We start from the raw sequence: 72,089 nt of genomic DNA, 5'->3' as shown, positions 1-72,089 counted from the left end.
GTTTTGCAATGAACTAGTATAAAGTTACATTTTTTTTGCACTTCCCTCACAAAGAAAAGCTTAATATTGAAATGCTTAGTCTTCCCATGAAATACTGGATTATGAGAAATTGCAAGGGCAACTTGATTATCAACGAAAATTTTTGTGTTTTCCTTCTATTTAAGGTTAAGATCACTTAATAATTTTCTTAACCACAAAGTTTGATTAACAGCAGCTACTGCAACAACAAATTTTGCTTCAGCGGTGGATTGTGCTACAGTTTCTTGCTTTTTCAAGCTCCATAAGAAGACACCAGATCCAAAAGTAAATCAATAGCCTGATGTACTCATGTCATCAATGGAACTCGCTAATCACTATTAGAGAAGCCAACAAGCTTGAACTCCTTGCTTCTTGTGAATTTAACACCAAAATTACTTGTGCCTTTGATATAACGAACTACTCTCTTAGCAGTTCTGAGATGCAATTCACTGGCACAATGTATAAATCGTGACAAATACTTACAGCATTTAAAATATCAGGACGTGTTGCTATAAGATACATTAAGCAACCAATCAAACTTCTAAAATATCCTTCATCAACTTTATCAGCTCCATCTTCTTTACACAACTTCTCCTTTTGATTCATAGGAGTACTTACTTCCTTCCATGCTTCAAGTTTAAATTTCTTCAAGATTTCCTTGGCATACTTCTTCTGGCAGATGAATACTTCATGCTCAGCATGTTTAATTTCCATTCCAAGAAAAAAAGACATCAATCCGAGATCTATCATCTCAAAAACCTTCATCATCTCCTGCTTGAATTCATTAAGTAACCGTGCATCATTTCCCATTAGCAAGAGATCATCTTTAACACCCTTATCCCGTATCCGTCCCGGACTAGAGTTAAAGGTGTTACCGGATAAAACAGAACATTTAACATTCAATTCATAAACCTCATAGCATCATAAATCAAACATCCATATTAAGTCCCTTACATAGGTCATCGAGACCTTAAACATGCATTAAAAAGGGGTCGGAACTAAACCGATCACATACAAAATTTTTCAAAACTTAAATATTTTTCAAAATAGCACTGGCCACACGCCCATGTGAACAGACCGTGTGCCTCACACGGTTTTAGACACACCCGTGTGTCTAGGCCGTGTCGAAACAAGGCATACATATTGACTTGCCCACACGGCCACAAGACACGCCCGTGTGTCTTGGCCGTGGTCGAAACTGACTTGAGTCACACGGCTATACAGCCCGATTTAGACCTTAGTCGGAATGGTGGTTTCGGGACCACGAATTCGAGTCAGAAAAATATTTAAAAATTAGTTTCTATGTTTATTATGTGTGAATTTGTGTGTATGAAATTTTTGTAATTTAATTTTATCGTTTGGATGCTCGATTAAATAAAAGGACTTAATCGCGTAAAATGAAAATTTGGTGATTAATTATAAAAGGGCCAAAATGAATGTGTCTTTATAAAAGGAAGTGTTTATTATGGAATTATGCCATTGGTTTTATATTTGGACGGCAATGGACATAATATAAGTAATAATCTAATGTTTTAATTTAGGTTATATATATAAATTAAATAATATGTTATTATATATTATATTATAACATAACTTAAAAGCCATGTCATAACTTAAAAGCCATGTTTATTATTTTTTCTTATGACCGAATATGAAAACATAAAGAAAAGACAAAGAAGTTTAGGTTTTGGCCATGGTTGATCTTGATTAAGGTATGTAACTAGTCCAGTTTTTGATAATTTTTACATTTTTGAGATCGTTGTTGAGCTATCTACAAGACCCATGTTTAAATTTCTGATTTTGGTGAATATTTTAAGTTATGTCATTGTTGAAAGCTTGTGATTTTTTTTGTTTGATGATGAAATATGAAAGATATGTTTTAGATTAACATGTTTTGTATTGGAGTTTTTGATGATTTTGAGTAATTAGGACTAAATTGAAAAAAATAATAATTTGAGGGACTAAGATGTGAAATAAATGAAATATATTGAATTGTATGGATATGGGTAAAATTTGGCCTAACATGGGTATAGTGAAATTTTTTATATTTTGTGTTTTGTGCAATAGGGACTAAATTGTAAAAAAAGTGTAAATGTCAAGGGTAAAATGGTAATTTATCCATTTATGTGTTTTTGACTAAATTTAATGAAAGTATGTTTGAATGAGCTTAATTTGAATATGTTTAGATCAAGAACCAAAGAAATCGGATTAGGATCGGGAGAAAACGAAAGTTGTCGACTAGTCGTCCCGTTTCGTTTTACATCGTCCGAGGTAAGTTCCGTTTTACATCGTTCGAGGTAAGTTTATAAGCAAACACATGTGGTTAAATTTTTAATATATACGTGATCAATAAATAGTTGTAATAATATGAAGTAATTTATGAATTGACATTGAGTAATGAAAGTAATTTACGTTTGATCATAAAGTAATGAATGAATTTTAGTATTGAAAGTGGTGACATGAGCTACATACGTTAAAATGTTGATTTTTTGTATATAAGTTGCAAGTTTATATTTGGATATATAATATATGTTTGTGTATATGATGTTAAAATGTGAATCATAGATATATATATATATATATATATATATTCGATTATATAATGTTATTGTGGCCTTGGTAGTGCATGATAATTTTGTTAATGAATACATGTGATTCTGATATAGGTGTGCAAGTAAGACCACGTTTTATATGTTGACATCGATATGTGACTCCGATATATGTGTGCGAGTAAGACCCTATCTGGGACAGTGGCATCGATATGTGATTACATGTAAGACCACGACTAGGACTTTGGCATTGTACGATATATGTGATTATCCGAGTGTCCTATCTAATTCTGAATGATTCAACGACAAATGATAACTATGATTGAATGGATAAAACGAGCTAAACTAATCAAGTATGTGATAGCTTAATACTTATTTGAAATAAGGTAAGTAAGTTACTCGATATGTGTTATAAATCATGTATAATGTAAATGGAAATTTTGTATATGCATATTGAAAATGTATTTGGCCTTTTTGATTATATTATGTGGATATTTATGAAATGGTTCATGGATATATATGTATGGGGGTTATGTATATTCGGCTATCTAATGGTACTAAGGTTTTGAAATTTAATATTACCTTGATAATAGATATATGTATATGTTCGGCTAAGGTAAAATTGTATATGGAAATATATGATACATATGAAATTGTGATCTTGAAATAAATGTGATTATTTTAGCATAATTTATTTTGGTTAAGTCAAGTTGTTATAAATTTAAGTTATTATTTGCTTATGACTTACTAAGTTATGACAGTTTATTGTGTGTGTTTGTTTTCTATTTATAGATTTTAGAAGTTGGTTACGAGCTCGGGGATCATCAGCAAGGTCTATCACACTTTCGACCATTTTCGGTATTTTTTTTAAGCTAAATTTCGGATCTATGGCATGTATAGGCTAGATAATATTTGGAAGCATTGGATTTTGGTTTGTATATATAAAAGCCATGCGAAAATGGCTTGTTTATTCATGTTAAGTTTGGTTTAAATTTGATTAAGCTATGGATACGTCTGGTTAGTAATTTTTGAATGTGTAGTAATTGGTAATATGGTTCGGCTTGGTTGTTAGATTAGTTGTTGATTTATTATTTTGACAAGAAATAAATATATTATGGTAAGTATAATCTATGACGTGTTTGAATGGTGTTTTGGTTATATGATTTGGTTGAGTATTGATATGTATAATATATAAATTAGGATGAATTGAATTAATTTCATAATTATATTATAAACATGTTGTAATGGTTATGTGATTATTCGTTAAGTGGACTAAATGCATGATTATATTCAGGAAATAATAAGTTTAGTGGATGAATAGAATATGTGATATGTGTTTTGTACATTGAGGTTAATTGATGATTTTGGACGTGGTATGAGTGATTCGGCTATGATATGCATATAATAGTATGAGTTATGTTTGTTATACTACCTCTAATTAAAGTGATTCGATTATGTTTCTTATGTGTTAGTAAAGGTTTAAAATTTTAGTTAAAAGTATATTTGAATAAATGTTGAAATGAGTTAAGGAATATTTTTTATTAGTAGTCCGGCATTTGTATATATATATAGATGATTGGTCACGTGTTTTGGAAGTGAGTTGAACGATGATTGTTTAGAGACATAAATATTTTTGTTGTGATTTTATTTTGATATATTGGGAAGATATGACTTGCATTACAACAATTTAAATACATGAGCTCAAGATATAGAGTATATGAATTTAATATGGTTGTTCATAAGTTGGCAAAGTATTAATGTTACTTATAATGTAAATTTGGTTATGTCATTCAATAATTTGATGTGTTGTGAATTATTTATTGAGATAGGTTGATATGAAATATGCATATATGTAAATGAACGTATGTTTATAATGATTTAAATTTGAGGGTAAATTATGGTTAATTTATATGTTAATTAATTTCATTTTCGTGATAGGATATATATATGAAATGATAGGGTTAAATGAAGTAGATGTAATCTTGAATAGAGTATGATTACTAGGTAAGTTTATAATCGAGTAATACATTGAAATAAATGAACAAATGAATAGTGAATTTTATATTGACAAAAAAAGTAAAATGAACTATATATGTATGATGCATATATGTTCGGTTGGGTCAAAATAATATGATCATGTTTAATTGGTTCGTGAGTAATTTATTGGTTTGGTTATTTTGATATGTATATATGAATATACCTAGACATATATATGTGTGAAATGTTTGATAATGTACTTATGAAATGAAGCATAGTGGGTTATAATTTAAGCATTTGATTTTTTTGATGGTTATATGTGTATATTGAGTTAACAAGATATATGGAATAACGAAACGTGTTAGTTTGGTTGTTTTAAAAAAAATAAAAAATATTATATGACTAACTTGTAATGAAAGTTTGTTCTTAATTTTTTATGATCGGTAATGCCTCGTAACCCCATTCCGGCAACGGATACGGGTTAGGGGTGTTACAACACGCTCGTGTGTCTAGCCTGTGTACCCTTCGAAATGGCCACACACGCCCATGTACTAAGGTTGTGTATCTCGCACGGCCACCAAACACTCCTGTGTGTCTAGGCCGTGCTCGAGATTGACTTGAATAGCTAACTTATAACAGACACACGGTCAAGGCACACGCCCGTGTGTTCAACCGTGTGGGGTGAAATTTAGGCTTGGTCTAAGCCACATTTCCCATCTATCTCAAGCACTTAGAACCAAAACATTTGAACATCATTTGTATACATTTATAAGTAACCAATTCAACCAATTCAATCATATTGCAAATCATTTAAATACTATCCAATTCATCACTCAATTTCACAACTAAAACATACCAAAATTGATGTACTAAATCATCATAACTTATCAAATTTTCCAATACATAAACTCATCATCTTAACACTTATTCCATACCACAAACTTACCAATTCAACTTCCTATATTTAAACCATCACTTGAACAATATAAACATCCCAATTCTTACTTATCAAACATACCAATATTTACAAGCCAAATCTCATGGCTATATTCCTATCACAAAACATACCGAAATAATACTAGCCTATACATGCCATATACCATATATTCAAAACTCCAAAAAGTACCAAAAAGACGTTCAATAGTGTGATGACATTCCTCGATGATCCCTGAGTCCAAGCTAGCTTTAAATATCTATCAAACACAGAGGGAGCACACAAGGTAAGCTTTTAAAGCTTAGTAAGTTAGTATAATAGAAAACTCATCTATATACATATACATTAACAGTTTAAATTATATACACATCATCCGGGATTTCTAACAAACCTTTCACCAGCTTATTCTTAAACTTGTACATACCCAAAGGTGTCGTTGCATAATCAATGACTTACAACCAAATGTTGTTCTCGAAGTTTCGCACACTCAGTGCCTTCACGGATGTATCGCATACTAAGTGCCATCCTAGATGTCTCAAACACTAAGTGTTCATTTCTGGATGTTTCGCACACTAAGTGCCATCCTCAATAATTCACACACTAAGTGTCATTTCTGGATGTTTCGCACACTAAGTGCCATTTTCACAATCGATATACCATCCATCAATATAGTAACCACAAATGTACAATTTAACCATTCTCAAAACATTAATTATATAAAGAAATAATGCTCTTATAGCATACTAACTTACCTCGGGTTTGAAAGTGGCGAGACAAGTCAATTACTCGATAACTTTGTCCTTCCCCTAATCTAGTTCCAAATTCCTCTTTCTTGATCTAAACGTATTCAAAATTAACTCATTTATTCATCGAATCATTCAATTCAATCCATATACACATGTTTAGGGATCTTACAATTTAGCCCTCACATTTTCACATTTTAGCATTTTCACAAAATCATAAAATACATATAATTTGCATATACTCATGCTTGGCCGAATTCTCCTATTACTCATGCAATTTCACACATTTCATTTATTTCACATTTTAGTCCCTCAAAATATCATTTTCACAATTTAGCCCAATTTACTCAATTTCATCAAAAATTCAAAGACAAAACATATTAACCCAAATCATGTCTTCCATTTATCAACAACTAACTTCACAAAACTCATAGTTTCATCAATGGCATAACTTAAAATCATAATCAAATTCAGAAATTGAGGCATGGGCTTAGTGCAACACAAAGCAACGATCACAAAAACGTAGAAATTATCGAAAACGAATCAAAACACATACTTTAATTCTCAAATTTCCTAGCCAAACCCTAAATCAATCTTTTTCTTTCTTATTTATTTGATTTTCGGCAAGCATGGTTGAATATAATAGCTAATTTTAACATTTCTTTTATTTACACATAATAATACACCATTTACCATTATACCCTTGAAATAAAACATTAATATTCCACCAACTAATGTCCACTAATGTCATTTAATCATAACCATGGTCAAATAACCACATAAGGACCTCAAAAATATAAAGCCAAATCAAATAGGCACTTTAACAATTAGAAGGTCACTTTTATATTTTATGCGATTAGATCCTTTTATCTAATTAAGCACACAAATGATCAAATTTTTGTACAAAACTTTCACACATGTCAATTCACATATAATAAGCATGGAAAATAATATTAAAATATTTTTCAGACTTGGATTTGTGGTCCCAAAATCACTATTCCAACTAGGGTCTAAACCGGGCTGTTACATCATCAACATAAAGAGAGGTTATCAAAATATCATTATTCTGACGTTTGACATAAAGAGTGGTCTTAGATAGATTTTTTTCAAAACCCAAGCTCAGCAAATGATCATATTACTATACCAAGCTATTGGAGCTTGTTTCAGCCCATAAAAAGCCTTCTTGAGAAGAAACACCTTATCTTCCTCTCCTTTTTTCACAAAACCTTTAAGCTGCTCAACATAAATTTCTTCCTCCAAATGCCACATAAAAAAGATGATTTTATAGCAAGCTGATACACTCTCCAATTTATTTGAACAGCTACATCAAGTAAAAGTCTTATAGTGTCCAAACGAGCAACTGGTGCAAAGGTGTCTGAATAGTCCACACCAAAAACTTGTCCATAGCCTTTGACCACAAGTCGTGCTTTGTGCTTGTTGATTGAGCCATTGGAAACACAAAAATTCATATACTTTTTCATACCCATTTTTACTTAAATTCATGCAAATCCGGTTAAATTCTTATCGAAAAATAATTAAATATTATAAAATTATTAAATTGTGTTAAAAAATATGAACATAGTGAATTTAGTTAATTTTATACTTAATTGTGCTTAATTTTGACTATTTTCGACAGATTAGCGCAAAGGGCGAAAATTGGCTCGACTGACACTGCTTAAAATACAAAACCGAAAAGCAATTTGAAGCATCGAGGCACATTAATTTCCAGCCTAAGACGGTCTAGAAATGTGTTTTAATTCATAACTTAATTAATTTTAATTTATTCCCCATTTAATTTGGGTTAAATAAATTATTTTAATTAATTATAGAGAAAGGGTCCAGTTGAACCACACTAGTCGAACCATATTGAGTGAACCGAACCAGCCACTAATTGGGCATGTAACGGCCCAAAATTTCAGTGATATCGGAATAGTGATTTGAGATCACTAAATCCGACATGTGAGTTTAGATATTAGTAAGTAAAAGTTAAGTTTGGTTTTAGAAATAATTTTGAATTAGTGAATTTATGAAATTAAAAGAAATTTGTAGATTAAAAGAGATAAAAACGAGGTATCGAGACCTCAAATTCATGAACTGAGCCATAAATATTTTTAGAAATATTTATGGAGTGTTAGTAAGTTAGTATTAAAGTTTCGTCAAGAAATTTTAAGGTTTTGGTAGTCGATTGGGTAAAAAGGACTAAATTGAATTAAGTGCAAAATTGTGAAATGTGATTAAATAGCTCTAGTAATAATTAAAGGAGGACTAATAGGAAATTAAACAGCTATTGTTGGGTTGGACCTATGAGTGTGCAGGAAAAATAACAATCAGGTGTGAACAAGGGGTAAAATTGGAAATAGGGTAAAAATTAAATTGTAAAATATGATATATTAGGTAAAATCTAGAGTTTTCTTCATTTTTCTTCATCCTCTCCAGCAAAAACACCATTGAAGGGTTCTTTTAAGATGGTCTCTCATATTTTTACTACATGTAAGCTCAATTCTTGATTATTTCTTGTAAATTTTGTGTTTTCGAGACTTTTACAACTAGGTCCACTTGTTTAATTCATTAGTTTTTGAATTCATTGGTAATTTTGAAAGTTTCCATGAATAAGTGCTGGAATTTTATGATGATTTATCATGAAATTAAGGTTTTAATTTCATTATATGATGATTTTATGAAGAGATTTGCATAGAAATTTATTTTAGGACCTAATTGTGAAACTTGTTGGAATTAGGGTTTTGTGTTGAAGCTTGGAATGTCAAAGACTGTGAAGTATTTTGTAGAGTTTATATAAAATGATATTTGAAAGGAATTAGTTTAATTTATGAATGAATTGAGCAGGGACCAAATTGTAAAAATTGAAAAGTTTGGGGTAATTGTGTAATTTTGAAAATTAAGGGCATAAATTGTGAAATAGAATGGAATTGAAATAGATGCTAATGAAGTAATGATTTTATAATTATAGATCAAGAAAACGAAGTGAATCGTGGAAAGGAGAAAATTCAAGAATAGTCCCTGAATTTATAGGACTTTTGCAAATTAGACCAGGTAAGTTCATATGACAAAAATTTCAATGTTTGATATGAAAATATTATGATTGTTAAAGTATTTTATTGTAGATGTAAACTATCAAATTGTATTAACTAATAAATCATGTGTGACTAAAAGAACAAATTAGTTGGAACAATGGTTTTGAGTGCTTCATTTTATAACCATAATGAATTGATGGAAAAGATGTGATATGTACTTTCGTATAAGACCATAGCTGGGCTATGGCATCAGTACAATGTGATAATGTGATTCCGTATAAGACCATATCTAGGATATGGCATCGGTATGAAATGTGATCTGTATAAGACCATGGCAGGGCTATGGCTTCAATGTGTGATGTGTGACAATGAGGAAGTCCATAGTTTACTATGGCAATGTGATAATGAAGCACTCAATTCCATTATTGTTCCCTAATTTGACAATGGAAATAAATAAGAAATGGGCCCAAAAGAATTAAGTTTGTGAATTGCATCATGAAAATTATTCAAATGAGTTTATTAATGAAGTTATGATTTGCAGGATGAAATAGTTTAACTAATACATATATACTTGTGTACAGTGTTCGGTAAGATTTGTGTTTTTATGCCTATGAGCTTACTAAGCCTCTATAAGCTTACTTGCGTATGTGATTTGTTTTGTAGATTGACTTATATACATACGGAGGATCAGATCTACATCAAGGGTCACACTATCCAGATTTACTCCGGTAGATTTTGTTAAACAATTTTTTGGTTTATATGGCATGTATAGGAGTTGATTTGATAATGTAATTGTGTGAATGATTAAGTATACAAATCATGTTGAATGTGATGTTTTATGTTTGAAAATGAAATATACATGTTTTGGTTTGAAATAAATGATTGGATGGATTCTATTAGTGTATAGTTCTGTTTAAGTACAGGAAATGGATAAATGAATGTTATTTGATCAACATTTTATAAGTCAATGTTTTGGGCATGATCTAGGTGTGTTTGATATGTGAAAACAGCTTAAAAATGGTGAAAAATGAAGTTTTCACACGGCTAAGTCACATGGGCGTGTGCCCAGGCCGTGTGGAAAAGTCAGAATCACCCATGGGCAGGCCACACGGGCGTGTGCCCTATTTTCAAGGACAATTTTCCAAAGTTCTCGGTTTAGTCTCAAATCATTTCCTAAGCATATTTTGGGCCTCGTAGGTCCATATTAAGGACTTAAAGATGAAATTTGAGAAATTTTTAAATTGATTTACAGATTTATGACTTGGTTTTATACGTTTATTATTGTTTAATTCAGGTAGCACCTTGAACCCTGTTCCGACGTCGGATATAGGCGAGGGGTGTTACAGGGCATCCCAGAACAGTCCATATACTGACCCAAATCAGCATTTTAGCTGATTAAATATGCTTGCAAAAAGGCCCTTGAAGAACTTTCAAAATGCATTCAAACCCCTCCTCTAATTGTGGCTTTATGAAATTGCCCCAAGCTTAAAATAGCAAAGTTGAAACTCAACTTTGCCATGTGTGTGGCCGGCCAAGGGAGGTCTCTTAGGCTGATTCTTTTTGCTATTTTTAGCAACCACAATCAGCTATAAAAGCCACCCCTTACTGATCATTCAAACCATCCCTCATTCCATAACATTCTTTCATTCTCTCTTCTTCTCTCTCACTTTTCTCTCATTTTTTTCCATTCCATTTCCCTTACTGTTCAAGTGTCGATTTCTTCTCTTGGGAAAGAGGCTCTCATCAGCCATTTTGGAGCAGTAATTAGGTGTTCATAAGCCACCTTGATAGCCAAGGGCAACGAAGAACGAAGAACGGAGTAGCTAGTCAAGCCACGGAGAAACACCGGATTTGCTTCTTGTTCCCTATCTCTTTAATTTTTGTTGTTGTTTTTACAAACATGTTTATGAATATTTATGCTATTGAAATGGTTATTTTAATCAATTCAGCTTAAATTAAGTTTGTGTTGGGTTGATTAGATCCTGTCTGCTTGAATTGTTAAAAAGATGTTTATGTTGTTATAGGCCTCGGTAAAATGCTTGATTAAGTAAAATCATGCCTAAGTTATTCTTGCATTACTATCGTGAGGTAACTAATGAATTAATTATTTAAACGGATTGAAATTATAATTAATTGATGCAATACTTAATCATTGCATGTTTATTCTTCTAAGGTAGCTGAAGGTTAAATTAGCAATATATCTGGCGATATTATTGCCTTGCATAACTTGCAAGATTATTGTGATTAAATTGTTTCAAGGTAGGGATGCCTTGTTACCTCACATAGTCTTTTATATGCTTATTAGATTTAATTAATCGTTTGAATTGACATAGGGATATGCAAGAGATTAGTTCAATTTAATGAGTATGTATATGCAACAACATGTTTGTTTATTAGAATTTGTTTAATCGGTTGAATTGACATAGGGATATGTCAAGAGATGAATGGATTTTTGTATGTGAATATGTTCAGAAGTTAGCCAATTACCGAGTTGCCGTGAATTTATTCGTAGCAATATAAATATCATTTTAATAATTCTAAGTTAAAGAAATGTAATTAATCCAACACAAGTAACTTAGTTTTTAAATCTTATTTGAAATCGAGTATTAAAACTCCTTTGTTTTATTTTAAGTTATTTACTTAGTTTTTAAATAGTTTTTGACCATTTTTTAAAACCAAATTATTTTTACCTCACCAAAGTGTTTTACAATTTATTTCATAAATAATTCTTTTTACAGTCCCTGTGAGTACGATAACTCGACATTACTTGTCACTTTATTACTTGTTGCGATTGTGTACACTTGCACATTTTTCCGTCGTTCCAACCATCAACATTAAGCTTGGTTTTGTACACCCATTTGATTCCAATCACCTTCCTATCATGGGTCGATTAACCAACTCCCATGTTTTGTTTTTCTCAATCATGGACAACTTCTCCTTCATTGCAACCACCCATTTTATGTCCTTTATTAATGTGGAAAAATCTGCATGTTCACATATAGCTACATTACATCTTGCATAAATGTTAGTTAGCAATCTAGTACCCCTTGTTGGAGCATCATCCACCAACTCATTCAGCCAATTTTTATTTTTATCTGTGGTTGAAACAGGAAAATTAAGCTTCAGATCTGTTTTGCTTTGGCCACTTTTCTCATCCTAGTTCCACTCTTCATTTCTACAAAAAAACATCTCTGCTTATAACAATTTTCCCAGACTACGGTTGGAAAATTTTATAATCTTTTGCAATAGTGCTATAGCCAATAAAGACTCCTAGAAGTGCCTTTTTGTCTAGCTTGTCTCTTTTGATCTGTGGAATGTGAGTGAAGCACAAACAACCAAATATTTTGAGAAAATTTAAAGATGGTTTATGACCATACCAAGCCTCATAGGGTGTTTGATCCTTGATCGCTTTTGTGGCAGTCTATTCTATAGGAAAACTGCGGTATGGGCTGCTTCTGCCCAGAACTTTTTAGGTAAGTTTTTCTCATGCAACATACATCTAGTGATGTCAAAGATGTATTTATTTCATCTCTCACTATCTCCATTCTATTGTGGAGTATATGAAGTTGTTAACTGATGCACAATGTTAACTTCTTCACAAAGTGCATTGAATTTTTTTGATGTATACTCCTTGCCATTATCGGATTTTAATATTTGGATATGGTTGCCACTTTGATTTTCCACAGTCTTCTTGAATTTCCAGAATACTCCAACCACTTCAAACTTGAATTTTAAGAAAAAAATCCAACACATTCTGGTAAAATCATCAATAAAAGCAGCATTACTAACTACCTGCTAATGAAGGAGTTTTTTGAGGTCCAGAAATGTCTGTGTGAATCAACTATATCTTACAAGTGGCTTTCCATGCTATCTTCGGAAATGGCTTTCTATTTTGCTTTCCAAATTGACAAGCCTTACATTTCATTATGTGATCATCAAGTTCTGGAAAATCAATTACCATTTTTTTGGAGTTCATTTGCAGTATCCCCTAATGGTGATAGTGTCCAAGCCTTTTATGCCATAGCATTGTGAAGCTTTCTTTGATTAGAAAAGCTGATTACTCCTCCTGCATTGGATTGAGGGAAAAACTTCTTCTTGCTATCTTAACTTCGAACATCTTCCTCTATCACACATACCTTTTCCATGAACTTCACTTTGAATCCTTTCTCTACTAATTGACCAACACTAAACAGGTTTTGATCAGTATCAGGTACTCATAAAACATCAGTAATAAACTTGGTACCTGAACAACTTGTAATGGCTATAGTGCCCTTTTCTTTGACTGCAATGTAGTCAATGTTCCTAATTCTGACCTTCTTGGACTCGGTACTCTTCAATTCTTTAAACAACTCTTTATCATGTGTCATATGATTAGTGCAACCACTATTAATGAACCAACTTTCGCTTGTTTCGTGACTAGTAAAATAAGTTGCAACAAAAAGCTGATCTTCTTCTTCTTGATTTGCCACTTGCAGTAACGCCCCCTTACCCGAGACTGTCGCCGGAGTCGAGCATGAGACATTACTAAACTTATTTTAGCATTTAAACAAGTTCAAACAATTCTTGTAGTAAACTATCCATCTACATCATAGTCGCTAAAAAAATCATATCTCGAGTTACAAAACTCAAAATCCAATTCTGTAAATTTTTCATGAAACTATACTCATATATCTACTTACTAATTTTTTTCTAGAATTTTTGGTTAGGCCAATTAGTACAGTTTATTAGTAAAAGTCTCCCCTGTTTCAGGGTTCGGCTACTCTGACCCCTGTACACTACGAATCAAATTTCTTCCTATACAGAAATTCAATGACTATTCTGTTTATTTCAATTAAAAATAGACTCAATAATAAATCCATACATATAAAGTGTGAGTCCTAATTATTTATACATAATTTATGGTGAATTTCTAAAGTCAAAATAGGGAATCCAAAAATTACTCTAACCCTGTTTCACCAAAACGTAAATATCTCATAAAATACAACTCTTTTACCTATTTTGTTTCTTCCACATAAAAAAAGATTCATTAAGATTCAATTACATATTTTATTCATCATGTAATTCACTTTCTACTATTTTTGGTGTATTTTCAAAGTTGGACTACTGCTACTGTCCAAATCTATTTTAGTATAAAATGTTGATAACTAAGTTTATAACATCTTCATTTCTTCTCTCTACAATATTTACCATCACTTCCTCTTATTTCTCTTCACTAACATATCAAAAACATACCATACTTAAGGTTTTGGTAACATTTACAAAACATACCAAAATATCACTTAACAACTTAGGTACTTTCAAAATGACCAAAAGACATCCGAGGTACAATGCCATTTTCCAAAAAGATAGAAACTTCACCAATTTGAGTTCGGGGATCGGCTTGTATGCTGAGTCCTTATACTTCACACCTAGCCTGCGCACGGAAACAAACCGTACGCTGAGAATATTCTCGGTGGTATTTCTATAAACAATAGCTTAATCAACTTTAAAACATGATAATTCAAACACATTATTGCTATTATTCAATATCAATCATCATTTCAATAACAGTCAATCAATCAGTACTTTAATAATCTTTACTTTATTTACCCTTATTAACATAACTCGGATACTGACGGATACACGGATCCAACCCACACTCCGGGATAAGCACATAGTGCTTCATCGGAACAAATCTGGAACTTTAACATTATAGTACACAAAGTACTTCATCGAACAAATCGGAACTTTAACGATGAGTCGACACATAGTGTCTCATCGACTCAATGTCGGAATATCCCAATACTTCCAATTCCTATGACATGTCAACTATATCCGACTAGCCCGACACTGTTAATTGGGTATTCAAAATCACATTCATTTCAATATGGTAAGAATACTTACCTCATTCACATTTTCATACAATATAAATATCAAATATAGCAATAACGATTAAGCTCGATTTATAGAAATACAAACCACTATTTATCGAATTTAATCGATATCTTCATTCACTTTCTCTTTTCCCTTCTTGGATGATGTATCCGGTGCTACGTTAGCTACGGACAATCATACAATTAAAAATCATCAATATACTAATTCATAAAACACATTTTCACTTTCTATCAAACTTTTACAAAAATTCCAATTTCGTCCTTTTCCCATTACTAATCTTTTTTTTAACTAAATCATCATATTTTCATTTAATCAACTCATTAACAATTTCAAGCTCATAAAAAAATCATCATAAAACATAAATTTTGAGCTCTATACAACTTAGTCCCTAGTTAAACCTAACTTAAAAATTCCTTTAACAAATCACTTCTAACTTCAATTTCTATCAATTTAACCCATAAAACCTCAATTTATTCAACTAAATCAATATCTAAAAATTCTCTATTTTTTTTTCATTTTAACCTCATACATGTAGAACTTTGAATTAGGCATCCATAAACATAAAAATCACAAGAAAATGAGCTAAAACAACTTACCAATCAAGCTTTAGGGCCTTAATCCTCAAATTTTCCCTTTTCTTTTTCTTTCTTTCTTTCTCACGTTTACTCTCTGTAACTCTTTCTATCTTTCTTTCTTTTTTTATTTCATTTCCTTTATTCATAAATCTATATTCAATATAATAATATTAATAATATAATATTATTCTAATAAAATAACTTAATCTATAAGAAAAACTACTTTAACACATTTAATATTTTACCAACTATTACACTTGTTATACCATATTAACACACACATGTCACTTAGGGTCTAATTGCTAGATTAGTCCCTTTACTAATCTTTAATCTATAATTAAACTTTTATACCTTATGCAATTTAGTCTTTATTCTAAATTCAAGCTACTTAACTTAATCAAACATTAATCAACCACTCAACTATAATTCATAAATATTTCTAATAAATATTCATGAATTAATTTCATGGAAATAGTACTCAAGACTGGATTTCCGATACCGTAACTTTCGGTTCATTACATTGCACTTCATCTTCTTGTTACTGATTTTTGTACTTACAAATAACAGTTTCACGTCCCATTTGGCTACACTTACTACACTTTGCATTTGGTCTTCTCTAGCAATTGAAAGGAGCGTGACCTTTCTTGTCGCAATGTTGACATAAAGGATAATCCTTCTTTACTCTTGATCTTCTATTTTCAGTTTCACTTTTGTTCCCAAATGCAAAGCTTTCTCTACTCGCAGCGTGAAACTTTTTGTTCTCTGACCTCCTATTCTTTCCATCATCTTGATGCTTAACTAGTAGAGCACCTTCGACATCCCCTTCTTGCCTCATTACACGCCTTTGCTCTTGTGCTTGTAAATCACTTAAGAGTTCTGGCAAAGTAATCTTTGGCATAACCTTCGTGTTCTCTAAGGTGGTGATGGTAGCCTCAAACCTTTCAGGTACTATTATAAGAATTTTGTCTATAATCCTTGAATCTACTAGAGATGAACCTAGCAACTTGACCCTATTGTCTATGTTAAGGAGCTTTTCAAAATACTCCTTAACTGTCTCAGTCTCCTTCATCTTCTACAACTCAAAATCATGTACAAGATTCAACACTTGCATCCCACGAATTCTCTCGTCTACCTTGTACTTAGTCTTGAGATAATCTCATATCTCCTTTGCTGACTTTAGAGACATAATTCGCGTAAAAATAGTTGGTGAAACTGTAGCAAACAAACAAGCTTTTGCCTTTGATTTCCTTGTCTTCTTTTCTTTTTGTGTTTTGATTTGTGCCACGGTGGGGTTGGTAGACAATGTAGGAATCTCAAAGTCTTCTTCCACTGCTTCCCAAAGATCTATAGCCTCCAAGTAAGTCTCCATTCGCACTGTCCAAATCTGATAACTATCTCCATCAAAAATAGGTGGCGCAATCGAAGAGAAATTTCAACTTCCATAATACAACAAACACTAACGCAGGTCCCTCAAGACGAAAGCTCTGATTCCCAATTGTTGGTATTTTATCAGAAAAGAAAACTAAAATGATGAAGAAAATTGAACTAAGAAGAACTTATTGAAAAGAGAAAACAATAAGTCAAATAATTGAAATGGAAAAGGTACATTTTATTGAACTGAAACTAGCTGAAACTAGTATTTATATAGTAAACAAGTTAACAACTACTAACTAAAAATAGGCTACCAACATAATCATAATCTCTAAAAAATATCTCTAAAAATTCTGAAACAAATCAAAGAGTTATGATTATATCTAAAATTAACTAGATTATGATAACTGAAGCAAATCTTCAACAAATATCAACCAAATCAGACTTGCACGTAGGTATATAAAGAGAACTAGTATACTACATCTCAATTTGTAGTAGTTTACCCTTTAAGTAATTAAATTACCTTTGGCAAAGGTGATCTTCTTGAAAGTTCTAGGGCCACCATCTCCTTAAAGGAGCTCCACACTCTTGATTGCTTGTGGGGCAACCTTGGGCATTAGGGTGTCCAGATCAACAGCAAAGGCCTTAAACGCCTTGGTAGGTGAGAGTGTGGTACTAACCTCTGCTTCTTTTGCGAAAACACCCATTCTTCTCTTCCAATTATACAAATAATTTGATTAAACACACAGACAGAATTTATGAAGTGGATAGGATTTGAGTTTGAAGTGTGGGAAGAAATGAGAAACTAACATGCTATTTATATACTGCAATTTGAAGCTTAGCAATTTCATTTCTATTTTGCTTTCTTCACTGGGTAAGATCCATTGACAAAGAAATAGTCAATAATACCACCATGCATAAAGAATTTCATGAAAAATAATGCCAGTTTGTAATTTCCATTTTTTTTAATAGTTACAAGCCAAAGATTTTCTCTTGATTAGTAATTATTGAAATAAATACCTATTTGAATTGAGATTTTATTTAATTTTCTCTCCACTCTCCTAAGCTTTAGATTAGAAAATAATAATAAAACTAAAGATTTAGGAAACTGAAACAAGGGAGAAAGTAACCAGTACAACTTGGGGATGGCTTGTGGAAACCATTTAAGTTCAACATAGATAAAACTAATGCTGTTTCAATTGCTGCTTCTTTGAGCAGAGCCGTAATCCCATGCCTGGCGTGATTTACAAATTGCAAATGTAGCGTTTGTTTTTCAAAGTTTTGATCGTTAGAAAAGTGGTTTTATTGTTGAATTAATTAGCTTAAGCATGCTTCTTTCAATGTTAAATTTGTTTGTCTGATGCAACTACGGAAACTAAATCTTTGCTGGGATGGTGCCTTGCTCCTTTGCATATCATCCCACATCAGGGAGTGTATGTAATTAGCGGCGAGAAGCAGGTTTTAAATAGCGCGATGCTTGAAAGAGAAGGGCATACCTTTCTCGGCCTTTTGGCTAAGATCAAGTGTAGTATCTGTTCTTATCAGTTTAATATCTGATACGTGGGCCATTGGCTCACATGATATTAAATTTATTTTTTAAAGGGGAGAGTCCATCACAGTAGCTTGCTACTGGGGCCCTCGAGCGTCGCTCAAGCGATGCACTATAGCTTGGGCCTGGCGCACTCCACCCAATTTTAGTTCTAGAATTTTTGTTTTTCTTGGAGGGTGAAGTTATTAGCGAGTTCTTAACAATGAATTAGCTCCGAAAAGGTTCCGCTCTTGTTTTTGAGTTCTAGGTATGGTTCTTTAAAGTTCTACAAATTAATGGTAAGCTTTGATTGCTGTTTTTTATTCGGGATTATAGTGAAATAAAACCAGAATCAAATGAAAATCCAAATTCTCTACGTTGTGGAAGAGATTCAGCAAATAAATTGGATGCTTTTTATTTATTTATTACAGGTTTCGCGCATTTCAGCTCAAGCATCCTGGTAATCAGAATAAACTATGAACTCTTTATTAGCAATCTGAAGTTAATATGAACCTCCAACTTCAAAACTCAAATCTAGAAGCTTGATAATTGTTGAAGTGGATGATGCTATCATAGTAAGCATCAGGGTTTGCCAGGAGGTAGGCTTCAATGGCCTTGAACATTCCCCAATGCTTTTTCTTTGCCTATCTCGATCCCCTCTTCCTTGAGCTCAAAATCACCTATGGTGTAATACTTGCTACTAGTCTTGCATATAGATCCCCCATTCGGAGAGGCCTCTAATTTCGTCTCTTAAGTGATTTTCTCAAGCTTGATCATCAATGCATTACCTTCAATGACACTGTAAATATACAAAGAAGTTTCTTCGTCTACTGCTTCAACCTTCTGCTTCATGTATTTGTTTGACTTCCTGCATGAAGAAAATGTGGAATATCAACATCAGCTTGCTAGAAAAAGTATTTTGCTAATAGGGTAATATCACTTGCCAAGGGTTATGAGTTTATATAAAACTATCCTACATTGCTTAAAAAAATAATTATAGTGGCACCTTAGGTTTATGTAAAGATCTATGTTGTAAATATTTATTTGCACTAAACTAAATATTGAATTTTCCATTTGATTTTTAAATCTCTTTTATTTTTTTATTTTTGAAGTTGTAAGAGTTGTAGTTAAATTTTTGTTTAGTGATATCATAGGTCTAGGTGTTTGACAATTGATATCAGAGTTAGGTTAAAGGAGTGATCTTCCACTTTAGAAAAGAATTTTTCATAGGCACTTGAAGATTATCCTTAGTGATTAGAAGTGTGGTAGTGTGAAATTGTGTGTCTGAGAAAATATTTTGTTAAGAAAAGAATTGATATATTTAAGAGAGTTCGTTGTAACCCACCTTTCTTTTCCGGTAACTACTTGGTGTATTGTTCACGAAATACTCACTTTTTAAATATTTAATTGTAAGAATCATCTTTTGGTAAGATAACAGACCTGTAAGTTGTCTGTGGAATGAAGAAGCTTAATAACAACTATAATACATGGTTAACTTGCATAATGTCTTATATGCAAGGGCAAGGACAAGACCTTTGGAAGGTTGTCAATGGATATGAAGTGACATAACCGAAAGTAGAGGATGTCAAGGCATTGTTTGTTGCGGTAGAGGAGATGACTCTTACAATTGTAACATCCAATCAAATTAGTTATGAGATGACTTTTAAATCTAAACTCGACTTCTGTATGGCTGATTATTTGAGCTTGTATCTAGGTGCTTATTGTTGCACAAGAAAGTCCCTAAATTTGGAGAGATTAAGATCCTGAAGGATTTTTAAAAAAAAGAGGCATCGGTGAACGATGACAGGCGACGATTGTTACGGAGTACGGTCGGATTCTGGAAAGGATGAACTTTCTTATGAGTGTTGATGTTTTTTTTTTTTCTTGAAGGGTTCATGTTTTTAATACAGAGAGGCAGAGAAATTGAGGCGTGGGGAATTAGAGAGAAAAGAGAGTTAAAATGATTAAAATAAAGAAAATTTTATTACTACATTAAATATATGTTAATATTTATTAAGTATTAAATAAACATTAATGACATTTTTGACGTAAAATCGAACCGTCATTGCAAATATTTATATAACTCTTGAATACTATAACTAATATTCATTTATATTGTATTTAACATTTAAATATTATTACATATTATTTAAAATTACTATAAAATATGATTCTAAAATAATAGTTGTAATTTTTTTAAAAGTTGCACTCAAAAGTTATAAATAATTTATTATAAGTTCTATTTTATTAACAAATGTAATAATTTTAAAATTTTACAATATAATCGATTGAGTCTTATTTCGATTGGTATTAATATTGTTGCCAGTGTAAAAAAGTCATGGGTTCGGGTGCACATTATCCTCCTATTTAAGGTTGGAAGGAACTATAAGTAGTTTTAGGCATTGTATTAAAAAGAGTAAATATGATAACAACATATAATGAGATCAATGTTCAAGTTGTTTTTACAATATATTAAAAAAATATTATTTAAATTAAGATAAATTTATCATTTTATATCTATTCATGTCCTATTACTTAATATCATTTTATCCAATCAAATAATACAATACTATTATATGTTTATTCTATTTAACTAATCAAACAACATAATACTTATTATCCTTTTATTTTATTCCTACAAAATAATTATTACATTAATATTGTATTCCATTCTAAAAATCAAACATAGTGCTGGGCACTATTTGATGGGTTGCAGTTAGGCTGCGACATTAGAGCTTGCGAGGTTGAAGCTGATTGTGACAACAATGCGATGGTACAAATAGTTAATGACCAGCATGTAGGATTTAACCCATTGGATCTTGTTGGAGGCATCAATGAACTTTGCGAACGGCATTGGGAAGTTAAGTTGAGGCGTGTCTATAGAGAAGCCCGAATTGGGTGGCTCTCAACGGAGAAGGAAGCAGGGTTAAACACTTTTGACAGCGTACCTCCAATATAGAAGGCGCTGTTCCAGGTCACTTATGCAAGCTTTAAGATAGTACCCTCTCTTTTGTAACCCAAAAGAAAATAATAATAAATTATATACAATCATTGACCTATGACAACAAATTACAGCCAAACAAAACAAAAATAAAAAAAAATAGATTTTTTATAAATGACCGTTTTTAGAATCAAATAAATGTTAAATCGATCAATTTGATTCGAATTAATGAAGTCACAAAAAAAAAAAAGAAGAAAAGAAAATATTAAATATTATAAAATCTAATTCAACCAAGTTGGTTTTCGACCGATCCAATTCTGAAATACACTGGCAACACTAGCCTAAAACAGCCGATCACAGACAAAACCAAAGTTCTTAAGTCAGTGGAGGAAAAGATGAAACTTCTAGAGAAAAGGAGAGCCTTTTAGAGGCCTCCATCGTTACCCTAATTATTAACGTGATATAACATTTAATACTTTCTGCAAAAACATTGTTTGCAATAGGCAAAGAAACCGCATATAGATATTTAGTTATAATAAATCAGCTAATTCCAATCATGTATCATTTAAAGACAAAGCATAAACACATATAAGTGTATATATATATATATATAGGAGGATAGAAGTTCTTCCATCTTTCCATTATGCACAAAAGCTCTAAATACAGTAGGAATACAGAGTTTTGTTTGATTTTTAGTTCAACCGATTGCCATTTCTGAGGTAGAGTGAAGACCTTCCTCTTTATGCTTTACTCTCAGACCTAATATTATATTTTACCAATAGATTCTACAAATACCCTCATTTAACTTATAAATTCTCATTGAGAATAGTGGACATCAGCAGCCCTCGGACGAATTCACACCTTCGAGCCTTCTCCTCGTGCTCCTGGTCCGACAGTTGTGACTGTTGAGGCTTTCTGTCATATGATAAACGAGTTTTAGAAACTTGAATCCAATCGGAAAATTATCAGTGAAAGTCAAAAGGTATCACTTTTAACCGGATAAAGAAACAAAACAAAACATATCACAAGAATAAATGACACCAGCAGTTATACCTTTCTAGAGATTCTTTATCTGTGCTTTCCTTGTCTGCACTTGATTCAGCAATAGAGAGAGACTGCAAGCTTAAAGGCTCATCGGCTGTGGGTGGATTGAACATAAATGATGACAATAATGGATCGGCTTCAACATTGGGGGGAGAAACAATGCATGAAGATCCCCCAAGAAGGGCATGCAAGTTTCCATCTCTCAGTTCTTTTCTCAACATAGAAAATGTCAAATTGGATCCACCTTTGCGTAATCTTCGCTTGCGCTGCACGTAAAATCCAGTCAAGGAATAACCTGAACCTTTCATCAAGACATGCCAACTCACAAACAAACAAGAGATATTTAGACATACAAAGAAGAAAGCAAAATGGCTTTTACGGGGAAAACAAAGTATAAGCTTGGTGACCGTGAGCAGAAATGTAGATCACTATACAAAAATGAAAACCAAATTCCCATATCCCTAATGCATGGCAAAGATCGTCAAGCACCATGGTGAAGATCAAATCAGATTAAAGTGTTTAGCCTTTTTAAAGTAGATAGATAGATAGATATTATTTAACTAGCTTTGACATCAAAACTAAATAAGCCGAGACAAAATCAACATAAAAAAAAGGATATCTTAAGAAAATTCCCATGCTGCATGGTAATGTGGCTAACTATATCCATCCCGACCCTCTTCGCGCAAACCGGGCAAACCTGAAATGGTAACATTCAACCAAACACCTATTAAGCGAAACTCAATTTTAACTCTCAAGCAATGTTATGTGTCTAAAAGACCAAAAATACATATCTTTCACAAGTGAAAAAACAAAGTACAAATGCATGAAGAACAGACAAATTATCAAATTAACTTTGAAGCTAAACAGCTTAATGCTATACACCAGAAATGAGAATGATATTCAAGTAAACAACATCTATAACTCAAGCAACAGTGAAATTCACAATGAGAGACGCATAATTAACAAAATTATCAAGAATCTTACTGAAATTAAATCCCCAATTCAATACCAACTCAGCTGTAAAATCCCATTTCAAATTTCAATATCTTTTTTTTCCCCAATTATGCACCATTACTTCTACATTTCTTCTACTTATAAACTTCAAAAAATACTCCATCAATATGTAAACTACGTAAACAAAGTTAATCTTTTTTCTAATAAATTCAATAAGAAAAAATACAAATTTCATCCAAAGAAACAAAAAAAAGAGGAATAATTTTATGAGAAAATAGGAAAAAAGGTACCCCATTTTTTACTTCAACAGGATGTTCCTCATCGATGTGACAACAAAGCCCAACAATATCGAAATCCTCAGCGCAAAACGGACATAAAAACTCCGCCTTGAAATCCTCGTCTCCATCAAATTCTTCATATCCTCCACCCAGAAACGGATCTAGAAAAACATAACAAAAACAAAAATAATAGCAAATTAAAAAAAAATCAATTCCTTATTTTCTCGTGAACCAAACAGAAAAAATAAAACAAACCAGATCGAGATTGATGACGCCTTGAGGAAGACGAAGAAGAATTGGAAAATCGAAACCTCCATGAATTTGACTCCATTCTTTTTCCTTCTGTTGAGAAAAGAACGCTACTTTTTTTTCTCTCTCGTTCGAGTTTCGATCTAAGTAATTGAGAAACTTGGTAAATTTATTGAAATAAAGTCCCTAAAAAGTTCATAAATTAACAAAAAAAAACCCTAATTAGGGAAAAATGAAGAAATTAAAAGAAAGAGAAATAAAAAAAATTTGGGGAAAAAAAGACCAGAGAGAGACTCTCCACCGAACTTTTCTGGTATGGGGTTCAGGCTTTCAGCTTATTTTATAAACACGTTTTTGCTTTTATTGGGTTATTTTTAAAACTTGCCCATTAAGTTTTCTTAAATTGTGGAAATGCCCCTCTCTTTTCTAGACCTTTTCATTTAAGCCAGAAGATTCTTCATAAGGGGTGGACAAAAATATCATATGGGAAAAACTAGATTTAACAAAAAATGTCGTTCGTTTGCAAAAAAATATCAGGTTTTAATTTTAACATTCAAGACCCCAACTGAGGTCGGTTTTAGTTATATAATAATACATTTTATTTTTATAAAACTGAATATTTAAAATATTTGAATAAAATAATACCAATTTAATAGAAATTACATAAAATCCAATTTCATATTATAACAAATTAATGATATTTAGCTCACCAAATGGATTTGATAAAAAAAGTTGATAAATACTAGATATTTGTGTAAATAAAATTGAAAAATATTATTTAGTGAGTGTTCTGTTTTATAGTAAAAATATATATTTATATCTATTTGTTAACTATATTATAATTGTACTATAGTAATAAAATTAGCGACGTTTATAACAACGTTTATAACGAAGAATGTCATTATTATATATATTCCGTAGTGATTATATGTATAAACATCACAGAAAGGCTTCGTTTGAGGTAGCGATATGGTGTGGTGCGTTTAGCTTACTTTTTGTCTCACACTACAGTATCTAATCTCACCGCCACCTCTGTTTTTACATTAATCGCAGGTAAACGCAACGCCCATCCAAACTCACCCTAAATGTATTTTCAAATTGTGGGAATAAATTTCGCACAAAAATCATTGGTGGGAATACTATAACTATTTTTATATTTAAGAACACAGTTGTACATTTAAACTATTAACAACATTTGGTGGCATAAACACTACAAAATATTTCGATAGTCAAGTTAGTTTTTAACTAAATTTAAAGTTAAATCAAGAGCAAATCTTGACAATATTTTTATTTATTTACGTGATTCGTATTCAAAATTTTATTTAAAAGAAAGCATTGATAATTATTCTTTATCATCTCATTATTTGAAGTAATATCACTCAATTAATTGACACTAAACTCGCATTTAATAACAACTAGTCTTGTGGATTTATGAACAGTCTTGTGAGGATGAAATTCGTCGTGTCTAGAATACTTGTAGGGGGGACGTTCCTTATTGATTGGAAAATTCGGCACAACTTTGTTAGATTGGTGGAAGACTCTCTCTCGTAACCGAAAATGGATTGCTCGGATAACATCAGCTCGCTTGGTTGAATTGAACAATGCAAATCCTACTGAGGAGATTCTGGCTGAGATTGTTGATGTCAAGCTAGCATTGAATATGGAAGCAGATAGGAGGAAAATTACTGAGAGCAACAAGCTCATGCTAATTGGTTAAAACAAGGGGATTGTAACACTGCTTTCTTTCATAAATTTGCTTCCCATCGAAGATGTGTAAATATTGTTACTGGTTTGGAGGATTAAGATGCGTCTTTTGTTTCTTCAATTGGATGTCATGGCTTTGGTCGCCAAACAATATTTTGAGTTTTTATTTTCATCCACTAGTCACAATAATCCTCATCATTTCTTGGGGGGATTGATACAAACTAGCCGAATGAATGACGATCTGATGGTAGAGTTTACAGTGGAAGAGGTTCGGGCTGCTGTGTACAATATACCTCCACTTAAGGCTTCGGGTATGGATGGTTTTCTGGTTTTTTTTTACCAGAAATATTGGCATGTTGTTAGAGCTGATATTACAAATTACTATCTTGCGATCCTTCGATGTGAGGTTTTGTTGGAGATTATTAACCGCACTAATATTGTACTTATGCTGAAAGTAGTGAATCCGAGGAATATGTCACAGTTCAGCCTATCAGTCTATACAATGTTCTCTATAAAATAATCTCCAAAGTGCTGGTAAATAGATTTCAGCGAGTACTCCATATTTGTTTTGATGAAGCTCAAATTGCATTTGTTCTCAGAAGATTTATTTCTAATAATACTTTTATTTCCTATGAGATTCTGCATTCTTTTAAAAAACGACGGGTTGGTAAAATGAACTGCTTTGCTCTCAAACTCGATATGCGTAAAGCATATGATCAAGTCGAGTGGAGTTTTTTGGAAGCTATGATACACTGTATGGGTTTCCGTAAGGACTAGGTTTCACTGATTATAAGTTGTATTAACATGGTTTCCTATTCGGTGGTGCTTAATGGTCAATTGGGAGAAGTCCTCCATCTTTTGCGAGAGCTCTATCAGAGAGACCCTTTAAGTCCTTATATTTTTCTAATCTGTGGTGAAAGTCTTTCTTCCTTGCTCTGGCTAGCACAGCGGGAGTGTATTATTCATGGCACAAGTATTGGCAGAGCTGGGCCCCATTTATCGCATCTATTTTTTGTTGATGATAGTATTCTCTTTGGGGAGGCCACTACTTCAGGTGCTCATAATATTTGCTCCATTTTACGAGAATGCGAGGCTTGTTTGGGGCAACAAGTGAATTTCGATAAATCTTTAATTTATTTCAGTACGAATGTGGATGAATCTGTGTGCCATCAAATTAGTACTAGCTTGGGAGTGAAGTTTACTTCTAATCTAGAAAAATATCTCAATCTCCCAACTATGATTGGACAACGAAAAAGAGCAGCTTTCCAACATTTCAAAGATTGGTTCAGAAGGTGTATTGATCATTGGAGTATGCATTTTTTGTCACAAGGGGTAAAGAAGTTTTTATACGATCGGTTCTTCAATCTATTCTGACCTATGCGATGCAATGTTTTATTTTTTTTACTTCTGTCTTCTTTATGTAAAGAGTTGGAACCTGCTATCTGTAAATTCTGGTGGCAAAATTCCAGCACGAAAAGAGGAATTCATTGGTGCTCATGGTCTTCTTTATGTGAGCCAAAATTGCAAGGCGGTGTGGGTTTTCAAAATTTATCCAAGTTCAATATTGCACTATTATCTAAGCAATGTTGGTGTATTTTATCGACACCCGATTGTCTTTTAAGTAGGGCTTTGAAAGGCAAATATTTTCCAAATTTAGATTTTTTAAATGCTCGATTGTGTTCTTACCCTTCTTATACCTGGTGTAGCTTGTGGAGTTTGCGTGATCTTCTTGAAAAAGGTCTAGGCTGTTGTATGGGTATTAGAACTTCGGTTTCCATTTGGAATGACTGTTGGCTTTCGAGACCTAGTGACTGCAAGGTACAACACGTAGCTGTTACTACTTCGGTTAGTTGGGTGAGTGACCTTATGGTACCAGGTTTATACAAATGGGATGAGGTTAAAATCTATGACATTTTTGTAGTTGATGAAGCTGAGAGAATATTAAGTATTCCACTAGCCCAATTTGGCCCCCTGATATTCTTGTCTGGAAGGGTTCTCCTACTGGGCTCTATACAGTGAAAAATGGGTACAATATGTTACTAAGGTCTTCTTGCACAGATCACTCGCATGGTTTCCACAATGACAACTCACTTACTAGTAACTTTTATTCTAAATTGTGGCAGGCCAAAATTCGACCAAAAATTAGAATTACATGTTGGCGATTTTGTAACAATTATGTTCGTACGCTTTCTAATCCTTACAATAGGTGGGTAATGAACAAAAGATTTTGTAACAAATTCTCTGCTGCACCAGAAACTGTGGCACATATTGTATGGGAGTGTCTGATTGCTACGGCAGTATGGCAAGCATTGCAAATTTCGTGGCATGTACAACAAAACAATTCTGACTTCTTTAGTTGGTTTTCATATTTATTTACAACTATTTTGAATATTCTATCAATTTTATTCTTATTACAATCTGGGCTCTATGGATGGGGCGTAATTGAAGCTATCATGAAGGATTTCCTCAATCAGTTTCGAGTGTGGTGACTTTCATCCGGTCGTACCTTCGGGAGTTATCCTTTCTAAGGGAGGGTTCACAACTTTATGGGGAGTTCGGAGGTGCGATGGCAGCCCCCAATTGGGCCTTTTGTGAAAGTAAATTTTGATGCCTCTTTCCAGTCTCACTCTAGGCAACCTTGTTCGGGTATTATTGTTCGGAATGAAGTGGGTCTGGTTTTGGAAGCAAGTATACAAATGCATAGTAATGTACCTAATGCTTTTGTTGTAGAGACTTTTGCTTTTGTCCGAGTAGTCTGTTTCACAACAGATCTGGGGTTCATGCATGTCACTATTGAGGGGGACCCTTTGGCGGTGGTTAAGAAAGCCAATTCCTTGCATGATGACAAATCAGAAATTGCGATGCTTATTAAAGAAGGAACATACAAGCTTAGAAATTGTTTTACTGATACTATTATTCAACATTGTTTTCAATAGGGTAATAGAGTTGCTCGCCATCTTGCTGCCATAGGTGTCGCTCGATCAGTTCAGGGTGGAGGTGGAGCCTATTGCCGTCACTAATCGTTGGTGAGTGGACCCGTCGGACTAATTTATTGAAATCTTCATTTCAGGGAAGCAGGTTCACCGGATTTTATTCTGCTTCTGGGATGCTTCTCCTCTGGCTCTCGCTCACTACAAGACTTTTCCAATTCATGAGAGTTTGGCTGGTTTTTCTTTGGTTTCAGTTTCATGTTCGGAAGGGTCTTTTGTTTTCGTTGCGTTCTTCATGTTTTGTCTTTTGGTTTGCTTTTGTTTGCTTTGTTTTTTGGTGTGTTGTTGGTTTGACTTTTATTTGCTTTTAGTTTTGCTTTAAATTCTATTTTGTTGCTCATGTTCACATAAATGAAAGTCTAGCTTTCGGTAAAAAAAAAAACAACAACAACTAGTCTTAGTACATCTAACATGTAAGTGAAAATATATTTTTAATTAATAATTTAAAATAATAATAATTGATAAAATTAAATAATTTATCTTCATTCTTATGTTCTCCTTAAAAAATAATTATTAACAAAATTAATGGATGTATTGAGGAAAAATAGCAAAACAAAAGTTATTAGATAGGAAAAGTTAAGAGTCCTTTGAGTCATTGTATAAAATAATAAAAACAACTGAGTTATAAATTAATTATTAAAATAACTTTTTTATAATATTTTATAGTATCACATATAGAGTGTATGATACCAATAAAAATTAACTCAATCATTACATAATTATTAAAATCATAATAAAAAATAGAAATAATATTTTAATAAAAGGATTTGCATATAGTCTATGTAATATGTATATAAATCTCTTTTTTTAACAATTTCATTATAAGTTCTGATCATATCTGCTCTTTTTGACACAATGTCTAGAACTACTCATATTCCCTCCCTAACTCATAAATAGGAAAATAATGCGTTTCAGCACTCTTGAACCCACGTCCTTCTATATTGGCAACAATGTCAATACCAATCGAGTTAAGACTCAACCAACTTAAATTAACATAAGTCTTAACTTGTATGTAGTAGTGGTTAAAATTCTTGTTAGACATATGTTTAGCATGGGTCCATGCCCCATCCATATCCCCAGTATTGTATAGAAAAATTGACATAAAATTCTTTATTCTTATATAAAATAAAAATATTATGTTAATTTTATTTGACATTTTGAAACAAGTAACAATAAGAACAAAATTAACATAAAAATATAAAAGGAAAAATTAACATAAAAAATTTCAACTTTATTTTTATATATAAAATAAAAGGGCAAATTTCAAAGGTATATATAAATTTTAGTCTAATGTACAACTTTATGTATAAAAGTTTATTTTGATTAAGTCCTCATAAATTATTGACACGATTATTGATGTAACTTTTATATATTTATATCGCATATACAAATAATTATATTTATCCAATATGTAAATAATTTGATATATTTACTTCTTTAAGCGTGTGTAAAGAATCAAAAGTAAAATTTTGTGTATATATTTGAACTACAATCAAAGTTTTATATAAATAATTGTACTAAATTAAAGTTCATAAATCAAATTGTACATTGAGTCAAAGTTAATGTATAATTTAAAATTTTTCCTAAATAAAAAAATACCATGTTCACTTTTATTTTAAATTTTGAAATAAATAACAATAAGAAACAGAAAAATTAACATATAAAAAAGTATTCAACTTTAATTTTTTATGTAAAATAAAATATTTTGTTAATTTTATTTTAAATTTTAAAATTTAATAATATTAAAATGAACCAAATTAACATAAATAATTAAAAAGGTTCATTAAGAGTATTGCTTAGATAGTATATTTTTAATAATCTCATTATAAATTTTGATTATATCTTCTTCTTTTTTACACAATATTTAGAATTATCTATAATGCCTCTCTAACTCAACTCATAAATAGGAGAATAATACATTTAACATATTTAAATTTATATCCTCTTACATTAATAACAATATTCATACTAATTAAATTAAGACACAATCAGCTACAAATATATAATACTTTAAATTCAAGTACTTTGGACCATTAGGAATAGGAAAAGTATTGAATAAAAAATACCGACATTGTTAACATCGGTGTACTAATAAAATTTTTGTGTTGTTTGAGGTGTCGAATTTATATATAAACAAACTCTTCATACTCCTATATAAAACAAAAGAAAAAGTAAGAAAAATTGGGAAAGCTAAAAGAAAAGCATTATTATCATAGTCCGACTAGATTAATTGATTAAACTCAAATTATTCAATCACTTGAATTGAAACCCTAAAATAGAGGAAGATTGAACCCAAAAAAAATGTTAAATCAGGTAAAAAAAATGGGTTAGTTTCAATTGGATTTAAACTAGTTTAAATATTTAATTTTATTATTATAATTTGTAGCAAATGTTTACATTTTTTTCACTATTTCCAAATTTTAATCAGATCGGTTGGATAAAAATTGATTAGGTATCAATTGAAATAAAAGATTGAATTAATTGACTAATTAATCGATTGAGCCAACAATTAAATCAATTGAACTAAATTAAAAAAATAAATTAAATGAATTCTCTTTATTTTTAAAATTTCATGAGTTTTAATAATTTATTTAATTAAACTCAATAAACGGATGAAATTGAAAATTGAAAAATCTAATTGGCTCCATCATCTATCCTTATTAAAAAGTTTTATTATTTTATAATCTTTATTTTTGACATCCATTGTATTGACATTAAAGAAAAGTAGGAGTAGCTTGTGGTGGCAGTGATTGCGTCTGTCCGAGCACCTGAGTACGTAACACGGTATTTTTATTTGGACTATCCCTTGAAACGCGTTTCCTCAACCTTCTTTATTTTGGACTCTCTTTGTGTGCCACACAACACAACAAAACAAAGATAATAAGATGATATGCCATCAATTTTGTTCAAATTTATTTAATCAATCAATTGGATTAAAAATAATAAATAATGAGTAAAATTATATAATATAATTATAACCTTAATTTAGAATTAATTTGCTTTGGTTTTAAATTTTATTATTTTTACTATAAAAACATATAATTAATTTTATATTTTTTAATCTATTTAGTCATTTTTACGTACAAAATATATATTATTTTTATGATAATTATATTTAAAATGTTATTATTGATGAGATTTTGACCTCTCGTGAAGAAGCTTTTGAATCTTTTGAGGGCCAACGAATCTCCTTAACAGTATATTCGAGATGTTTATGTTTAATTTTATTTTCAAACTGTATCTCTCACTTTCACCTAGTTATGAAGGTTATAAAACATAAGTTCAAATTTCACAAAAAACAAAATGTGAATCTACATTGTGAGTGGAGGCACCCCTTCGCGAACTTGGTGTGATTCTCAATGCAAGCAAAAGACAAAATCCGAGCATAAACACTCATCTCGAGAGATAAAACACTTTAAAATTTTCTTCTCAAATCAACCTAATTATGTATTTATATAATTTTAATACATTAACAATACATACAATAAAAAATTTTACAAAAAAAAACAATCTAGCATATAAACATATATTCAAATCATGTTTCATTAAAAAGAAACACTATTAAAGGCTTTTAAATTGATCTTAGCTTATCAGGCAATATATCTTGGGTTATCATTGTAATTTTCTGTTACAAAATCAAATTTTATTTTATGTTTTTTTAATTTTCCAATAATATTAATTAGAGAAGAAACACTGAAAAAAAAAATTCATTTGGATCAATAAATAAATAATTACAGAATACCCAAAAAACAAAAAAAAAAAACCAGTGGGGGGGTTTCCCCCATTGCCCTATATTGTAAAATTCATATGTCATCCAAGCTATTCATGCAACATGAACAAAAGAGAAGAACCTGCTGAAAAGACCCAACACAACCACAAGTAATGGCACACTACTTTCTAGCTATTGTTGAACCAGCATGAACACAAGAACTGCTAGCAAGATCAAGATTACAGTCATTGAGCCCTTTCGATTACCGCTGTTTGTTGGCAGCATTGAAGGGAGTGCACACTCCTCGCCATTGAAGAACACTTTAGAGGGGAATCCATCACCTGCAGCAATGTTAATGGAAGGGGTAGTTTTCTTGGTGAATGAGATAACTGTCTGTTGTTTTCCGGGCACCCTAGGATCTTTCTGAGGGTTAGCTGCATCGGTTTCTGCAACGATATAGTTTAATCCGGGCAGACCTTGCATGAATATAGTGTTGTTAACACCATTCAACTCCAAGGCTGTTCCGTTGAAGGAGTACATCTTTTGAAACCCGGGGGTAGCCTTATTCAACTGTACAGCAGCAAACCAATCAGGGAAGGCGGTTTCATCCCAGTTGAATATTGTGATCCTAGCACTCCATCCTCGAGAGAAGTCTGAATAAAGATGCCAGTTTATGCTGACCCCACAACTGTCACCACACGGCATTGGATTTGGCACCGTGAAGTGTTTAAGATCAGCCCAAGCTCTGGTTATAGCAGTTCGGTTCTCAAACGGAACAAGAAGTGCCTCAGGTGGAACAAGAACAGCTGTAGCATTTGCTCTACAAGTGTTGGCTGAGTTGCGAGGGCACCCACAGGCACAAGTCGGGCATGGGACAACTGATTCATTGAAGTATGCAGAAAAGGATACGCAGCACTTTGGGCTTGCATTCTTGGGCCGTGTAATATTGCAAACCACCTGCCAGCTAGCAACTACGGTCGTATTCGACGGCAAGCCACTTGGGTCTGGGAACTGACTAGGGCTTACACGGACTGGGGGACCACATTTGTAATTAGGGTTCAACGTGCCATTGATCTTCCAATTCTGAGGAGGAGAGAGCTCAGAGCGGTTGAGATCCGGTGGCATTTTAAAGACCTGCATTTGGAATACTGAACTTGACTTGCTAGGGTCCATTGTTGGTGGCAAGATAGTACCATTCCGGCAACATTTTGGGATCATCCCCATGGTTGTATCGTTTGCCTTCGTCAGAGGCAGGTCAATAATCGTCGGCCTCCTCTCACAGTTCAACACATTGCCAAAGTCTAGATCCCTATAATGTTGTCCTTGCGGACCGAATATGCAGTCTGATGAATCAACGACATACGGATAAGCCCCTTTCATCGTATATATAAATTCATCCCTCATCCAATCAAAACTCAATTTCCAATTATCAAGTCGCCCAAGGGGGTTATGGTTTGAGATAGTAACCTGTGCCCAATAGTTCGAGTCGTACGTTCTCGTCACATCATACATAATTGTAAGATCACCACTTTGCCGAGGTAGGAACTCATCCTCTACCGTAACATTCGTCTTGAATTTCGGGTCTTTGGTGCAACAAACTTGCATCTCACTTTTACCTGGAAAACAGCAAATGGAAATCATATTCATACAATCTAAAGCATTCCTCAACATCACGATTATAATTGAATTCAGATCGAAGCCATAGAGGTGAACTAGAATCAAGATCAAAGAGTGTCCATCCCTATCCAACCAAGGAAGAAAATGATAACTAAAAAAAAACAGCATAAGGAGACAAACCCTGTAATAAAATCTTTAACAACAGAAGAATTTCATTACAGCAACAGAAAACTCCTAGTAGCAGAGATTATGAACAAATGATTTACTTCAACCAAATCATAATTTTGATCTTTCAAAACAGCTTGAAATGAAACATTTCCCACTCTCTATTATATGATCATCTTTTGATCTAACCCAGACATAGAAATTTGACCAAATCCACTAAAAAACCATACAGGAATAAAAAATTTCCACTGTCCACTAATCTACTCAAATATTATATCTCATTCAAACAACATGGAAAAATCAAGCATATACATATAAACTTTACCCAAGTGTTTTTTTACCTTGCAAAGAAGGCTTAGGACAAAGGAAGCCATCATTAGCAAGATGAAAAGTTTCAGGCAAGGGAACACTAGGAGCCGCCACTCCAAACTGAGTCCCAAGAAGCTTAACTTGAACTTGAATCTGATTCAAATCTCCGGCAGTCTCAATCGCTGTTTTCAGATCAGTCATGGGGTACCCAGCAAAAACGGTACCGTTCCCAACATTGGCAGGCAAGCTCGTCCCATCAGCCAAAACCGCATTCGACGCTGAAACTAAATACTCGTCGTTTTTAAACCCCACGAAAACCCTCCACGATTTAAGCTTCTCGTCGCCGTTATTCAGCACCGTTAAGACTGACTCGAATCTGTACGGCTGGTGCTTGGGATCCGTTGGTTTTAACTTGGTTCCGGAGGTGTAAGCGTAAGATAAGAAGATCCCATTGCAAGTATCGGCGGCGGGTGATGGGGCATCGGCGACGGTTTGAGAGAAAGAGAAGGGTAAGAGAGCGAAAAGGAGTGAGAGGTTGAAGATGAAGAACAGATCGTAGCTCTGGTTCAGAGCCATCGAAAGATATGAGATTCGGAAAGGGAAAGATCAAAACAACGAAAGCAAATGGAAAGTGTTTTTTGTTGTGGAAAAAGAAACGCGTTGGATTGGTGTTCGAACAAGACAGCTTAGCAAAGGCTGGAATTTTTTGAAAGCACGAGCTTTTTTTAAAAAATTATTTAAAAAGTAGACACGACAACGCTTTGTTCGGTTTTCAGATCGATTTTTCATATTGAATCTTATTTTTTTTCCTCAATTCAAAGAACAACATTCATTATTTCAAGCTGAATTCAAATTTCGAAAATTTTAATTTCAAATGTAAAGCATAATTATCTTGATTTGTGATTTATTTGATTGAATGTATTAATAATAATGATGATAGTTATTATTATTGATCTATAATTTGATTGGGTCTGAGTCTAAGTCGAGTTCTACACTGTTCGCACTACTTTCTACTTTTGAAGGCCATGGACAAGACTTTAATTTACAAAAAAAAACTATAAAAATAATTTTTTAAGTTATTCTCTTCTCCTCTCCTCAAGAGTATAAACCCTAACTCATTAATAGCTCTATGTGGCCAAGCGAATTGTGCAGGTAATAGTCCTACGGTGTCCGCACCACCATCAGCATCAGCTTACCTCTATCCCTTGGGTCTTGGATTTAAGAAGCAGTGCTTAAACACATTCATCACAATTAGCACTTCCTCCAAATCTAGTACACTACCTTTGTGAAGTCTATAATATTGTCCCCAACCTACTTCTGTTATAATTCATTGCTTCTTCAAACATATACTCTTACCAAGAATTGACCACTCGGTTGGAAAGTCAAAGCCACTATTAAGCTTGTACTTAACCCTTATGTACTTGCAGTGATTTAGACGAAGATTCGAAGACCAGTTGGTAATGATGGATTCCACATCTTCGCAAGGAGAGAAATAGAATAAACCCATCGAACCCTCTCGATTGCAGACATTCAACTGATACAAATTCTGAAAAACAACGATCAGTGGCACTTCTTTGCATCGGCTGCATTCGAAGAAGTATACCATTGCAACCCACCATGAAAAACCAAATAACTGCCCCAGTTATCTTGTACTCGTCGAAAATGTGGCATAAAAAAAGGGTTGAATGGTAAATGGAAACCTGCCTCTATCACGTGCAATGGAAGTAAAAACTATCGCCGTTGGTGTCACTCAACTGATTTAATCCTTCAGGGATTGATAAGTCATAAGCGAAGTTTGGCATTTGAATTCCCTAAGCAGCCAAAATGTGATTCATTTCTTCCACTTTCGTAATGCAAACGTAGGCCTTAACGTCCACAGGAGTACTCGCTTCACAGCGTCGTAGGGGGATGTTTTGAATAACACAACCACTTCCTCTAGTCCTAGCCATGGTGTTCTAATAAAACTAGAAAAAATCGAAAGAATGATGGAAAAATTAGGGAGATTACCTCTGAAACTGTCCTTCTCAACAATTGTTTCTTTTCCAAAATCTCGAATTCAAACAATGTAATTTTTAAGGCTCAAGTAAACTCCTTTTAAAAGGTTTTTTTTTTTTTTTTGCACTTTAACAATTCGTATATCTGAGAACAAAGACATAATTAGTTGCGTACAGCTATACCCCCTATTGACACATAACGAAGTGTACGTTGCAGATTAAGTTATAAAGCGTATTCAGTAAGCTTCTCCTTATATATTACTTCTCGTCTCATAGAACCAGGTTCCAAGAAGAGTCACTTTATAACTCTTCTTCGAACTAGGTGGGGGACATGTTGTTATGATACTCATTATTACCGACCTATAACCTGATTGAGTACGGGTCAGATTCTACATGGTTCGCACTTCAAGCTCATGTAACACTATGAGTTCGTACATGAGATCACACGATGTGGGTTTGCACGCCATCACATAGGTGAACCCCTATCGTATAAACACGTGTTAGACCTAGAGTAAAGTACGTGTCAACATGCATGGAACCTACCTATGACATCACATCTATGAACATAATATCATATAAATACATAGCTTCGCGATCTAAAAGACACACAGAAACACTCAACAAGAATGAAATTTTGGATAAAACTTAAAAGCTTTTTTTTAATCGAATATTTAATAAGGATGATTTAAAATGCAAATTAAGAAAGGATGAGAACAGGGAAAAGAGAAGGGAAGAAAAAAAGGAAAGTTCCCACTTCTCATACTAATAATAAAAGGGCATTGGGATTTGGTGGGTTTGGATTTTTTTTTCTTCTAATTTTATGTGCTTAATTTAGATTTGTTAATTCGAGACCTTGGTTAGTATTAAATTTTAATAAATTTGGATGGGATCAATTTGAATTTTTAAATTTTTTACTTCATTTAATTTTAGATTAGTTTTGAGTTGAACTTATTCAATTTTTTTAATAATCTTTTGAAGCTATTTGTTCAAGTCATTTAGATTTTAGGTTTGTTTTAAGTTTAGATTGTTGACTTTGAATGATCAATTTTTTCTTGTATTCTCCATATTTGTTTTATTGTTTATATTTGGGTTTGTGGTTGTCCCTTACAACAATACCATCTCTAAAGTTTTAACATGTAATATCCCGAAAATTTTTATAGTAAAATATTATCCGTGATATAGTAAAATAAGGAAATAAAGTAACAAAAAGGGAAATTTTGAGTTATTTCAATATTGGGAAGTATATTATGACATATTGATTCAAGAAAGGATTAAATTGTAAAAGTGAGAAAAGTTTTGTGGCCCAAGAGTAAATACTCAAAATTTGAAGGATTAAAGTGTAAATATGAAAAGTTGAAGGACTAATAGTGCAAATATTTTAAGGGTGGAATGATCTAGAAACCAAGGAAAATTGATGAATTAGGACCAAATTGAATAGGTGAAAAATTATGAGGGACTAAATTGCAATTTTACCAAATTAAATGATGACTCAAGAATGGAATTTTAAAAGATCACGAAGGGCAAAATGGTCAATTGGAAGAGAGAGAAATCTAGAGACAATGATGATGTTGGAGATATTTTAGATAAATTAAATAAATAAATATTAGTTTACTAATACTTTAAAATTGATTTTTAAATGATATTTTATTATTTTATTATTTTATTTAATATATATATATATATATATATATATATATATATATATGTAAGGAAAGAAAGGGGAGGATGATATGATCACCTTTCTCATGCAACTAACGTGAGAAGAAGAAGAAGAAAGAAAGTTTTCCTTTTCTTACAATTTAGTCCTTCCTCCAAAAATTTATTATTTTCACCTAAAAATTGAAAGAATTTCCATAGCCATCAAGAGACAAAGATAGCAAGGAGATGATGGGAGCAAGAATATCAAGTTGGATTCAAGAAATAGAAGCTGGAGGAGAAAGAAAAATCAAGTTAAAGATTGAAGTCAATAAGAAAAGGTAAGTACATCAAGATTTCAATATGTTTTTAAGTTTGGTATTATTAACAAAGCATGGAAATAATGTTATAGTAGAGTTTTCTTACATAAGGTCTTATGTTCTTGATATGTTAGTGAAGAGAAAATAAGAGAAAGTGATGAGAAATGGTGTAGAAAAAGAAAATAAGGGTGTTATAACATGGTAATTAATATCTTGCACTAAAACAGTTCTGGACAGCAACAGTAATATAACTTTGAAAAATCATCAAAAATTTTAGAAATCAAATTATAGGATGAATAAAATATGAGATTAAATATTGTTTAGTCTAGTTTCTTATAGAATAAACGGTGTAAGTAATGGATTTGTAAATCATGAGATATAATGAATTTTGTGATACAAGGTTAGAATGAATTTGGGTTCCCCTGTTCTGACTTTGGAAAATCATAAAACATTGGATAGAAATAATTAGGGGCTTAAATTTATATTTTTAGAATCTTTAATGAGTCTATTTTCAATATAAATAAACATGAATGTCATTTGAATTCTGTACAAGGAGATAATTAATTTTTAGTGAAGAAGGGTCAGAACTGTCAGACAACATAATAGGGGTAACTTTAAAGAATAAACTGTACTTATTGGCTAAAAATAAAATTCTGAAAATTTTATGGAAAGAATATATATGAGTCTAGTTTCAGGGAAAATTAGCGGATCTTAATTTGGAGCTCTATAGCTCTAGATATAAATAATTTAGTGACTATGACACAGATAGACAGTTTGAATATTCATAAAAGTAAATAATAAAAATTATAGATGATGTTACTTCCAAGTGTGTTATATACATTAAGGATGTGGAATGGAGAGGAGGAGGAGGAAAATATATATGAATATTCAGCTAGCATGGCTAATTTGCATGTTTTAGGCTTAAGGACTAAATTGAATAAAAGTAAAACTTCAGGGGGCAATTTTATAAAAATGTCAAAATGACCAAATTGAAGGGAATGAATTGTTTTATTATCTAAATTAATAAATTGAATTAAATTGTCAATTTAAGATCGAGTGAAAATTAGAAAAATGGTAAATTACCAAAATGTCCCTGAATCTTGATATTTTTGCAATTTCGCTATGTAAGTTCGTATAACTTGAATTATATTCTTAAATGCTTGAAATGTATGTTATTGATGTGAATATGATTTGAAAGTTCATTGTATGAAAATTTATGAAACATTGATATATTTGATAAAAAGGGGAAGAAATCCCGGTTGAATGAAAGGAAATTTCGATGGATCTCTGAGAAGGAATTGACGGTAAAAAGGATCTAGCCCGGACGGGTAATCCTACCCTGATATAGTCCTCCCGAAGAATATGTGGAAAATGGATTTAGCCAGACGGGTAATCCGAATTAGGGTCCAATTTAGCTTTGGTGGTAATTGGATCCAAGCTCATTAGAGTAATTGTCGTTGCGAGGGATTTAGCTTTGGATGGTAATCCCGACAATACTCTATGAGTTTATATTACAGGGGATTTAGCCTGGATTGGTAATCCCACTGTAAGGATGAGGTTCGCGAGAGTGTGCTCTCTGATATGAAATGTGTAAGACCATGGTTGAAAGATACCATGGCAATTTGATATGAAATGAGTAAGACCATGGTTGAAAGATACCATGGCAACCTGATATGAAATATGTAAGACCATGGTTGAAAGATACCATGGCAACGTGATATGAAATGAATAAGACCATGGTTGAAAGATACCATGGCAACATGACGGGAAATGAATAAGACCATGGTTGAAAGATACCATGGCAACGTGATATGAAATGAATAAGACCATAGTTGAAAGATACCATGGCAACATGACAGAAAATGAGTAAGACCATAGTTAAAAGACACTATGGCATCATGTCAAAGATAAATAAGACCGTGGATGGGAGACGCGATGACATCTATTGAACAATTGATATTCAGGTAATATGCATCAGATGACGAATGGTTATATAAAATGGTTGTGTGAAATGTTTACAAGAACTGGTCATATGGAAATATATGTACAAAATAGTTGTATGAAATAATTATGAAGATAGATAAACGAAATAAGAATAAGTACATGGAATATAATTTATGTTAAGTTTGATATAAACTTTACGGAATAAATATACATAAAATATATGGAAATAATGGAGCATGAAATATTGATATAATGAAATAATTGATATATACTTATGAAGAAACGGTAAGAGAATGATATGTTTCATGACATGTACATATATGATTATCTTTGATATGTTGATACAAGGAAATTATGTAAGTAAAGACAATTATTAAACTCAAGTGTGACATGTCGAGAAAATAAGTACATCAATGTTGAATTTATATGAAATATGTGCAAGTATACTAACAATGATGTGGCTTGACGCTTAGACAAGTGTCAAGCTATTGATTGAATGGTAACATATTTAATTATAAGAAGCATTGAAATAGTAAGTACTTAGATGAAAATAAAATTTAAGATTTTGTGAAATTTTTTTTTATGATCTCGATTTAATTCCGGTTGGTTTTTAATGTATGTTTGGGGCTTCGAGGGCCCAATAAAGAGACGTTATTCTTATTTTCAAAATATGAATAATAAATGACTCAGAATTATCTGAAAATGTTCAGTAAACTCCAGTAATGCCTCGTACCTATTCCGGCAATGGATACGGGTAGGGGGTGTTACAGAACATGTGTCTTTCATTGAAAATGTAACCCAACTCTTATTGGTGATGTTGAATGATCAATTTATGTTGCATTGGATGTAACTTCAAGTTGATGGAGTCAATTTTTGAGTTTGGATTGAAAATTGACGAATCTAACTCGATCTTAGTTGTTATATATATATTGCAGGGAGAAAGTATTATATAAGCCCTTTCTACGCTCGTGTGTCCAACCGTATGCTCACCCGTGTAACTCACTGACTTAATTCACATGTCTATGTGTCAACCTGTGTGCTAGCCCGTGTGACTCATTGACTTGGTTCACACGCCCGTGTATCAACCCGTGTGCTAGCCCGTATGAATCTTGTACCTAACACGCTCAGGGTACATACCCGTGTGTGACACACGGTCATGTGACAGCCCGTGTCGTAGGACGTGTGTGTCCAAAAATGACCAAGTTCATGCTATTTCCTCACCCAAATACATAGGTACCTAAATCAATTCATAATACATGTTCACAAGTCTATAAACAGATCTTTAAACAACCAAAATATGTCATTTTCAATTACCTAACACCATGCCAAGTATCATATACCAAACACATTTTAATGCTCATGTTACTAATTATCAAAACAATTATCTATAAGCCATAACATACACCAAACTAACCCATTTCAAACACAACATACCAACTTAATATGACACTTACCATTTCATAGACTCATACTCAAATTTACCTAAAGTTTAACAACTATACTATAAATCCTAATCATCAAGTACCAAACATCACACATAGCCATGAAATATAGCATAATAACCATTAGCCCTATTACATGTCATATAAGTCAAATGTTTACAAAATCTACCAAAAGAGTCATCAGGATAGTGTGATTCTGTTAGTTGATCTGATCTCCTGATCACAAAACATATCCTACAAAACAAAAGACAAGACATGAATAAGCTACTTGAAGCTTAGTAAGTTCGCTAAATTAACAATAAATCTTACCAAATTAACACAACAAACCAAATTATAAATTTAAAAATGAAGTTATTGTCAAACACAGCTCATAATAGATGAGTATTACACAGTGCTTTAATTTACATTACATTCTCAACCATTGCATTAATAAGATCTAATCTTAGATAATTAGAGGGTATCACTCATTTGAGTTCAATTTCAGAGTATTGACCGACTCACGATGTTACTCACACAAGCTGTAGAGAATCAGCAACAGGTGCAAGATCTCAAGCCATCATTACGATCTGCATCACCGGTACATAGTACCTACTAAAATTAATCACCGACTCATGATGCTACTCACACAAGCTGTAGAGAATCTGCAATAGATGCAGAATCTCAACTATCGCTAAGGTTTGTATCACCGGCTCAAGGCCTGATTGTTGATATTTATACTCATTTATCATGCAATCTCCAATCATTCAAAAGTCAAGTATAACATTGAATATATTCATAACATACATGAAATAAAATAAATCCAATATAAAAATAATGACACGAACTTACAGAACTATTCTGCAGTAGCAGTTCAAGTACATGGACTACTCCGAAACCTTTTATTTTCCGCGATTGTCAAAAGGTTCTTGATCTAAAATAATAATTCCATTCAATTAACTAAGTCAACAAGAGAAAATAAATCATTTTATCAAATTAAAACCCTTATTGACATTTTAAAAAATTTCCCTAAACTTTTCACTTTCGTTCAATTTAGTACTTAAGCCTCAAATCATGCAAATTAACCCTTTTTATTGAACTTAAGTTTAGCTGAAAATTCAATGACTTCAATACAGTCCACTTTTAAAATTTATGTCTTAACAAGTCTTTATAATTTTATCACTTTAACATTTTAATCCTTAAACCTTAAAATCATCAAAAATTATTTTACAAAATAGTTCTATCTAACAACCATAATCAATAACCTTCCATAAAATTTCATAATGACTCAAGCTCAACAATGGCACAACTCAAAATATTTAACAGTTTCACAAATTAGTCCTCGGGTTAGCTAGATTAAGCTAATACGAGCTCAAAAACATAAAAATCACTAAAAATGAGCTTAGTTTCATTTACCAATTTAAGCTTTGAAATTTCAAGCATGAAAACCCTAGTTTTGACTTTGTTTCCGTAGAGAAGATGAATAGAAAAGAAAAAAAAATCTCATCTTAATTTTAGCTTTAATTTAATATATATACCTTGGTTTTTTTGTAAATATTTTAACTATCTTAATTAAATCTTAATAATCAATATTAAGCCTAATTAAACTATCCACATATGCATATCATCATTTAAATCCACTAACTTAACTCAAATGGGTTAAATTATTCATTTAGCCTCTTTAATTAAATAACCTAACTTTTGCAGCTTTTACGATTTAGTTTTTTTACTCAATAAACTATTTAAATGATAAAAATTTCTAACTAAAATTTAATACGACCCTAAAGATATCATAAATATTAAATAAATAATATTTACGGATTATTATATCAGAATTGTGGCCTCGAAACCATTATTTTCGACACTACTAGAAATCGAGCTATCATAACTCTCCTCCCTTAGGAAATTTCATACCTAAAATTTCTTACTAGTAAATAGATTCGGGTATCGTAATCTCATTGAGTCTTCAGTTTCCTATGTAGCTTCCTCAACCCCGTGACGATTCCAAAGAACTTTAACTAACGGTACTCTCTTGTTCCGAAATTCTTTTATTTCAGTGCCAAAACTCTGATCAGTTCTTCAGAATACGATAAGTCTGACTGTATCTCAACATCACAAAGAGTGATCACATGTGAAAGATCTGACCTATACCTGCTCAGCATTGAAATGTGAATAACATTGTGGATCTTTTCAAGTTCTAGAGGTAACGCTAATTTGTATGCTACAGGACCAATCCTCTTTGTGATCTCATACGGCCTGATAAACCTTGGACTCAAGTTTCCTTTTCTGCCAAATCGGAGTACTTTCTTCCAAGGTGAAACTTTCAAGAACACTAAATCGCCAACAACGAACTCTATATCTTTCATTTTTAAATTAACATACGATTTTTTAAGATCCGATGCTGCCTTCAAACAGTCATAAATTATCCGTACCTTATCTTTAGTCTCCCGAACTAAATCAGTACCAATCAGCTTGGATTCACTTAACTCTGACCAATACAGCGGTATTATACATTTTTTTCCATACAAAGCCTCAAACGGTGCCATTTTAACGCTAGATTGATAGTTGTTATTATACGCAAATTCTGCTAACGGTAGATACATTTCCCAGCTACCTTCAAACTCAAGTATATAGCACCGTAACATATCTTCTAGAATCTATATTACTCATTTTGATTGCCCATATGTCTGCGAATGATACATTGCACTGAAATTAAGTTTAATACCCAGAGTTTCGTGAAGCTTACCCCAAAATTTTGAGGTAAATCTCGAATCTCTATCATAAATAATAGATAACGACACTTCGTATAGTCTAACAATCTCTGATACATATAACTTTGCTAACTTCTCGAGCGAATAATCAGTATGGATTGGAACTAAATGAGTTGATTTGGTCAATTTATCGATAATAACCCAAATCGAATAATTTTTTCTCTATGCCATTGGTAATCCTGAAACGAAGTCCATCGTAACTCGCTCCTATTTCCACTCAGGGATAGTAATAAGCTATAATAATCCTGACGGTACCTGGTGTTTAGCTTTCACCTATTGGCAAACCAGACAATTAGTTACAAATTCAGAAATCTCACACTTCATACCTGGCCACCAATACATTCTCTTCAGATCATTAAACATCTTAATACTACCCAGATGAATGGAATATATAATATTGTGAGCCTCTGATAAGATATCTCGTTTTAGTTCTGAATTATTTAGAACACACAACCACTTACGGAAATACATCATACTCTCAGTTTCCACGGTAAATTTAGTATTCGGATTATTCTAGATTTGCCCTTGTTTAGCTATCAACTTCGGGTCGTCATCTTGCAATTCCCGAATCTGCTGCAAAAATAATGGCCTAGCCTTCAATTCTGCTAAAACAGAATAATCATTCTCCATTGAAAAATGAGCATTAAATGCTCTCAAAGTGAATAAAGATTTTCAACTTAATGCATCTGCAACAATAGTAGCTTCCCTCGGATGATAGTCAATTACAAGGTCATAATCTTTTAGTAGTTCTAGCCACCGTTACTGTCTCAAATTCAGCTTCTTTTGAGTCATCAGATACTTCAGACTTTTATGATTAGTAAATATATGATATTTTTCACTGTAGAGATAATGATGTCATATCTCCAGAGCAAAAACAATAGTTGCTAGCTCTAAGTTGTGAGTCGGGTAGTTCCTCTCATATGGTTTTAACTAACGAGAAGCATAAGCTATTACTTTCCTGCCCTACATTAATACACACCCTAGTCCACTAATAGACGCATCACTGTATACAACAAATTCTTTCCCAATTCAGACTATGTCAATATTGGAGCTTCTATCAACATTCTCTTTAGCTGAATAAAAATCTATTGGCACTCATTTATCTAGACAAATCAAACATTCTTCTGTAGAAACTTAGTCATTGGTGAGGCTATTATAGAGAAGTTCTTAACAAAGCAATGATAATAACCTGCTAATCCCAGAAAACTTCGTACTTCTTAAAAATTTTTTGGGGCCTTCCAGCTAACAATGGCAGAGATCTTATTCGGATAAACACTTTTCCCATCTGTAGAAACCACGTGCCTAAGAAATCCAACCTCTCGAAGCCAGAATTTACATTTGATGAATTTTGCATACAAACGTTTTTCGCGTAGAATTTGTAGTACATTTCTCAAATGCTGGGCATGCTCAGATTCTGTTTTAAAGTAGATCAGTATATCATCAATATATAAAACTATAAATCTATCTAACTGAGGCTGAAAAGTCTGGTTCATCAAATCTATGAAAGCAGCAAGAGCATTAGTTAATCCAAAAGGCATTGCCAAAAGTTCATAGTGACCGTATCAGGTTCGAAATGCAGTCTTCAGTTCATCACAGTCTTTTACTCGCATATGGTAATATCTTGATCTAAAATCTATCTTAGAAAACACAATTGCATCTTTCAACTGATCAAACAACTCATCAATACGAGGCAAGGAATATTAGTTCTTTATCGTCACCTTGTTCAACTGTCTGTTGTAATCTATACACAGTTTCAACGAATCGTCTTTCTTTTTCATGAACAGCACTAGTGCACCCCAATGAGATACATTTGGTCAGATGAAACCTTTGTACAATAAGTCTTGCAATGTGCTTTAAGTTCTTTCAACTCGGTTGGTGCCATTCTATGTGGTGAAATCAATATCAGTACAGTCTCAGGTATCAAATCAATAACAAATTCAATTTTACGCTCAGGTGGCAATCTCGGTAACTCCTCAAGAAATACATCTATAAATTCATTAACAATGGGTACCTAATCTAACTTCGACCCAAAATCTTGAGTATCCAATATGTAAGCCAAGAATGCCTCATAGCCCTTACGAATCATCTTTCGTGCAGAAATAGTTGAAACAACCCTGGTAACACTATTTAATCTACCGGACTCAATTGTAATCAACTCACCTGAATGGCATCTCAAATCAATTTGTTTCTATCTCTAACTTACTACAGCATTATATAATGTTAATCAATCCATTCCCAGGATTATATCAAATTCGTGAAAGGGTAGCAGCATCAAATGGGCGGGAACTTAACAACCCTGAACTCTCAGTAGACATTTACGACATACAAGTTAATTAGTACACTTTGACCCAGTGGATTTGTACCTTGAACATCAAACTCAGGTAACTCGACAGATAAATTTTTATTACTTGCCAATGCAGTGCAAATATATGAATAAGTTGACCCAGGGTCAATCAAACATATACAGTAACATGAAAGAGATAAAATATATCGGTAACAATACCAGGTGCAGTAGCCTCCTCTCTGGCCCGTATAGCATAAGTTCATACAGGTGCTCTAGCCTTAGATCTAGTAGTTATGTCCCTAGTATCGCCACAATTTATACATGTGTTACTACTTTGACCAGGGCATCTGTCTTTTTGCGGTGTAGTCGGGGGTTTTACACTCTGATGATCCTTTTCTTCCGGTATTTTTAGACAATTCCGTACAGAATGATTAACTACCCCACATTTGAAACAGGCACCCTCTTTAAGCTTACACTCACCAATATGAAATCTACCACAGTGTTCACACACTAGTTTTAAAGCATTACGGACACTAGCTACATTATTTGCAGATCGACTCTGAAATTTTAGATCTGACTGTTAAGGTCTGTTATTGCTCAGAAACCCGGATGGTAACACGGTTATTGTCTTCTTTTGCTTTCTTCAAAAGTGGTGCAAAAAATTATTTAGAAAATTTTCTTTTATTGAATTTTCGAGCCTTCTTTTCCCTCTGCCTCTTATTATTATAGATTTCTTCCAACTTTGTGTCCGATCAAACAACACCACAAACTATCGTATTTTTGTTATTGCCAATCATCATCTTAATTTTATCATTTAACCCGTTTTCAAAACGAATACACATTTATTCCTCTGTCGGCACAATTTCTAGAGCATACTTACTAAAGTGTACAAACTCTCTCTCGTACTAGGCCACTAACTTATTTCCTTGTGTCAATTCCAGGAATTCTTTCTTTTTTTGATCCAGATACCTTTTACTGATGAACTTCTTTTTAAATTCTATTTTGAATAATTCCCAGTTGATGTTATGCCTCGGTAACACGCTGTCAACATCAACCACCAGTTGTAAGCCTCGTCTTTCAATAGTGATGTTGAACATCTAAAATAATCTTCAAGAGAATAGGTTATCTCATAAAAAATCAATTGAATGTTTTTTAACCAGTATTCAACTCTAATGGATGAGTCCTGCCTCGAAATTCTTCAGCCCCATATTTTCTGACTTTATCAACAGGAACTTGACGACTCAGTTCAGCCATTGAAGAGGGTAGAGATACTACAGAAGGTACAACATGATGTACAACAGGGTGTGCAACAGGGGGTACAACAGAGGGTGGAGGTTGCTGAGCCATTGGATTATTTCTCATGAATTTAGAAAACCACTGTTCCATTAAACCAAAGAACATATTTTTTACTTCATTTTTAGACATCTGGGGAAACAGTATACTATGAATCGCATCAGAATCAATAGTCAGAATATTATTGTTTACTTCATTAGTCTCATCTCGTTCAGTATCAAATGACATCTTTAAATATCTACAAGAAAACAGGGGTTAGATCGAATCAACCAATATCACACTATCACAAGTTTATATGGTATGTAATTCTAAACTTTAAATACGCTATGTTCAATCTGAGAATTGACCAAACCATAGTTCTACTACCACTAAATGTAATATCCTAACCCATTTTCGTCGCTAGAATAAGGTTACAGAGTATTACTGTACAAAATAGAACATTTTATAACCAATGACAATTATTTTTTCAATTTAATTTAATAAATAATTTTCATATATTTATAAATATATCATTTAATTTTATGAAATCAAAATGGAATAATCATGCATTTACAAGCCTTAAATCAAGTCTATGTGGCCTTAAAAATAGTTTTCAAGTGAACAGGGACCAAATCGGAACAAATCAGAGCATTTCTGGATAAATTGAAAAATTTCATCCATAGGGGTCACACGGTCGTGTACCCAAGTCATGTGACAGAGCCTAGACCGTGTGGCTCCTACAAGGTCGTGTGGTTATACCACAGGCTCGTGTGTCCAACCGTATGCTCACCCGTGTAACTCACTGACTTAGTTCACTCGCCCGTGTGTCAACTCGTGTGCTAGCTCGTGTGACTCACTGACTTGGTTCACACACCCGTGTATCAACCCATGTGCTAACCCGTATGAATCTTATAAAATTAAATGATATATTTATCAATATGTGAAAGTTATTTATAAAATTAAAATATATGTTATAAAATATTATAACTCTCCCTCGGAAATGCTTCCCCTAGTCCCGGGTCACAAAGACCTAGACTATGTCTTGAGGAAGGTAATTGTATATTCTTCCCCTCAATTAGGAGACAATTGTTACACCCCGTCAAGCAAGGCTAGATGGTAAGCTGCACAAAAAGTACAAACGACTCAGAAGGTCAGCTCCACAAGTAATGTGAGCAAACCCATTAAGGGAACCCCTCGACTTGACGACTAAATGGGCCCTACCCCGTACTTACCACGCTAGATTTCAACTACCACATTTCATCTAAGGTGACAATGGCGGAGCCAGGGGGTTGGCAGGGGTCTTGACCCACCATTATTTTCCATTTTGGCCTTTTATAATTTATAAAATTTTAAATTATTAATGGTAAATTGCACTTTGGTCCCCCTAAATATAATAAAAATTTAATTTAATCTTTTAAAAATTATAAATATATAGACTATTAAAATGGTTAGATTATCGTAAAAATATACAATTTAATTCCGCCTCTCAAAAAATATTTTCTAATTCCATCATTATAAGGTGACTCAAAGCACATCATAATATCACTTTACGGGCTAATCACAACATAACATATGGCATCTCAAGATAAAGTCAGCCCAAATGTATATGGCTCAAGGCCTGGAGCAAGGGGCTGGCATCCTACCTTAACTCGGACTCCACCCTACTAGACCACTCTTCGCCTAGTTTTAAAGAGGATGAACCGCCCATCTCAACCCTCAACCTGTGTATCAACATATTGGAGGACACGATACATGTGCTACGAGACAGCTATAATGCGTACGGGGAGTGGACAAGGGAGTGGACAAAGCTGGTTCCTTCATGCTTAAGCCAGGTTTTTCTCTGTTGATTTGTTTTGTTGGATTTATGATAATGTTAGAAACAAATTTTGAGGATGTTACCTGGTCCACGTTATTTAGCTGGGCAAAAAGCATATTTCAACGGGATAATTAGTGTGTGAACACTACAGCGTGAGGCTAAAATTTAGAGGTAATGGTTGGGAACTTCGGGAGGTAGGTTGGGTTAAATTGAATACTGATGGTGCTTAAGTCGAGTACGAGCATGGCATCATTGGATGGAGTTGCGCGAGATGAGCAGGGACAGTGGATGGTGGGGTTTAGTCAAAACCTCGGATATTGTAGTATTGAACAAGCTTTGGTCCGAAAGGGTACGCCGGGTGCAGATAGAAAGTGACTGTATTGAGGCAATCCAGGCATGCAATGGGAGAGATAATAATGCGGCCAATACAACCTTGTCTAGCTTAAGAAACAAAAAACACTGTTTGTGGCTGTGCAACACTACAAAAGGGTCTGTTTGTGGCACTAAATAAGAGAACCAAGGCGTAATTGCTTTTGTAACCTTTTTCTTACCCAAAAAAGAAAATTAATCCTAATATTATTTTTACTAATTAAACCATAACTCGGCAGAACTGAAACAAAAGTCCTACCTTAGAGGGATGCTGCGACCATAGTTTTAATTTATGGGCTTCGACTGTCAGCTTCCTTGCTAAAGACTTGGACCCAATGCTCGTTCATGTTAGAGACCCGGCTCATGTTATTGAATCCGACTCCAAATCATGACTTATTTTTCTTTTAGAGTGTTAGTATGATGAAAAATTATCACTTTTCATATAATTTAATTAGTTGAAATATGATTTCAATATGTAGTATATAAAAGTTAATTTACTTTCCTTAGAATGTAGTATTTTCTTAGGAGTTATTTTCGCACAAGCAATGAAAAATGGTTCCCTTGATAATCAGTCTTGTATAGATAGAAAGTATAAAGAATTTGCTAGGGCAAAATTATTTTTCTTTTATTTGTATTTAGGATTAAGATTCAAAATGAATATTTTGTGATAAATATTTTTAAAATACATTCCATCGATATCAATATTTAATATCAAGATTATTTCAAGTCATATACATTAACACATGAATATATTGAATTTATACCAAAATTTTGTAAATTTTATATATTCACAATCTTGAGTTAATATACAAGGTTTTTTTCCAACTCTATTCATGTAACAAATTCGACCAAAACATGAGCATATTTTTGTGGATTAATTCAAATATTTCTTAATAATAAGATTTATTGAAAATATTAAAATACATGAATTTATATTTTATTAATAAAGATAATTTTAATCAATACTTTTTAATGTAATCCAAATCTTTGTAAAAGTAACTTTCACGATAATGATTTTCTCATCAATCACATTCCATTGGAATTATAATACGTAAAAGCACTAGATTTCTCTTTAGTTCATGTATTATGTGTAAGTTATGGATTTAGCGTTTATACTTTAATTTGATTAATTTTAATCTTTGTACTTTTTATTTTGAAATTTTAGTTTTGATTCAAACAGTAGTAATTAACTCTATTAGGTCAAATGGTTAGTCTCTTATTAGGTGTAAGTTATAGATTAAGTCCTTATTTTTCAATTTAATTCTTTTAAGTTTATATACTTTTCAAATTTTGAAATTTCAATATGGACTCAAATGAAAGCTGTTAAACCTATTAACTAAAATGGTGTGTGTTTTTGTAAGTATTATATAAAAATAACAAAATGACATAATATTATAAATATGATAATATATACTGCATAATATTCTTGAAAATAAAAAAATTAAACGATTATCAATGAATCAGAATTAAAATTTTAAAATTTTAAAATTTAAAAAATAAAGATTAAAAATCACGAAATAGGAATGTGAAACTCAAGACACATTTACAAAAATTTTAAAAATACGAATAATATAGAAATTGGAAATGCAAAACACAAGAATATCATCATTTCAGTAATCTCTACTTGTTATCTCGTACGTCGTACCATCCCAAAATTCATGCAAATCATTAAAAAAAATTATTTTAAAATTAGGTTTTGGGCCGATTTTGAGATTATTTGAGTTACAATACGCACTTTTTATTAATAAGAGTATTGAAAAATATATATATACACTTTTCATCATATAATTACAAAAAAAATCCTAAAAATAACATGAATTAAAATTAAAAATATAAATTATTTGAGAGAAAAATTAATTCAAATTATACTTTTCACTTTGACGTGGTAGAAGTCATCAATTCAAACCTAATCATCTCTAAATTTAATGTGAGTTTTTTTATTTTATCTTATCCTGCCATGATCGAATAAGAATGATAAATTTGACTATCAAACCAAGTCAAATACTTATTAAATAGAAAACATCTTTTGTAAAAACCATTTTTCAAAATGCATTCGCGCTTTTATTTTGTCAACAACAAAACACTTTATTTCTCTAAATAACTTTAAAACCGGCTTAAAATTTAGAAAAAAAATTTAAATCTGTATTTATGACTAATTTTACGAAATATTAGCATACACCAAGTAATAATTATTCAAACATATATTATATATAATTTTATTGATTATTCTTATAACTTAAAAATTCATAATTTTCAATTAATTACAATTAATAATATATTTAAATCATATTTTTCAAGAATAATAATAGGCCCATTTAATCAAGTCACCAAACTAATACATTGAATTTAAAAATAAAATAAAATTTCGGAAAACATAAAATTAATCATTGATCATTAATCATTAATATATTAATTGTAATATTCAAATTCAAATTCTCCGACCTCAAAAAGGTTTCAGCCAAGTTTTGGAAAAAAAAAATTTGAATCCCCACCAAAAAGTAACTTCTACTTTATGCTGTTTGGCGCCTTGGAAAATTTTAGGATTTCCTCAAAATTTTCATTTTCCCAATTTCTTTTCATTTCATCCTTATCCATTTCCCCCACACCCTTTATTTCTTCCTTTTTCCGAGATCTAAACCCAGAATTGGATTTGGGAATTTCCCCCTTTTTTTTCCTTTTGGACAAATTAATATAAACCACACATTCATTCCACAAATGACAAAGTTATAAAATTTTAATAAATAAATAAATAAAAGTACAAAAAATAAACACAAATATCAAATAACTAATACAAGTTGATTCAAGAAAAATAGAATAAAACCTCCATTTTCTTACACTTCCCTTCCTTAAAATCCTTCTCTCCAAACACCCACAATTAACAATAAAGTTAGCACTAAAAAGAAAACTACAAATTAACCAAAGATTACATTTCAAAATGGTTAGATACCCATTAAAGATCCTATTATTTCTGTTCTAAATATATATTTTTAAATTAAAAAAAAAAGGAAAACGCTAAGCATAAACAGAGCCATAAGAAAGAGCCATTAAAAGAACAGCAGCTTGTTCTTCTTCTCCTAACTTGCTTCTTTGCTTTTCAACCTTCGATCTTTGCATCAAAACTTCTTTTCCTAAAGATAATAATCTTTGCTTCAAATTATCCCCTAAATTTTTGGTGTTGCTTGAACTACTTTTTCTGTTGTAGCTGTTTCCATTGATATTCCCTTTCTTTGATTTCTTGTCTTCTCCTTTGTTTAAGCCCAGAATTGCTCTTCTCTTTTTCCTGCTTCTGATCCCACATGCATTACATAGAGACTGTAAAAGAAACACCAAAAAAGGATTAAGAATGAACTGCACTAAATCAGATCAAATTAAGAAAAATAGAGAATAGAAAAATACCTTGGGACCAGCTGGGCCACCTCTCCAAAGAGGGGTTTTAGAGGTACCACAATCAGCACAAACTTTCTTGGTTTCAATGCTTTGATTTGGACTTCCTTTTGGTGAAATCCATTCTGGCGATTTCTTGGTTTGATCTTCAGAACTTGATCCCTATTAGAAAAAGAAAAAATAAATAAAATCAGCTAAAATGAACAAGTTATGAGAAGCTAAAGCCTAGTAAGAGCAATGGATCACTCACTTTTTCACTTGGATCCAACATTTTTTACTTCAAATTTTGAGGATCTGAAACCAACCCAAGTTTTGAAACACAGAAACAAAAAATGAGTAGTGAAAATAAAGCTAGTTTGTATAAGAAAAACAAAAAGATTTAAGAGATCAAAGCAATGAAGAAGAAGAAGAAGAAGAAGAAGAAAGGAAATGAGAGACTGTAGGGAGGGTTTTAAGTTGTGGGTAACCTAAAAAAGTAAAAGGGGTGACATGCAAAAGGGGCGAAGAAGGGAAAGTGAGAGACAGTGAATTGTGACTGAGGAGAGATTTGGAGAGAAAGGTTGAAGGAAAGGAAAAGCAGAGGAAATAAATAAACCGACACCAAAACACCGCACGCAGGGCAGATCTAGAAAACTCCTTTATAAATGGGATGCGAAACCCTAGCGCCGAGCTTCTCAAATGACGAAAATACCACTGGTAGGTATAGTTTTTTATCCCTTGTTGCCACCCGGCAAATTCTCCCTAAAGCCAAAAGAAAATCAACATGAAATAAACAAAAAGGGCGCCATTGTTTTTTCTTTTTCCCCTTTTTTTTCTCTGTTTTTGTTTGGCACTTTGGCTCCAAAATTTTGATTTTGCTGATTGTTTTGCCGGAAAATTTTTAGATTTGATTGAAGCACCTTTTTAATGTTTTGTATTTATATTGTGTCTCGATTAAATTGATAATTAATGGTGAATTTGGATGGACAATGTGTTTACTTGTTGTTAATGTAAAAACAATAGTGGCGGTGAGATTAATTACTGTAGTGATGTTATAGCGTGAGACAAAAAATAAGTTAAACGCATCACATCGCACTCAATCGCCCATCCAAACCTACCTTGAATCAAGTTGAATCTTTAAATGAGAGGCAAAGTTATCTTAATAATGTTTTCTTCATCTATAAAACTTAAAAAATGAAATTTTGCTTCAGATATATCAAACATTTTTCACTTGACTTCGGGGTTAGATCAATTCGATTCATTCAAGTTTTTTTTTTTAATTTTCTTAACTGTCCATTATAATTCAATTCTTTTCGGCAATGTTATTTGAAAAGATCAAATTGATTAGACTAAGAATTGACTAGTATACTAATATAGGCATAAGAATTGAACTGATCGAGCGAATTGTTTAGAAATGTAAAAAATTAGAAATCTAGATTAAAGAATCGACAATTGAACTGGTTTTATAGATTTTTAATACATTATTTTAAATTTTTTATTATTTTTATGAATTTTTAATTATTGTTGAAGAACGATGAAACTGATTCGACCAACTGTCTACTCAATTTATCCAAAAGTCCAATTATTAAAAATTGTTATTTGTTTATTAAATTTCCCATACTAATTTTGAGATTTTGAATTTTTTTATTTACGGTGACAAAATCAAATTTATTTTGTTGCTTTGGAACATTTTTCGAATTTCCAAAAGTTTTTTCATAAATATTTTATAAAAATAATTTTAAGTAAATAATAAATAACCCTTATATTTTTTTTTGAAAAAATATTTGTTATATAGAAAATTTATATTATTTTTACTATTTCAAATGTAAAATATTTATTTGTATATTATAAAATTAAAATTAATTATAAAATTCAATTGACGTGGCTACCAGTTTTTAATTTGTATTCCAAATACCATCGAAACAAATTAGTTCAAATATCTTTTTTATTTATTTTTTTCAAATTTTCTTACTCAGTTAACTCTAGGTAATTTTCAAGTAATTTTTGCCCTAAACTTTATAACTAAGTTTGCTTTAATGTTTATACTTTTTTGTCCATTTTGATACTTAAAATTGATAATTAAGTTCATTTTGATTCTTAAACTTAAAAAATATATAAAAATTAATGATGTAACATTTTAAGATTATATCACAATATTGTTAAGTTCACTTTTTTAAGTGGTGGCATGGCATATGTCCATAGTGTAATATCATCGATCTTTTACATTTTTCCAAGTTCAGAAATCAAAATATATTTACTTGTTAAGTTTAGGCATCGAAGTAAACCCCAAACAAGTACAAATACCAAATCAGACCTAATTGACAAATTTAAGAGTCAAAATTTATAATAACCCTTTTCAAAACACACCGCAAATGACAAATTGGATGTTGAAGATTTTTCACACAAATCATATTTATCATACGTTTCGGTTTTATGTTTGTTTGGGTTATCTATGATATTATTTAAACTCTTGATTTAGTAGGTATCACAACAACTTGGATGAAAAATTATTAAATTTCCCTTATATATTTGAACTAAGCTATTATAAGGGCTTTTTTTCTTTTTACATTTATAATAAAATCAGTATAAAATTTACATATGTTAATATCCGAACTCAGATATCACAATTTATAAAAACTTTTCATCACCACTTTAACCAAAGCTTTGTTTTGATATTTTTAGAGTTAATTGCACCAAAAATTCCTAAAATATGGCTTTCATTTTAAATTGGTCCTCAAGCTTTAAAACATTCTTATTACATTCTCAAACTATCGATATTATATTAATAAGATCCTTCTGTTACTAAATTTGTTGATTTAATTGTTAAATGATGTGCCAAATCTAATGTGACATAATTTAAAATAAGAATTTTAAAGAAAAATGAATATTATAAAAATAATCTTGGTTTTGAGGCTTTTGAAGCTTTTACAAGAACTCTCTCTCTCTCTTTAATTTACTTTACTTTTAGTTTTTAATTTTGAAAGTTATACGACAACATTTTACCTTCTTTTTTTTTTACAAATCATTTTAAATTATGTTACATAAGTTTTCAAGTATCATTTAATGGTTAAATTAATGGTTCCAATAATGGAAGAACCTGAATAATATAATATCGATAGTTTACAACTGTAATTAGAACATTTTAAAGTTTGGGGACCAATTTAGAATAAGATTCATAGTTTGGGGATGTCTGGTTCAATTAACTCGTTTTATACACTTAATTGTTATTATTCAAAGTGTTCCACCACATTGTTTGTATATATTGATAACGATATTGATTGAATTGGTGTCACAAGTCAACGCGATACCAACTTAAGAAAAATGACAAATCATGATAAATAATTAGAGTGCATCTAATATTCTTAAACTGATGTATTTAATTATATATATTTTACTCACAATTTAACCTATTTTTTTTATTTTAAGATCATAAATGTTACATATGTATTATTATTATTATTATTATTATTATTATTATTATTAATTTTAAACTTTACTTTTCATTATTTATTATATATTATTTTTAAATATGCACGGGTTCGAAATACATTATTTTCACTTTTTTTATATTTCGCTGTCAATATAAAATAAAATAAAATGAAATAAAATGATTTCCTCAAAATTCTTCTATTGACCTTTTGAGTATGGAATTGTACTTTTTATAATTATAAGCTCGAGCTAGTTAACGTTGGGCGTATGGAAGTCAAAACAATGATATGAGATAGCGATGTTATTGATTCACCTAATCATATGGTAGAAACAACATTTCTACATGGCATTTTCGCTTTTCTTTTTAATATTTGAATTAATTTATTTTAAATTATCATTAGGCATATAAGATTTTGTTATTACATTATTATGTTTTGTTGGGTAATTTCTTTTATGAGTTGATAATATGATATTACAATAATGTTTTTTCTTTTTTGAAAGGAAAGAAATGCTCTATAAAAAAAACTAAAGAGACTCAAAAGGAAGAGTTACAAATAATTGTAAACCTTCCCCTTTACCAAATGTCATCTTAGCAAAACGATCAGCTTCACTATTTTCTTCTATAGAGATGTATTCAAGAGACCAACTGTCCACTTCAATAATATGAGGATAATCTTAATATTTATTATTGTTTAAATAATATTAAGTCACTTTGACAATGTTATTTTTGTAACAATTTTACCTTAATTCTTATTAACTTCTATCTATTTCCATTAAATCAAAATGAAATAACAATAAATACTAATGAATCAAACTCTCAAATATTCATTGATAATCTAAATCATATAAAATGTATTTATCATCAATATGGAGAAGTAAACCACAAAGTTGTTGTGGAAGAACAAAACCATCTTGAACGGAGCATAAAAAAGTTTAAGGCCGTTGGGGTTCATGGTGCACCCAGTTTTGGGATTTCAAGAATGTCGTTTCGAGATTCTCTTATCTAATCGCTACTAGTTGATGAGATGTTTCATGGGCCGATATTAGTTAAAGAGGTGGATGTGGACTCAAGACTTAGATATAGAGGAGTTGGACATGGATTTGTTGGTTACGGCCATGGTAAGAATCAATAAGGAATGGAAACATAAGCTACGCCAACCATGACAAAAAGTGCTGATCGTAGAACTTCTTGGAAAAACTATCTCGTATAATTCCTTGGTGACTCGGATAACAATGTTATGGAAACTAGAGGATGAGTTTGATTGTATTGACTTGGGGTATGGTTTTTATGCGATGAAATTTGTGAGTGATAAGGATTGTTTGAAGGTACACTAGAGTCCCTAAAAGATAATGGATCATACTTAATGGTTCAACAATGGCAATCTAATTTTCTTCCGGGGTGGGTAGAGGTGAAATCTCCTACTATGTGGATTCATTTACTAGGATTGCCAATAGAATATTTTCATGAATTGTTTCATGTCTCTATTGGAAAATTTGTGGGGAAGCCAATCAAGGTTGACTTTAGCTTGATTGGATTTAATACGACACTAGCAACTTGAGGGAAGTTTGCTAAGATTTGTGTGGTGGTAGACTTTAATAAGTCATTGTTGCCTAAGGTGAAAATTAGGCCTTTACTCAAAGGATCAAATATCAAAGCATTCATGTTATTTGCTTTTCATGCTAGGATCTGGTGGCCTAAATGTAATATTTTTATCAATATACACTTGTAATTTTTCAAAAAAATTGGTTAATAAAACAAATTCATTTATTACGGTTAATATACTTTGTATTATTATCCTCAAATGATTTTTGCATGCAAAGCAAAATAGAAGCAAATGTTGCTCATTGGTTGTCTATTGTTTAAACTGATACTAAGCGGTATTACGTGGTCGGATCATAGTACGAAAAGATAGCTTGTATTTGTAGACGAACCTAAATATGTCCTTAGTCTAATTGAAAATGAGCAAACCAATTGAAAGACTTAATATATCATCTATCAAGTCCAATTGGGGAGATGCCTTATCTTGGGCACCAGAGCAGATGACTCCCAGAAGACAGAGACATAGATGTGACTGACTGGACTGGCAGTATATCGGACAGGACCCAAGCAGAATAGATCCCAAACCCATTTATGAATTTATTCACTTGTGACGTTCATAGTGTGGCATACCTAAATCCTGAGTGGATGGCGGACTATGTATGCGTGACTCGTACACTTTGATGTAAAGCCTGAGTTCAAATAGATAAGGAATCGAAAACTAGTGCGTTAGGTGTACGACTTCTGTAGTATGTAGCGTCATTCATAACAGTGGAATTCATAGCCCAAAACATGGGTAGATGATATTCTCTCATTTGCATTACATGGTTAATGAAAAGTAAACATGGCCACGGGTCGTCTGTCTTTGTGATAGGTGACTTGATCACTATTTGATAGTGATTGACTTTTCATGAAGGAATATGTAATGGTTACCATGAGATAAAATAAAATCATATTGGAAGAACGGATATTATCCAAAGAGATCAATGATATCCTATAAAGGTAACACACTTATGACAAGGTCATTGGACAAGCACTGAATATTTGTTTTCGTAATGGCATGTCGTTGAGGAGAGCTCAGTTACGATATTATAGTGGAATGACTTCGTGACAAAATGTGTTTATAATTAACAGGCAAAAAGCTGGAACTTAATTATAAATCATTTGAACCTCAACTATATATGTCTAATTGGTCCTTCCGCTCCTCAGCTACATATGTCTAATTGGTCCCTCCGCAAACTCGTTGAAACCATAAATGAATTGCGTGTTTGAATAAAAGTGAACAGAATGAATAGAAAAAGACAAATGAGAAACATTTAGGAATGATAATGGTTTTCTCCGAAATGGAGAAATGGAATCATTTGGAAATGAATATAATTTTCCAAAAATGGAAATGGAAACTTGCAATCTTATATAGGATTACTTAAGAAATGATGGAAGAATGAGATTATGTTTTTGGACTGTTTTGAATCCCGAAAATGAAAATAAATCATTCAGTCATAGTGAACAGGTTGAGTTATGACATATTGAGCGAATTTTCTCAAAATTTTATTGGGTAAAATTGGGATAAGAAAATTATTTAATATGTAAATATTAAATTTTATTTTGGGAAATAGAAAAATTGAATCTGGTTGGATGATATTACAGAGTACTAGGTCAAAAAGGCCCAAGAAGTACTCGTAATTAGACTTGATGTGAGAGAACCCCAAAACCCCTCATATAACATGCAGGGGGGTGACAACATTATTATAAGTACAAGGGCGAGTTGTTTACCCCTCTCCTACTTTAAGTAGGATGTTGGTTTTCTATTTAAAATAAACCTCTACAACTCTACAAGGGTTTTACCTTCTCTTCCTATAAATAGATGACATTAGTAGAGCTATTTACATAACTTTTGAGAGATTGTTATTCTGCCGAAAAATAGAGAGAGTTTATTCTCAACTTTTAAATATATTATTTCAGAATAAAAATTTTACCGGTTTTTATTACAGAAGAGAGAATTTCCATTTCCCTTCCAAAAGGAAAACTTTTTCTAGCTATGTGTTTTGATTCAATTTATTTGAGCCCACACTCGAAGCAGTTCGTGGTGCAAGAATAGTGGAGAAATTAATCTAGTTGAAACCTGGAAAACATCAAGGATCCTCTTATTTGAAAACACAAGTATGTATTCGGTTAAGGTTTATAGCTATAAATATTACAAACGAGTCGATTTTCAGAATTTTAATTTTTCGCTATGTAAGAAAACCGTTTTCAAACCGGATTTTTCCAACAAAATGGACCATTACTTAATGGTTCAATGACCCGTACGGCACGTGTGCATTTATGAAATCATTTAAAGAGCGGGTTTTAACTGCAAGCGTACAATGTTAGTTGTAATATTTACAATTCCAATGGAACACGAAGTGTTCCAAGGGGTTAAACCCAAAAGAAGAGGTGATTGAGGAATAACTAACATACACAATAGAGTCCAAGAGATTACTAATACAATTTTATATTACGACAATTCATAAAAAGATGAGTTTGCAAGAAAATTAAATATTCTATTCTAAGGATTAAATTGCAAGAAATGTAAAACTAGAGGGACTATCCAGTAAATAACTAATGGGAATTGGTTGACTTCGATGTGGTTCACCAAATCTCGGACTAGGAACATAAATCGCGTAAATTACCAAGTGACTCCATTTTTTTCTTCTGATCTTAATTTTACCGACTTAGACAAATTACATCCGATTTATCTTCTGATCTCGCTGGTTAACCCAAGACTAATGAATGAATGCACAACAACGTTACCTTTTGGTGTCATTTTATCTTAATATTCCCTTAGGGGCGTCACTACCTAAGTTTTTAGTTTTATTTAAATTAGTCTAATTTATTACGATTTAGTCATTTGTCGAAAGGATGTTAGTTTACCCACATCTCCATCAACTAGCCTCCTTAATCCAAAGACTAATTAGCAACATGGAAGTTAACCAACTGTTTGTATGTATTGAACTATTAATTACATAATTTTGACTCTTTTACAATCTATTCATTCTTAGTTTCACGTAACCGATTAGTGTAATTTACCCTTGATTATGAATTATCGTAATATGGTACTTAGCAAGTAGTTATGTAACAGCTCGTTTTTCAGTAGTATCGGAAACAATGATTTAGGGACTACAAATCTGATGAGAGAGTCAGTAAATATTATTATTTAATATTTACGAGTCAAATATAGTATTATAGTAAATTTTGAATTGATAATTTTAGTTAATTGAATGATTAGTTAAGTTCAAGTGGTTTTTAAAAATGAGGTATCGGGACCTCGTTTCTAAAATGAGCCCATAAATATTTTTATTAAATATTTATGGAGTGATTATATAGGTATATTAAAATTTGGTTAGGTTATTTTGACGTTTAGTTTGTTAATTAAAGAAAAAAGATTAAATTGTAAAAGGTGGAAAATTTACTACTTATTGATTTTAGGGGTAAGTATTCCATCAAATCGAATCGAATAAAAAATTTGAGTTAATCGAGTTGACGAATCCTATTTTATCATCTTAACTCGATTTGAAATTTTCTCTAATTGAGTCGAGTGAGATGAAATTCAAATCAAACTGAATCAAATATATTTGTTCGAGTTAAATTAAAAAAAAATATTTTTGGGTCCTTGTAATCACTGTCACCCACCATAATTAAATTTGCCCATCGTAATCAAATTTGTTATTAACTTTCATCCCCTCATAATTTATTTATTAATCTTTTATATTCAGGTTAGCTTCTTTATCCTCTTAGTTGCTTCAATTATCTTCTATTTCCGTCACTATGTATTTTGAAATTAAAAATATATTAAATGTAAAAATGTGTTTTTAATAAAAGTTATCTTAAAGATAAGATTTGAAATTGATACCAATATAAAACTTTAACACAAATATTTTATGGCATCATTAATAATTCAATTTTAAAAAAAATTATATAAAGATTCAATATGAATAAACAATTCAATAATATAAATACTACAAAATGTAAATTTTAATTTAATAATATAAATAGTAGATATTAATATAATTATTATTATTTAAGTTTAGGGATCTTTTGGATGATTTTAATGTTTGATTTGGCAATAAAGGGTGAGAAGTAAAAGTTTAGGGGTTTGAGTAAAACTTTTGGGGAAAAGTAAATGGGGAGTAAAATTTTGAGGGGGGAATATCCAAAAAAAAATGGGAGGGGGGGAATGGGTTTGGGGTAGAAGAGGTTGAGATGGGAGAGGAGTAAAAGTTTTAAGGGGAAAGTGGGAGGGTGTAAAAGTTTTGGGAAAAGTAAAGAGGTTTGGGAGTTTGGGGTAAAAATATAAAATATTATAGTTTGGTATTCAGTTTATTCGAATTATTCAAGTTATTCGAATTTGAAAACCAAACTCGATTCGAACTCGAAATTTGAAAAAAAAAATCGAGTAGACTTGAATAACTCGATTCGTTTAACTCGAAATTTAAAAATTTTTCAATTTTTTCGAGTCGAATTGAATTTTACTCGCGCCTAATTAATTTATTTTAACATAATAGTATAAATAATTAAAGTGGAGGATTAATGTTGAAATTAGACCCTAACATTTGAATATAGATGATTTTGGGTTGTAAATGTCAAAATTACATGGTTTAGGTAAGGGCAAAGTGATAAATATTTAATTAAATTATAAACAAATAAAATAAATAAAGGCCATCATCTCTTTCCTTTGTTTTTGCCGAAAATGGGAAGAAAGAAACAGCCATAGGAGTAGCTTAAGTGCTTGGTCGTTTAGTGTATTGCATGTAAGCCCGTTTCTTATTCGATTATCGTGAATTTTACGTATTTGTGATAATTGTATTGATATCTAACTAGTTTAGAGACTGATTTGTGAAACTGTTAAACGTTTAAAAATTTATCATTCATGATTTTGAGTGTTTTTATATTATGTGATTTTATTGAAAGTTTGATTGTTAGATGAGATTAAATTTGTAAAGTGATTTTAGTAATTTTTGTGTTTAGTGATTAAATAAAAATAAACTAAAATAGACATAGTTTTTTCAATAAATTCAAAATTTTAGGACTATTTTAGAATGGTTAAAAATTAGGTTCAATTGGTTTAAAGTTTAATTATGAGAAATAAGCTTGTTTTGGTCTTAAGAATCAAATTGATTAAAGTGTAAAAGTTTGGGGCAAATGTGTAGAAAATTGTAAATAGGAAGTTATATGTATTAAATTGAATGGTATATGAAATTGAGGCTAATAATTGAAATAATTTATATTATAAATCAATAACAAGTAGATAACCGAGTAAAAGAGAAAGTAGCTGAATAGTCCCTGAACTTTTGTCTTTACTATAGTTTAGCCTTGGTAAGTTGGTTCAGTTTATTTTGATATAAATTGTAATATAAATTGAATGAGGTATTGAATGTTGAATGTTGAAATGAATGTTTTACTGTTAATTTAATATGAATGGAGGTAATAAATTGCTTGGATTTGTATTTTACAAAAAAAACTCTTGAGCCGGATGAACGTAGGATAGTGTACAATTAACATGCTAATAGGTTATAGTGCGAGTTGAGATGAGATGATGATTCTTGTTTATTTCCCGTTCACTGAATATACCGAAGTCTAGCATTTTTTGCAGATTATCGTGTTATATTTACAGTGTTTCTGGAGTGTTATCGGAGGCGAATGTAAAGCTTTCGGGCTTGGCACTTAGTGCCGAGGCGTGTTATCAGTTAGATTGGCTTGTTGGAGCGTTTGACATGTTTCAGATGGATAACTGTATACTCATATCTGTAAATTGTCCATCGAACAATGTTTCTTGTGTTAAATGTCTGTTAATTGAATTGTTGAATGATTATTCATGAATCTCCTGATAGTATTGTGGCTTGATAGTAAATGCTCTTGTACTAGTTTATGTATAAACTCACCTGTTGTGGATTGTGGTTGACAGGAGACTCTGACTTTTAATCTTGTTATTAAAATTGTTTTATTTAATTCGGTAGTTTTTATCGTTTTAACCGTTGAACTTACTAAGCTCTAGTGAAGCTTACTCATGTTCTTTTTTGTTCCTTGTAGATAACATTTTGTGGAGTCGGGCAATCAAATCAACTTGAAGATCACACTATCTAGATACATTTTGGTATGATTTTGTATATGTTTAGATACTTATTACAAATGTTATGTTTTAAGCTTGGTGTAAGCTCACTTGTGCATGTACCTTTAATCTTGGTGTGAATATGTTCATATTAAGTTGTTTTGGTCATGTGATATAAACCTTCTTTAAGAGTTTGAATCATGGTATGAATGAATGTGAATGATTAAAAAGAAATGATAATTTTGGTATGAGTTTTATAAATGAACTTATGAATGCAAACTAGTTGTTGTGTCAAGTGAATTAAGGTTGATAATTGATTTATGGTGTCAATGAGGACACAATGGTTAGGCATTTAGGTTGATTATTTTGCTATGTTTTAGGCTTGTTTAAATGCGTTTTTAAAGTATGGAAATGGTTGATTTTGATTTGGCTTGGAACCTAAGTGTTGGATGAAAGTTTGCCTTGTTTTGGAAGTTTTTTAAGGTGCACACGGCCTGGGCTATTCCACACGGCCATGTGTCTTATTAATTTTTAGGTGCAAGATTTTTCACACAGTCACTGTTAGTTACACGGACTGGCCACACGATCATGTGTGAAGCCACAAGATTGTCTGACTCCTGTTTCTAAAATTTTCAATTTTTTGCATTTTTTTTCTGTTTTGATTCAAACTAGTCCCGAATTATTCCCAAACTATTTTTAGGGCCCCGTAAGCTCGATTTAAGGCTCGTAAGTGTATTTTTTCCTTGATTTTTATAAGTTATTGAATGTTATCATTTGTTTTATATTTTTTTCTATTTGATGATAAATGTTATGATCTGATCAGAACGCTCAGAACCCCATCAAACAATGAGACGGGTTATGGGTGTTATAAGTTTGCTAAACTTCATATTTGCATGTTTGTCGCTTACGAATCACTTTGTCCCTGAACTCTTTTAGGTTCGATCCTTGGAATACTCAGGTGTTCTATTGTAACACTATATATATATATTACAACTCGACCTGTCACGCTTGCAATATATAGCTAGATATTTAGAGATAATTATTTTGATTTATAGCCCCAGTGCACACATGCTAGGGTGTGGTGAGGTATATTAATCATTGAGTAAGTGAAATGTTAAAAGAAAAAGTCAAATGTTAATGGGACCCATTTTATTCAAAAGAGATTCGGAAGTGTTCGAGGCTTAAATTAAACCCTCAAAAAGTCAAATCAACACAAAAAAGGAATGCAGGGAGTGGCCACTACCAGGTGGTGATACTTGAGCATACAAGTACTAATATCCAACCACAAGGTATTGATACCTAAGGCTTGGTATCCAACCTTGGGATACTATACTTTAGCTTTTTAGCATTCTATCAAATTGGTATCAATACCCAAGCCAAGAGTACCAGACCTCGAGCACTCGAGTTGACATTTTTTGCCTTTTGAGGGTTGAGTACCAATACCCTCACCCTAGGAGTAAAGGGTTAATTTTTCCTCGCATTAATCACCTTCAACAATTGCCTAAACATATTTTAGCAACACATTTTATAAAATATGCATATTTCAACTTAAAAGTCGTACATGCCATAATATAAATTGAGAAATCAAAATTCATAAAAAATTAACCAAATGACAAAATAAGTAGCAAATATAACCAAATGCCAAAATCATTTGAAAACTTCAAAACTTCTAATGTGCTAGAACATAAGGCGATCAAGATACCTAGGTACATGTCGTTTATTACCCAAAACATTAAGAGTCATTACAAATTAAGAACAAGGCTGAGATTTGAGACTTCTGGATGTTGCAAATACGCGAATCAACTTCCAACAAGACTTCTAGCCTACGGATTGTAACAAACAAAACCATATGTTGAGTAAAGAAATTCAGTGGTGCTAAAAAAATTGAGATTTCAAAATATAAGAATCTTAAGTAGTTTAACACACTAAGTTAATCAAAATTTCGCAAATCAAGCAATTTACGAGTCTTGATGAGTTTGTTATCAAGCAATTTATGAGTCTTTTCAATGGTTTTTTTTTTTTTAGTTTCTAGTGTTAATGGTAGTTTTTTACATTTTGAGTTTCAGTGGTGTCGAAAATGTTGGTTTCAGGACCACAAATTTGACGGGTGAGTTCGTATAATTAGTATTTAAATTATACTAGTTAATAATAATTTTTATATTGAATTTTGAACGGATGAATTTTAATTAATTGAATTAATGGTTAGTATAAGTGGTTTAGTTCAAAAGTTAAGTGGTTTTTGAAAATGAGGTATTGGGACCTCGTTTCTATAATTTAAGGCTGTAAATATTTTTATTAAATATTTATCAAGTTGTATGATAGGTGAATTGAAGTTTGGTCCGGTAATTTTGACAATTGGTTGCTTAATTAAGGTAAAATGATTAAATTGTAAAAGACGTCAAAGTTAACTGCTATAGATTTAAAATACTAAAGGGACCAAAATAGTGATTAAAACATGGTCAAAAAGTCCAAGTGGTGGTGGATATGATTAATCCACTAACTTTTGGGCTATTTTCTCTTTTAGTCCTAATTAGTTTAGGGTTAAATTGAAATTAAGTTTATTTAGTTGGAATTTAATAAAATTGAAGAACCAATCGTGAAATTAAACCCTTCTTGAATGGTAAATATACCACAAGTGATGATTATGGAAGGTAATGGGCTTGAAATTGTTAAAATTGAACGGAAATTAAAGGGGTAAAATGGTAATTTGATAATTAAACATAATGTAAATAAAATAAAAGCTAAAATAAATATTATTTTTTTATTTCCTTCTTGTAAAAGTCGAAGAGCCATGGGAGGAGAGGAGCAAGCTTTCAGCTAAGCTTAGGGTTCCTCGTTTGATAGGTAAATATTGCTTGTTTTTAGTAACTTTTATGTTTCTGGGCTCATTTTAGCTTGATCTAGCTAACCTGAGAATTAATTTGTAAAATTGTCAAATGTTTTGGATTATTTCATTAATGAGTTTGAGTTGTTTTTTGAAGTTCAATGATAAATTATTAAATTTGGTTGAAAAATATGGCTATTTTGTAAAGTGGTACATTTAAGGACTAAATGGTTAATGTGGTAAAATTGCTTGTACTTGATGTAAAATAATTGAACATAGGGGCTGTAATGAGACCCTTGAATAATTGGCTAAGCTTGGATTTGAATAAAAATGGTTAAATTGCATGTTTTGGGCTTTGGGACTAAATTGTATAAAAGTAAAATATTGGGGGCAATTTATAAAAATAACTTAATTACATAAATTGAATTAATTTTTCTATTAGAATTAATGAATTGAATGGAACTATTATTTTAGATCCTAAGCAAGTGGAAAGTCGAGGAAAAGAGAAAATTACCAAATATCCTCTGTACTTTGTTGTTGCTACAGTTTAGTTTGGTAAGTTCGTTCGGTTAATTCTATACGTTTTAAATTTATATATTAAATGAAATTTACTTGTTGATTTCTGGTTAATGTGTTGATATCTGATAATCAAGAACTAAAATAATGATTGATAAAACACTAGTTACTGTTAATATATGTTGAGCCGATGAACGCAAGATAAAGTATGATTGGCATGCCAAAAGGTTATTTTGCGTGCAGTACGAGCTTGAAATGAGTTGTAATGAGGATTCCTAATATTTCTTGTTCACTAAATATATCGAAGTTCTACATTTGTTGTAGATTATTGTGTTATATTACAGTGTTTTCTGGCATGTTACCAGGGCCTGATGTTAGCTTACGAGCTTGGCACTTAATGCCGAGGCGTGTTATCGGTTGGATTAGCTCATATGAGCGTATGACGTATTCTTGGATGGTTAACCGTGTACTCATATTTATATATCGTTCATCGGTAATGTTCTTGTGTTAAATGTCTTGTTATAAAATTGTTAAAAGATTATTCATGAATCTCTTGATAACATTGTGGCTTGATAATGAATGATCTCATACTTATTTATGTATAAACTCACCTGTTGTGATTTGTAGTTGACAGGAATTATGTTAAGAACCTTGTTGACAGGAACTCAGTTTATTAATCTTGTTATTTGAATTATTATGTTTAATTGGATAAGCTTTATTGTTTAAATTACAAACTTACTAAACTTATAAAAGCTTACTCGGGTATTTGTCTTACTTCCTTGTAGAGAAAGTCTTAAAGATAATCGGGCGATTGGATCAACTCGAAGAATCACACTATCCGAAGATCATTTGGTAGCTTTTGAATACATCTTGGCTTATATGGCATATAATAGGAACATTTGGTCATGATTGTAATGGTTTATAAGTATTTTGTAATGAGTATATGATGTACTTTGATGTTGTGGTATGAGTAACTAATGTGGTATGCATATTAGTCTCAAGCTAAAGTAAATGGATGAACATGAAATGTTAAGTTAGCATGAACTAGACTTGGTAGGCGGAATTGAATGCAAGGTATTTTGGGTGTGTAATGATGCATAATTGTTTATGTTGTATAACTTGATATGCTTATATTCTTGATGCATTTATAACTACTTGATGCATGAATGTATGGCACTAATTTAGGTGCAAGTGATATGGTTGTGATGTAGTTGGTAAGCTTTATAACTTAATGTATGCTAGTTGGGACTAGGAGATCATAGTTTGAAAGTTTAATTTTGGTAAGGAAATATTAAGTGATTGAATTATGGTGTCACCGATAAAATGTTGATTAGGTCTTAAGTTGAATGGTTTGACATGTTTTGATTTTTTTTAGTGTGTTTGAGGTCTTGTGATCATGTGTTATAAGTTTATTTAGGTAACTAAGCATTTGGATGAAAAATGAGCATATTTTTAGGTCATTTTGGACACACACGACCTGGGACACGGGTTGTCACACGTAATGTTATGGCAAAATCTTAACCAATCTATTTTTCAGATTAAATCTTAGGTAGTCTGCTTCTTTTGAGAGTCAGACTTCAAGCTACCCTATCTAAGGCTTTTCATGTCTACAAGCCTTAAGAAGGATACCCAACACCGTTTCTTCATTTCTCTGTATAAAGCACAGCTCTATGTCTAGAGTGCTACAAGTATTCTGTCGAATACTCACTTGTATCATTCGATCGCAATCCAACTCTTTTAAACTTTTTAGAATTAAATCAAGTTTAAGAACATACCATACATTCATCTATGTGTAGAGACTGCATGCATACATTTTACAATAGCGCAAATCAAATGAAACAGTAAATCTAATTAGGATGATGCCTTGGTCATTAATGGAACTAAAGATTCATCCAGTAAGCCCAACCCAATAAGGTTAGCTCATGAGTTGGAAATTAAAATCCAAAATGAAAGTATCATTCAACAACATATTTCCATAGTTAAAATTCACAGAAATCAATTAAGATAATGAGGGAAGAACTTCAGGAAACTTTCGCCAATCTAGCCCTCAACTCAGTGCTGCAATATCTTGCGAAGCCCACGGTTGAATGCTTCTCCTTCTTCCTTCTGTTGCTGCTCTGTTCCTTAGTTGCTACCCACTTTCTTTGCATCTCTAGATCTCCTACGAGAAATTGTGTGAAAGGAAAAACCACTTGTAACAACCCGTTTTTTGTCAAATCAGAACAGTGATTTTGGGACCACAAATCTGAAGTCAAAATATTTATTTTATTATTATTTTAATGTTTACATAATGATTGAATGATTATGTGAAAGTTTCGTTTAAAAATTTTATCGTTTGGTTAGTCAATTTGATAAAAAGGATTAAATCGCGTAAAGTGTAAAAGTTATGTTATATTAGTTAAAGGTGTTTAATAGCTATAGATCCTTAAAGTTATAGTCCTTAAGTAGTAATTAGACCATTTTAATTGTGAGTGGACAAATTTGGGCATATATTAAGTGATTTTGATGGTTATTAAACAAGGTTAATTAAGTAAATTGTTAAAAATTATAAAATAAATAAAACAAAGCTAAAATTTGCTTCATCTTCTTGCTATTGCCAAGATCTCATGAACAAAAACACCATCTTAAGGGTTTGAAGAATTCAGTCACTTTGGGGCTCAATTGTAAGTCCATTTTTGTCCCATTTTTAATGATTTCTATGTTTTTTTGATCGTTGCATCTAGTACTAGCTAGCCTAGGGACTATTTTGCAAAAATATTAAATGTTTTGAATGATTTCATTGATAAATACATGTGTATTTTGAAGTTTTTTGATAGATTATGAATGCTTGTTGATAAATATACAAGTTTTGTTCAGTGATTTTTAGTGAAAATGCAAAACAGGGATTAAATTGAGAAATGTTGAAACTTTGTGGTTAAAATGTGAGATAAATGAAAAATTGGGCTGCTAGGGGCATATTGGTAATTCGGCTAAGCATGGCTGTCTTGAAATTTGCATGAATTTGTGATTTTGTGTAATAAGGATTAAATTGTAAAAATGTGAAAGTTTAGGGGAAAATGTGTAAAATAGCCCTAATATATATTTTGGATTGAATTGAATAAATAGATGATTAAATAAGTTAGTTTTGAATATATTTAGATCAAGAAAAGCGGAATTCAGATCTAGATCGGGGGAAAACTAAAGTTATCGACCAATCGACTTATTTCGTCGTTTTCACATTCGAGGTAAGTTTGTATGTGATAAATTTCAATACAAATGTATTTTATATGCTTTGATATTACATAAATTGCGAATACAAGACTGTGAATATGAATGATAGTGTTTCGACATTCGAAATCCCAGTTGAACCTTAGGAATAGTTTAGGATGCTAGTGACATATCATTCGGGGATACGTTGAGTTGGCTTCGAGCCATGATATAGCACTTCGAGTGCAAGTTATACCGATTTGGCTCAGGGCCATGTATATCGGCTGATTTGGCTTTGGGCTATGGTATAGGTACTTATCGTGTGAAAACCTTGAGTATCTGACTTCTATTCTGAATGGTTAATGGGTAAACGAAAGACATGATTGAGTATGAGAATAGTATGATGTGGTATAGGTATGTACATGATTTGTATAAGTTCTGGTTCGAAGAAACTTGTGAAGAATGTAATTAATATTATAATTATGAATGTGAAAGGTTTGTTAGCCAATATATATGCTAATTGTTGTCATGTTCAAATTGTTGAATTATAATCTTGAGATTTCATTAAGTTTATTTCATACGACCTTCCTAAGCTATAAAGCTTACTTTGTGTATTTCTCTGTGTTTTATAGTTTTCAAAGCTAGCTCGGATTTGGGAATCGTCGGAGATCACTTCACGCTATCCACCTATCATTTTGGTACCTATGAACTTTGGTATTTAAGTATATGACATGTATAGGTATTTTGAGTCATTTCGAATATGGG

The 72,089-nt window shown here is 31.9% G+C and overlaps 4 protein-coding genes, 2 long non-coding RNA genes and 1 other non-coding gene across 8 annotated transcripts; 3 read left to right on the top strand and 4 right to left on the bottom strand.

The window, feature by feature from the left end:
* Positions 1-435: 435 nt before the first annotated feature.
* LOC128290608 (uncharacterized mitochondrial protein AtMg00810-like) lies at positions 436-828 on the bottom strand. The gene has a single exon (XM_053026325.1). The coding sequence runs from the start codon at positions 826-828 to the stop codon at positions 436-438; it is 393 nt and encodes a 130-aa protein (XP_052882285.1).
* Positions 829-18,561: 17,733 nt separating this feature from the next.
* On the top strand, positions 18,562-19,687 carry LOC128290653 (uncharacterized). The gene is made up of 2 exons (XR_008280437.1): positions 18,562-18,900; positions 19,033-19,687. It is a non-coding gene; the product is annotated as an uncharacterized LOC128290653 (long non-coding RNA).
* LOC128290932 (U2 spliceosomal RNA) lies at positions 18,566-18,761 on the top strand. The gene has a single exon (XR_008280711.1). It is a non-coding gene; the product is annotated as a U2 spliceosomal RNA (small nuclear RNA).
* Positions 19,688-22,067: 2,380 nt separating the features above from the next.
* LOC108474541 (protein DEHYDRATION-INDUCED 19 homolog 4-like) lies at positions 22,068-24,399 on the bottom strand. Its single transcript, XM_053025927.1, has 6 exons — positions 24,351-24,399; positions 24,074-24,253; positions 23,831-23,979; positions 23,206-23,283; positions 22,596-22,858; positions 22,068-22,457 (listed from the first exon to the last, which is right to left on the bottom strand). Exons 2-6 carry the CDS (start codon positions 24,147-24,149, stop codon positions 22,349-22,351), a joined length of 675 nt encoding a protein of 224 aa, XP_052881887.1. The 5' UTR covers positions 24,150-24,253; positions 24,351-24,399; the 3' UTR covers positions 22,068-22,348.
* A 4,101-nt stretch (positions 24,400-28,500) lies between these two features.
* Positions 28,501-29,084, top strand: LOC128290683 (uncharacterized). The gene is made up of 2 exons (XR_008280471.1): positions 28,501-28,768; positions 28,850-29,084. It is a non-coding gene; the product is annotated as an uncharacterized LOC128290683 (long non-coding RNA).
* Positions 29,085-32,455: 3,371 nt separating this feature from the next.
* Positions 32,456-35,382, bottom strand: LOC108476416 (COBRA-like protein 7). The gene is made up of 2 exons (XM_017778634.2): positions 34,594-35,382; positions 32,456-34,086 (listed from the first exon to the last, which is right to left on the bottom strand). The coding sequence occupies exons 1-2, from the start codon at positions 35,135-35,137 to the stop codon at positions 32,663-32,665; spliced, it is 1,968 nt and encodes a 655-aa protein (XP_017634123.1). The 5' UTR covers positions 35,138-35,382; the 3' UTR covers positions 32,456-32,662.
* Positions 35,383-53,161: 17,779 nt separating this feature from the next.
* On the bottom strand, positions 53,162-54,411 carry LOC108475402 (GATA transcription factor 15-like). Of its 2 annotated transcripts, XM_017777364.2 has the most exons (4): positions 54,236-54,411; positions 54,019-54,062; positions 53,781-53,930; positions 53,162-53,696 (listed from the first exon to the last, which is right to left on the bottom strand). In XM_017777364.2, the coding sequence occupies exons 2-4, from the start codon at positions 54,037-54,039 to the stop codon at positions 53,397-53,399; spliced, it is 471 nt and encodes a 156-aa protein (XP_017632853.1). In that variant the 5' UTR covers positions 54,040-54,062; positions 54,236-54,411; the 3' UTR covers positions 53,162-53,396. The 2 variants fall into 2 exon arrangements, with proteins under 2 accessions (XP_017632853.1, XP_017632852.1); XM_017777363.2 differs by having other exon boundaries at positions 54,019-54,411.
* Positions 54,412-72,089: the final 17,678 nt, after the last annotated feature.

This window comes from Gossypium arboreum, chromosome 3 (assembly GCF_025698485.1).
Source record: "Gossypium arboreum isolate Shixiya-1 chromosome 3, ASM2569848v2, whole genome shotgun sequence".
Classification (NCBI taxonomy): Eukaryota; Viridiplantae; Streptophyta; class Magnoliopsida; order Malvales; family Malvaceae; genus Gossypium; species Gossypium arboreum.
Note: the sequence above shows the minus strand (reverse complement) of the source record. Positions and strands in the feature narration are given on the sequence as shown.

Coding starts and splice junctions, on each gene's coding strand:
- LOC128290608 (XM_053026325.1), bottom strand. CDS start 828: ATGGGAAATGATGCACGGTTACTTAATGAATTCAAGCAGGAGATGATG.
- LOC108475402 (XM_017777363.2), bottom strand. CDS start 54,039: ATGTTGGATCCAAGTGAAAAA. Junction 53,931..54,018: donor TGTTGGATCCAAGTGAAAAA/GTGAGTGATCCA, acceptor TTTTTCTAATAG/GGATCAAGTTCTGAAGATCA. Junction 53,697..53,780: donor GTGGCCCAGCTGGTCCCAAG/GTATTTTTCTAT, acceptor TTTCTTTTACAG/TCTCTATGTAATGCATGTGG.
- LOC108476416 (XM_017778634.2), bottom strand. CDS start 35,137: ATGGCTCTGAACCAGAGCTACGATCTGTTCTTCATCTTCAACCTCTCA. Junction 34,087..34,593: donor TCCTAAGCCTTCTTTGCAAG/GTAAAAAAACAC, acceptor GCTGTTTTCCAG/GTAAAAGTGAGATGCAAGTT.
- LOC108474541 (XM_053025927.1), bottom strand. CDS start 24,149: ATGGAGTCAAATTCATGGAGGTTTCGATTTTCCAATTCTTCTTCGTCT. Junction 22,859..23,205: donor AGCATGGGAATTTTCTTAAG/ATATCCTTTTTT, acceptor ACTGGATTTTAC/GTGCAGCGCAAGCGAAGATT. Junction 22,458..22,595: donor GATAAAGAATCTCTAGAAAG/GTATAACTGCTG, acceptor ATCATATGACAG/AAAGCCTCAACAGTCACAAC.